Below are 60,948 nucleotides of genomic sequence, written 5' to 3'. Positions count from 1 at the left end.
AAGATGACTGAGTTAGTCTCGTGTGTGAAAATACACGAGCGAATGGAGAAAGGAAAAAGAAATAAGCGCCCCTCCTACAGCTCTACGAACCTCTGTTTCAGCGAGCTGGCATCAATAAAGCGGAGGCACGGAGGAGCCAAGGGGTACCAGGACAGCCAAGCCGAGCGAAAAGGGCTGAGACCACGAAGGGGCGGGACTGCGCGGCCTCCGCTCCTCCTCGGTCGGGGCGGGCCCGAGACCGCCACCCACCTCTCCCGCGCCGTCCTCGTCCAGGCGCCACGGTACAGCCATGCCGGGCCGCCTGATGCGGGGCCTCTGGCAGCGATGGCGCCGTTACAGGTACCGCTTCGTACCCTGGATCGCGCTGAACCTAAGCCACAACCCGAGGTGAGAGGGCGAGGCGGCTCGACGCAGGCCGTTTTCCTACCTCCCAGCGCCGCCATCGCGGCCGGCAAGGACTTACGCTAGCGGACCGATGTGGGCGGAGCCCTAGGCGAGTGGAACTTCAAGCAGGCGGAGCCTAAGACGGCCTCCGGGCCTGAGGCGGGCGGGACCTGAGTGGGCGGGGCTCGAAGTGGGCAAGGCCCCCGGTGGGCGAGGCGGAGGCTGGCTGAGTCAGGCCGGCTGGGGGCCCGAAGACCGCACGGGGCTTTTAGGTGGGCGGGGCCTAAGGCGTGTTTCCCATCGTTCCCGGCGCTGCGAGGTCTTCAGGCCTTGTTGCCCGCGGGCGTTGGCTAGAGTTTTAAGTCTAACTGTCTGCAGAGGTTGGGTGCTTGTGTTTGGGCAAAAAATAGGAACTTTTGAAAAAGGGAAATAACTTGCACGGCGTGAAGGTGCGTGGCCTTCTTTCTATCAAGGCAAAGTTAGGAGCTTGAAGTGCCTTAGAAAAGCCAAACAGTGGTTTATTTTTACAGCTCTGTAGTTTGTACGGAGAAAACAACGCATCTCGGCTGTGAGGGTAACAGCTTGGAGTAGTTGATGTATAACGAGCAAAAAGCCACTAAAAGCAAGTCGGAGTATTGGTTTTAGAATACGGATTCAGCGCCTAAAGAAGGCGATCTAGCTGAGTAGATGGCCGTAGGATCAGTGTTAATACTGGCTTTACTAAATTGCCTTCTTGGAAGAAGTTAACGTGATGCTCACTTAAATAGGCAAACTAGCTCCGTTGAAGGCTGGTGAATAGCCAAAGAGCTCTCCCAGTTTCGTACTACAGAAACGTAAATTCAGATGCATCATTACTACCATCAAACTGAGGTGGAAATTGGTTCCTTGTAAGTAAAACAAGAAGTAAAATAATACTTAAAAAGTGATCATTAAAGTACTCCTGAGAGAGACTGACGACATATATAATGTTAAATGTGTCTTTGAAGCTGCTGCTGCTGCTAGCTAAGTCGCTTCAGTCGTGTCCGACTCTGTGCGACCCCATAGACGGCAGCCCACTAGGCTCCCCCGTCCCTGGGATTCTCCAGGCAAGAATACTGGAGTGGGTTGCCATTTTCTTCTCCAATGCATGACAGTAAAAAGTGAAGTCGCTCAGTCGTGTCCGACTCTTAGCGACCCTATGGACCGCAGCCCACCAGGCTCCTCCATCCATGGGATTTTCCAGGCAAGAGTACTGGAGTGGGCTGCCATTGCAGCAGCAGCAGAGCGAGACTGACGACATATATGTTAAATGTGTCTTTGAAGCTACACGCATGTAAAAAGGGCCACTGCAGTTTGAGGACATAATGGCTTTAGGTGTACTGGGAACCAGCCTGTTTTCTGCTTCTTGTTCTGCCGTTTACCAGCTTTAAGACGTTGGGCAAGTTTCCTTAACATCTCTTAAGCTTGAGTTTCCTTGTCTCCAAAAATGGGATAATGAAAGTAAGGACCCAATAGAATTTGGTATGGAATGGGCCTTTTATAAGTATTAGCTGTTGTTGACCTGTGTAAGTATTGTTGGGAGTCAGGTAACTAGAACTGAACCCCCAAAATTCTTTTCCAAACTTCTTAGTTTTATGCCCTTCAAACACATGAGAATTATCTTCATAAAGACCAGTAACCCTGAGGACATCAAGACAGTCTGGCTTTTATCAGTTGAATGGTAGTGAATAGAAACTTTTCCCATTTTCAGGACCCTCCGATATGTTCCAGAAGAATCCAGAGACAAAGTTATCTCAGATGAAGATGTCCTAGGAACATTACTGAAAGTTTTCCAGGCTCTATTCGTAAATGATTTCAGTAAACAATCAGATATCTTGACTGTGCTTCCAGAACCTGTTAAATCAAAATATCAAGACCTACTGTCAGTTCAGCATCCAAGGGTAAAACAGCTTGAATACAGACATCAGCAGCAAAATACCTTTACACCAGAAGAAATTCTTTATAAGACATTGGGTTTCAGTGTTGCCCGAGCACCTAGCTCATTGATTTCTGCTGGAAAAGGTGTCTTCGTTACTAAAGGATTGGTACGGAAAGGCGCGGTTGTATCTATGTATCCCGGTAATGACATAATTAGTACTTGACCAAGAGTTTCTTATATACAGATAAACATAAGTTCAACAAAATACCTAACCCTATAAGCCTTAGAGTAAAGGGTTGTATTGGAAACTGATTTCCACAGATTTTTTTTTAATTGGCAGATAATTGCTTTACAGTGTTCTCTTGGTTTCTGCCATACAACAACCTGAATCACCCATAGGTATACATATGTACCCTCCCTCTTGAGCCTCCCTCCCACCACCCCCAACCCACCCCTCTAGGTTGTCACAGAGTACCATGTTGAGCTCCCTGTGTTATACAGCAACTTTCCACTAGCTATCTATTTTACATATGGTAATATATATGTTTCAATGCTATTCTCTAAGTTTGTCCCACCTTCTCCCTCCCCTGCCATATCCACAAATCCATTCTCTATGTCTGCATCTGTATTCCTTCCGTACAAATACGATTTCCATGGACTTTTAAATCTTGAGTTGGAAATTAACTGTTTGTAAATTATCTCATGTATTAGAAAGTATCCAGGAGCATTTTGGGATAAATGCATTTTTTTTTAAGGAAATTTTTCTAATCAACATTTAAATTTAGGTGAGTATAGTATGGCCTACTTTGATAAGACTGATTACTTAGAAATTACTAGAGAATAAGTCAGTTTGGGTTAGATAATAATTAAAGGTAAAAAACTATGTGGATTAAAACATAAAGATTAAATTTAAATTTATAAATCACTGAATAAAGATCTTCCTGCCATTTCTAAACTTGAAAAGTAAAGCAGTTTCTTTGCAAAAGATCATTAACTGGAATGCTCAGTAGAATATATTATTTGTTAAAACTATTATTTGGTGCAGTAGAAAGTATGTGTGAATGTTTGTCAGACAGACCTGTTTTTTAAGAAGTCATTCTACTATCTTCTAATTCTATGTCCCTAAATAGGAGCATCTCAGTTTCCTCCTTCACAACTATCCTAACTCCATAAAGACTAAACAGAACAAGCCAGGAACAAATAAATAATAAAATAAATTTAATAAATAGATTAACAGGGCTTCCCTGGTGGCTCAGACGGTAAAGTGCCTGTCTGCAATGCAGGAGACCCAGGTTCAATTCCTGGGTTGGGAAGATCCCCTGGAAAAGAAAATGGCAGCCCACTCAAGTACACGTGCCTGAAAAATCCCATGGCTGGAGGAGCCTGGTAGGCTACCGTCCATGGCGTGGCAAAGAGTCAGACAAGACTGAGCAACTTGACTTTCAATATGCCTGCAGCATAGGAAGCACCCTGTAAATATTTTCTCCTTTCCTCCATTGCAAATGAAAGGAAAAACAACCTGAATGCCAGCCTCATCTATTCCCATTTATATCTACACTAATTGATTAATAACAAAATATATTTCTTAAAAGTCTCTTTAATAGATGTCAAATAGAAATCTACTTTAAAAAATAAAAGCAAAAACACAACTTTGAAACTGCGCCTAAAATGTGGTGTTCACATTTTTGTTAACCGAAATAGTCATATTTTATTTGACAGTGTGGACAAGTTGGTTCTGTGTTCCTTCTGCTATTGGGCACTTTTTAACGAGGGAAGTAGCCAAAGAGAATGTGATAGTCTAGATTGGAGAATGGAAACATTAGAAAAAGGTAGAGAAATTAAAGCAAATTCTTCCATGTTATGTTTATGTTCCAGAGAAAGGTCTTTTATCATGATGGTTATGATTTTTATAGGTTGCTATAATATGTGTTTGTCTTATATATTAGGTACAGTATATCAGAAGTACGAGCCAATCTTTTTCCAGTCCATTGGAAATCCATTTATTTTTAGATGCCTAGATGGAGTACTCATTGATGGAAATGACAAAGGAATATCAAAAGTCGTATATAGGTAAGTTGGTGCCATGTTCAAATTTAATTGTAGGAGACAGAACCATACCACAATGACTCTGACCACTGGCATTTGTACTTTAAATAAAAATCTATTTAGCAAGCCAGAACAAGACATGGAGGAAACTTAAAGGCATGTTACTAAGTGAAAGAAGCCAATTTGGAAAAGGCTGCATAATATATAAAGTCCAACTATATGACATTCTAGAAAATGCAAAACTATGGAGACTGTAGAATGATTGGCATGTGCTAAAGTCTGGGGAGGTGAGGAGAGGTCAAAAGGTGGAGCATGGAGAATTTTTCAGGCAGTGAAAATATTCCATGATACCCTAAGGATGGATACCTCTCATTATACATGTATCCAAACCCATAAAATGTACACCAAGAGTGAGCTGTAAGGCAAACTATAGACTCTGGGGTGATTATGATGTGTCAGTGTAGGTTCATCAGTTGTAGCAAACATACCACTCTGGTTGGGGATGGTGAAAACTGGGGAGGCTGTGCATGTATGGGAATGGAGGTACCTAAGAAACATCTGTACCTTTTCCTCAGTTTTGCTGTGAACCTTAAACTCTTCTGAAAAAATCAATTTAGAAAATTGACCCTCCCAAAAAAATCTTTTAATTGCCCAATTGATTAGATAAGTTTTTTAAACACAGACTTTAAGAACGAGCTTATGGTTGCTGGGGGGTGGGGGAGGGTAAGAATGGGGGGAAGGGATAATTAAGGAGTTTGGGATGGATAGGTACACACTGCTGTATTTAAAATGGATAGCCAGCACTGTATAGCACATGAAACTTTGCTCAATGTTATGTGGCAGCCTGGATGGGAGGGGAGTCTGGGGGAGAATGGGTACATGTATACGGATGATTGAGTCCCTACTCTGCTCACATGAAACTATGACAACATTGTTTGTTTATCAGCTATACCATAATACAAAATTTAAAAGTTTAAAACAACAAAAAACAGTTTTTAAGAAAAATTTCACTGAGGGTTGGTTAATTGAATTTTAAGGTACAGAGGAACAGTTTCTTAGCTAATGCTTTCACCTGTTTCAGATCTTGCAATGGGAGGGATCAACTTGGCCCTTTAAAAATGAGTGATAGTACATGGCTAACATCAGAAATTCATAATCCATTGGCTATAGGACAGTATGTGAACAATTGTTCAAATGGTAAGTTGGCACCCTGGGGCTGTAAGATAAAAATACAGCAGTGGTAATGTTCCTCCTTTGCCATATGACTGAGTGCCAGAGGCAGTTAAGTTTAATATCTCAGCTATTGAAAGCCCTGAAGTAAATTTTATAATGGGTGATATCAACCAGAGAATTTGGGGAGATAATGATATACGTTAATTGGAATTTTTTAACTGTTTTTATTCTGATTTTGCAATAAATAAGGCAATTGATAACTGCCCTTTTGATCACTATTCTTTTAGTTATTTTTTACTAGTTAACTTAGAGATTATTTTGTCAGTTCCTCAACATAGCCTTATAGATTAATCACTACACTGGTTCTGTTACTAAGTTTGTGAGTTACCAATCTTCTCTAGGGCTTTATTTTCCTATAAGCTTGATCATCTGACTACATTTAACACAGACTTTGGTGTTAGACGTGAACTTGAAGCCTGACTCTTCTATGTAACCTTTATTCTCTCTGAGCCTCTGTTTCCTAATCTTCAAAAAGTAAATAATAAAACATGCAAATATATATATATATATAAAATCTTGCAGTGCCTGGAACATAATAGTGATTATTAATTTGAGCATTTTCTGATAATTTAGAAAACTATACATCAAGTGCCATAATTCAGTACTGTTTTCCATGACCTGATAAAATGGTTCTGTTTCTAAAAAGTTTTCTACTTGTTCTTAGACAGAGCAGCTAATGTCTGTTATCAGGAATTTGATGTGCCTGCAGCTTTCCCTATAGAACTGAAGCAGTATCTTCCAAACATTGCCTACAGCTATGACAAACAAAGGTTAGTTCTTCTAGAAGAGTTTTTCCTATCTTCTGTCTTATGCTGTACCTTAAAATATATATATATTTTCTAAGAAAAAACTAGAGAGTTTGGGGTTTTTTTTAGTGAAAAAATATAACTTAGATTTTTATGTTCATCATAAATGTGTTAATGTAGGTTATTTACCATTTACAGTCATTACAAAATATTGGTTACATTCCCCATGTTGTAACTGCATCCTTGTAGCCTGTCTTATACCCAGAAGTTTGTACCTCTTACTCTCCTACCCTTGTATTTCCCCTCCCACCCACTGGTAAGCACTAGTCTGTTCTCTGTATCTGTGAGTCTGCTTTTTTGTTGTTATATTCATTAGTATGGTGTATTTTTTAGATTCCACATAGAAGTGATAAGAATAAATATTTATTTATGGCTGCACTGCATCTTCTTTGCTGCACACAGGCTTTCTCTAGTTGCAGGGAGCAGGGTCTGCTCTCCAGCTGCAGTGCACAGGCTTCTCATCGCAGTGGTTTTTCTCGCTGCAGAGCATCGGCTCTAGGCACACAGGCTTCAGTAGCTGTGGCACGTGGGCTTAGAAGCTGCGGCTCATGACTCTAGAGCTCCGGCTCAGTAGTTGAGGTGCATGGGCTTAGTTGTCCTGCAGCATGTGGGATCTTCCCGGATCAGGTATCGAACCCGTCCCCTGGCTTGGCAGGTGGATTCTTCACCAGAGCCACTAGGGAAGCCCAAGAATGTGTATTTTTAATGTAACATTTATTTTTTGTGCATTAAGTGGAAAGTCTACTGAGAATACTCAAGTAACAATTTTTAAATATAAGTAATTGTATATTTAAGTTTTTTTTTCAATTAACAATACTGTAGGAAGACATTACCTTCATATCATTTCACTTAGCTGCCAGTTGCTAGCAAACTTTATTTTATACAGGTCCTATTAAATTGTCCTTTGAAAATGAATGATATTTAAAACTTAGACAATTCCCTGTACTTAAAACTTGATAACTTTTGTGTCTCTATATGTTTGTGTGTGTGTTTTAACAATGAAGTTTTTTTAACCTGATATTCTGGGCATAATGTTATGACTGTTCAGCAAGTACAGGAAAAGTTAGAAGAGTAGGAACATTGAAGGTATGCGTATGTCTTATTGTGTCCATGAAAGGTATTTTTTTAAATTCCAGTAAATGTTAAGTAGCATTTCCAGCTTTGCAGAATACAAAGATACAAATTAATTTTTTTTGAAGTGTTGAACTATAATATCATTTTAAAATGCTTTTTATGATACCAGTTTTGAACTGGAACATAGAAACATTTTCAAAGAAGTAGTCAGTTGTATAAACATTTATTTTGTGGACTTTTTAAATGATGCAGAATAAATATACTCTAAAATGCCTCCATCAGTGATGAAAGCTATTTCCTTATAGAAATAAAATACATAAATTAAGATGATAGGAATCTGAATAAAATTATCAATAAAATCCATCTTGATGGTATTAAAAATATGAGCTTGTATCTGTTAACACTCCTAACTTTTGCCTATGTTTCTTTTTGTTTTCAGTCCACTACGATGTGTCATTCTTGTTGCACTCAGGGACATTGAACAAGGAGAAGAGCTTTTTTCAAACTACTATACAATTGTCAGCTAATTCTATGAAATTATGTTTACTACTCAGTTATTGAGTTAATTCTAAATGTTTTTTGTAAGTTCCACTTGCGGAACAAATGTTTTGATACCTAATTGGAGTGGGAATTTTATTTTTATTGATATTAGTATTTTAATTCATCATAAAACCTATTTGCTTCGTTACAATCTCAAATTTGTAATGCAATTCCAGTTTAATTTGGTTTTCACCTAAGTATACAGTAGCTTACTAAATTAAAAGCCACCATCTGAACTTGTAATTTTAACTATTCTTTTGATTATCTTTAGTAGTTTATCAAATTTTAGTCAAGTCATCAGCAGTTCTTACACTGTTGATGTGTACTAACATCCACAAAAACTTAATTTTTTTCAGAATAAACCAAGACCAAAAATATTTGTTGTGTTGTCATGAGTTAATTTGGAGAAGGCAATGGCAACCCACTCCAGTACTCTTGCCTGGAAAATCCCATGGGTGGAGGAGCCTGGTAGGCTGCAGTCCATGGGGTCGCCAAGAGTCTTACACGACTGAATGAGTCGGACACTTTCACTTTTCACTTTCATGCATTGGAGAAGGAAATGGCAACCCACTCCAGTGTTCTTGCCTGGAGAATTCCAGGGACGGGGGAGCCTGGTGGGCTGCCGTCTATGGGGTCACACAGAGTCGGACACGACTGAAGTGACTTAGCAGCAGCAGCATGAGTTAATTGGGGTTTGTGTGTAATTTCAAGATTGTTTTAGCTGGTTAAGGGGGCAATGGGGAGTCATTATACTATTTTCTCTATTTGAACATTTACACACACATGCACACCTACAAAGCTTAAGAGACTGTTTTGGCATGGAAATATAGTTAAAAGATGGTGGTGGGAGGAATGCCTGTTCCCCATTTCTCATGTTTAGTGGGCTTCCATTAGTAATTCTGCCTCTCTCTCTCCACCTTTTGGAGGAAGAATGGTTCTCTGAGATTGTTTTTAGAGAACTAGACACCATGGCCCCAACCCCACTGGTTCCTTCTCTGTGGAGTCTCCCAGTAGTCTGTTCTGGGTGGTTCTCAGCCCTGGGTGGGGAGTAGCCTGTAGTCAGCCCAGCCAAGGAAAGCAGTGAGTCTAGTTCAGAGGTGGAGTATCAAGTGAGCTGGCCTGGCATCAGCTCTGAAGCCACATTCTCCAGTTCTACTAGTAGGAGTTACTTTGATCTCCATCGACCCGACTCCTGCATCCAACCCTCAGCTCCATACTTGGATAGGGTGGGTGTTATTTATGGGCCTCTCCATGGCACCTGTACAACCAGATTCTGACCCTCTTTACTGCTACACCAACAGCTCTTCTCACTTGTTTATTGTAATTTCAGTAGCCTCCTGATTGCTTTCCATGTTTCCATTCCTGCCCCATTTTCAGAATAGATAGCCAAGAGTGATTCTTTTAAGCACAAATCAGATCCTGCTGGCATCTGCTCAGAACTCTGATTACTCCTACTTTAGAATAAATGCCAAGTCCTTCACTACCTCTGATCTCACATCCTGCTCTCTCCACACAGCCTCAGCTGTCTCCTTGCCACTCCTGAGACTGCGCGGTGCACTCCCACCTCAGGGTTTTTGTACTAGTTCTGCCTCCAGAAACCTCCCCACAAATAGCCATATAGCTCATTCCATCACCTTGCCTAACTAAGCTACTGAAATTTACAATCCTCAACCACCAATCCCTAATACTCCCCATTCATTTCTTTTATGTAGCATTTATGATGTATATGCACCTAAGTCCATGGGAGCATCTTTTTCTCAGCCTCATTTGTCTTTTATTTGTGCCACCAGGGGAACTCACTTTGTTAAAAAGCCAAGGGCTTCCCTGGTGGCTCGGTAAAGAATCCACCTGCCAGTACAACAGACGCGGGTTCAATCCCTGATCCCACATGCCTCAGAGCAGCTAAGCCTGTGCAACACACAGGCTATCGGACCCGTGCTCCAGAGCCCAGGAGCCTCAGCTACTGAAGCCTGAGCACCCTAGAGCCTGTGCTCCACACAAGAAGCCACTGCAATGAAAAGCCCAAGAACAGCAACCAGAGTAGCCCCCACTTGCCGCAACCAGAGAAAAGCCCCCGTGCAGCAACAAAGACCCAGTACAGCCAAAAATAAAAGTATACATTCTATATATATATATAAGCCAAGCTAGTTGATCAAGAAGATCCTATTGTCCAGAACTTTATGTTAAATACAGAAATGAAACTCCCGTGGTAGTGTTCGGTAGACTGATGTATTTAGGAGTGAAGTGTCAGACTTTTTAAAAACAATTCATTAAAAAATGCATATAACGTAGAGTACAAATATGGTACAACATTAATTGTTCAATCAGGATTGTTCTTTATACTCTTATTTTAACTTTTGTCTTAAAAGTTTTACTATCTTAAGTTGGGGGTAAAGTTACCATCAGCTTAAGTGTAATACAGTAGGAACAAACATCAAATTCATCAAACATTTACTGAATGCCTACTATGTAAAGGGTCCTAGAAGATTCAAATAAAACAGTTCCTGCTGATAAAATGCTCACAATGGGAGAATAAAGCTTGCCCAGTATGATGACTTGGTCTGGACTAGAGGGATGAAGTTATTTTTTAAAAAGAAAACACTGCTATTTTTTAATCATTTTTTCCTTACTGGAATAACTTTTCAAGATTTATAAATGACTTATTTCATTTCTGACATGTTTATGAAATGCTTTTATTAATTCTACACCAGGAAACAACTTCATGGCAGTATTAGCTTTACTTGTGTAAAAACAATCTCATCAAAATCTAGGTATACTATGAAGCATGTCTCTCACTGAAGTGAATGCCAGCTATAGTATATTAAGCCTGGAAAAATGTGAGCATTTCTGATCTAGGACTAGGACTTCAGTGACCCTGTTCAGTTTTGTTCAGAGAACCCAGCCAGCCACAGAAAAGAGAATATGGACTAGAGACTTACCTGGGTCGGAAATCTTAAACAGTGCTATACGCCAAGACTATTTTAAATTAAAAATGGAAGCGTGTATAACAAACTACCCAATTTGCAGATACCATGCAACCTTTGAAAAAGGAAGAGAAGCAGCATGCTGGAAAAGCAAACCATGGATAGATGGAATGGGTTAAGGTCTACAAGTGTCTAGATTACTCTGCCCTCACTAGGCTCTCTTCCCTCCCCTAAAAGCCTAAAGGGCTGTGCTCCCGTATGGCACTCGGCTGCACACTTCACTGTATTTAGCCAAGAATCACTGGCGTTTCTCCCCACTTTGAAGGCACTTCTGTGTATGTGTCCACCAGGGAGGCGTGCTCATCAAGGCTGTTTGGTGTCTGTGAATGAAGAAATGTGATTTTAGATGAGCAACTGAAGCAAAGATGTCCTCTTGTCCTTGTACAAAATCTGGACATTACGTGCCATCTGATCACTGCATATTAAGAACTAGACAGGAAAAGCTCTGGTCAGAACAAGTGAAATACGGGACCAAACTTGTGAAATTAGGCCAAAGTGAGATATTTACCTTGGGAAGATGAAGAGTTGGGGAAGTTATTTCTGGAGTCTACCAAACAGGAGACAGGGATCAAGACCATCCCCAAGAAAAAGAAATGCAAAAAAGCAAAATGGCTGGCTGAGAAGGCCTTACAAAACTGTGAAAAGAAAAGCAAAACGCAAAGGAGAAAAGGAAAGATATACCCATTTGAATGCAGAGTTCCAAAAAGCAAGGCGAGATAAGAAAGCCTTCCTCAATGATCAGTGCAAAGACATAGAGGAAAACAATAGAATGGGAAGGACTGGAGATCTCTTCAAGAAAATGAGAGATACCAAGGGAACATTTCATGCAAAGATGTGCTTGATAAAGGACAGAAATGATATGGACCTAACAGAAGCAGGAGATATTAAGAAGAGGTGGCAAGAATACACAGAAATTGTAAAAAAAAGATCTTCACAACCCAGATAATCACAATGGTGTGATCACTCACCTAGAGCCAGACATCCTGGAATGTGAAGTCAAGTCGGCCTTAGAAAGCATCACTACGAACAAAGCTAGTGGAGGTGATGGAATTCCAGTGAAGCTATTTCAAATCCTGAAAGATGATGCTGTGAAAGTGCTGCACTCAATATGCCAGCACATTTGGAAAATTCAGCAGTGGCCACAGGACTGGAAAAGGTCAGTTTTCATTCCAATCCCAAAGAAAGGCAATGCCAAAGAATGCTCAATCTACTGCACAATTGCACTCATCTCACACGCTAGAAAAGTAATGCTCAAAATTCTCCAAGCCAGGCTTCAACTATATGTGATCTGTGAACTTCCTGATGTTCAAGCTGGTTTTAGAAAAAGCAGAGGAACCAGAGATCAAATTTCCAACATCTGCTGGATCATGGAAAAAGCAAGAGTTCCAGAAAAACATCTACTTCTGCTTTATTGACTATGCCAAACCCTTTGACTGTGTGGATCACATAAACTGTGGAAAATTCTTGAAGAGATGGGAATACCAGACCACCTGACCTGCCTCTTGAGAAATCCGTATGCAGGTCAGGAAGCAAGTTAGAACTGGACATGGAACAACAGACTGGTTCCAAATAAAAAAAGGAGTACGTCAAGGCTGTATATTGTCACCCTGCTTATTTAATTTATATGCAGAGTACATCATGCGAAATGCTGGACTGGATGAAGCACACGCTGTAATCAAGACTGCCAGGAAAAATACCAATAACCTGAGATATGCAGATGACACCACCCTTATGGCAGAAAGTGAATAGGAACTAAAAAGCCTTGATGAAAGTGAAAAAGGAGAGTGAAAAAGTTGGCTTAAAGCTCAACATTCAGAAAACGAATATCATGGCATCCAGTCCCATCACTTCATGGGAAATAGATGGGGAAACAGTGCATGCAAAGAGTCACAGACTTTATTTTCTTGGGGTCCAAAATCACTGCAGATGGTGACTGCTGCCATGAAATTAAAAGATGCTGGCTCCTTGGAAGAAAAGTTATGACCAACCCAGACAGCATATTAAAAAGCAGAAACATTACTTTGCCTACAAAGGTCCGTCTAGTCAAGGCTATGGTTTTCCCAGTAGTCATGTATGGATGTGAGAGTTGGGACTATAAAGAAAGCTGAGTGCACAACTGATGCTTCTGAACTGTGGTGTTGGAGAAGACTCAAGAGTGTCTTGGACTGCAAGGAGATCTAACCAGTCCATCCTAAAGGAAATCAGTCCTGAATAGTCATTGGAAGGACTGATGTTGAAGCTGAAACTCCAATATTTTGGCCACCTGATGCAAAAAGCTGACTCATTTGAAAAGACCCTGATGCTGGGAAAGATTGAAGACAGGGAGAAGGGGATGACAGAGGATGAGATGACTGGATGGCATCACCGAGCTCGAGTCCATGGGGACGCAAAGAGTCAGAGTGAGTGACTGAACTGAACTGAACCGAACCAAACTGTAAACATTATAAGGAAGACTAGTTTACTATAAATATACTATGAAATAATAACATCTAATCAAATTTCAGGTTTCCCTAAATGACAACAGTTACTGAGAACAGTGTATGAAACGTAACAGACATTCAATAAGTATTTCCTGAATGAAACTGAAAGTACATATAATCCTCACTTTGGAATAGCTAGAATTTTATTGTACTGATAGATGGACATTTATTTTAGAGGATTTAAGGAAAACTATTTTACCTATCAATTGTATTTACCTATCAAATATCTTATTTACTACATCTAAAACCTACTTAACAGTGGTTAAATATCTGCCCATGTGTTACAGCTTAAGAGTCATTGGATAAAAATCTATTTGTGGCAAATACTCACACGAACCAAGAAAAAAAAAGATTTCCAGATTTTTATTTCTGGAACTGTACACCAGGTATTAAAGTACAACAAATACAAAATAATGCTCAAAAAAATCAGTGTTTATGTACAAATATTAAAATCAATGCAACAATAGCAACTTCCTCTTGAACATCTGATACTAAAACTTGTTCTGATTGTCACTAATCAATCTCATACTCACGGCGTACTTATTTCAAACCGGGACAACTGGAATCACTGGTCATCTAAGAGGAGTTTTAATATCTACCATATTTAACAATAAAACTAACAGTTTCCTCCTTTCAGTGAAAAAATTAAGAACTTTTTAAAAAACATAGTACTGTCAATATTTTTATAAATTATTTCAATTTCCATTTGTAGACAATGTGCTTTGAAACTCTGGGCAAACAATCTCCTTGGTGGTCAGGTTTATTCATTAGTTTACATTCAAAGTTGAAATATTTACTAGAGACTTTGGTTAAATTAAATAGTTTCACTATGCTCTATTGGATTTGATGTTCTCAAATATTATGACCCTCAATTGTAAAAATTAAAAAGGAAACAATTGCACAGTTCTTTGACCTAATTGTACAGACTTTAGTATTGTTTAAACAGTATTCTACATCCTTCAAGTAAATTCAGCAGTTGACCATAACAAGAGGAAAACTAAACACTGAAAAAGCTAGCATGAAAAAGTGGAGTACAACTAACAAAAGTAAAGTATTGCTATAATCACAGCACCAGTTTCACTTCTAAATGAATCCGCTGTCCTCTTCAAACCCCCTGTACATAAAAAGACACATCAGCCAACACTGCAACTGCTCACCGTGGATTTTTGGTTTGTTCATATGAAAATAATATGGCAAAGAAAAAAAGAATTTATCACAGTTTGTTATAAGAATTGTGCTTAACACTTAATAATAAAGGCATTATTGTTTCTTCATAAGACTGCAGATCAGTTATTTTCACGCTCTCAAACGCAATTCTTCTAAGAAACAGTAACAAATTCTCTGTTAAGATGCTTAAACGGAGAGGAAAAAAAACCCAGTAAATCCAGATTTAAAAGGAAATTCAATAAATAGTTATTTTACATGAATAAAGTCATAGTGGTACAATTTATGAATGTCACATCAAGCATGCACAAAAATGGTATTATACATGGAGGAAGCAGTCAGAAAATATTGAATTAGATCTAAAAAGATATGAAGAATTTACATATATATACAAAAATCTTGCAAATTATTGCCTCATTTTAACAAGGAATTAAAAGTAAACGTTACCAGCTAGTTAGCACTCTCTAAGAGGCTAAAATCAGATTGGTGTTTAAAAATCTATTAAACTAGCTGGAATTTATTTTTCTCTCATATCATTTCTGGATTTTGGTCAAAAATCTTTATTTAAATAACTAAAGTGTCCATTCAACTTGCTGATAATCAAAACTTTAGATAAGAAACACTGTTTCCATCTTATATCAAGATCCCAGCAATGCATAGATAAACTGAATATATTACTGCATCAGCTACTGAGAATGGGCATGTTCATTTAAGTGCAACTGGTATTAGCATTCAGTCATCTTTGTGTAAATTATTTTATACAGACCAGCCACTGTAAACCCAGAGTAAAAATTAAAGTTATAACAATGGAAGATTATGGCCAGTATCTTACTAAATTATAGATGTATTCATTTTTAACAAAAGAAATTAGGTTCAAAGTTTAGCACACCACCACAGCAATATGAAGCTGACAACTTGGATAAAAATATCTGAAAGCAACAAAAAGCCCAGGCTACCCATTATTTACTGTGTGCATACAGGAATGCTGACTTTAGATGTATAAATTAGAGACTGACTTTAAGTTATTAATTTAACTACTTTCGTCCACTGTGCTAAACTAACTTTTTTAGTAAATGTGCTAATGCGTAAACACTTCAAAGCAATCTTCATTAAAATGCTGCAAAGAAAAACAAGAATACAAATCATCCAAAACTAAGGATGTCATTGCAGTTCACAGTTTGTATAATAAATACCCTCCCTTTCCATCACTAAGGTCACTACATTCTATCTATTCATCAGCACAACCTTGAAGCGACTTATACTTAAAAATATCAGCAATTATGCCAAATATTTAAGTTTTGGCAAAGCAAAACAACTAGTAGAAATTGAAAATTTTAATTAAGACGGTGCAAAAAAAAGGAAAATTCTGTGTTTTAACTGAACTATAAAAGCAAAGCTTATCACATCCTAACACTGCATTACATATTGCGTGAATTCACCTTATAACTTAAAGATGCATGTCTACAGAGCAAAAATGGCCAGTTTATGACAATGGTTTCTCATTCACAACGTTTAGAATAAAAATAAAAGTGAGTTTTGAGACGCATCTGAACGTCAATCACTTTTTAGAACTTAAAAGTGGTAACGTACCATTGTATTTCAGATAGAAACTCACATTTTTTCTTCCCAACGGGTCCAAGCTAAACAGAAAAGTTTAAATATACTTCAAGGTTCTACTGCATTATGTGCAGGATCTGGAAATCCCACCTAAATATTAACATTTGAACTGCAGCACTACTAAACAATTGAAAAAGTGTCCCAAAATGTAAACCAGTCTAAGTGGCAACATCCTCGGCTTTGTAGACTGTGCCCTGCAAGTCAACTGCCTCAGGAAAAACTAAGTTGTCAATGACCAGTATGATTTTTATGATTACAATCTTGATAATGGTGGACAAAACCCCATCTAAATACCGTATCTTCAAATGCCAATTTTTCAGCCAATAAATGAAGTTACACAGAAGTCTTCCGGCAGTAAAATGACCAATTCTGTGTAAGGTAGCCCTGGTCTAGAATTTTGAAACAGGATCCAAGCAAGCGTCTTCATAATTTGCACGCAGTTCCTCGTGCTGGCTTCTATAAAGATGGACTTGCTGTTTTGTAAACTGAAGTGCTCTAGTTGAATAACATGAGAGAAGTTTCCATTTTTAAAAAAATCCTTGCATGTTTGTGCAGTTTAAAGAAACCTACCCCTGCTTTTATTTAATTAAGAAAATAAAACCAAAAAATGCTACATTGAGCAGGGATCAGGATCGGTACCTGTAAACATTGTTATTCCACTGCATCCATTACGGCAAAAGGAATTTACACGAATAGAAGCCACTCCATTCAGTTCAGAACATCTGTGCTGGTTTTGAGCTGGTGGCCTCTGTCTACAGGTTTTAAAATTGGGAGTGAGGGCAGTGGGGAACAGAAAAGAATAGAAAAAGAAGGGAGTGGGGAAGAGGTATTGGGGATGAGGAAGAGATAAGCAGAGCTTAAAGCTGCACCACAGAGTTCAATCTTAGTTCCCAACTCTGCTGATCATAGTTCATTTCCACATTTATGGATTGAAAATGAAAATACTCTTGATAAATCAAGATATAGTTCTATACATACTGACATCACTGATGTCATAGTGAAAAAAGTTCAAACTTCCAGTGAAAGACTAAGCAAACCTGATACTTTCCTGGTACTGGTACTGCACACCCACTGTTTCTGGGCCCTTCACTCATTTCACTCAGAATGCAGGGCGGCATGCTGATGCAGAGCGTGGGCACTGATGAAACCATTGGTCTCGTTGGCAGACAGACTGCCAAAGTCAGCCACAGACACGGCCATTTTGGCACTGGTGATATGATGTGTGTGATTTTCAAAGTCTACACCCAAATTATTTACAGAAACCTCATTCATAAAGGATTCAGGAACAGCAATGCCCATTTTCAATCTCTTTGCTGGTCTTTCTGACTCTTCACTGCACATGTTCATGGGGTTCAGCTCTGAGTGATAAAATCCAGTCTCAAATAAATTAAAACAATCACTTTCCCCATTGCTGGGCAGGGTGAGTAACTCCTCCGTTACAACAGGCACATGATTGACTTGTCCACGGGGTGTGTTGCCCAGTGGAGGAAAGCTATCATCCAAACAATTCACATCCGTTGGATTGCAGACGGTCGCTACGCTGCTGGTCAAAGCTAAAAAGAAATGAGAAATAGTTTCAGTAAGTGGTCCTACATCATGCAACAAAGAGGAAATAATTCTGTCCCACATTACACTAAAAAATGCAAAAAGATGCTCATGTTCTTACCTGTCAAATCACTGGCAGTGAAAGAGTTGAGAATGTTTAGCTGTTGATCAGGTACAGGCTCAGGTCTGTTAGAAGTTAAGGCTGAAGAATTTACTGTCCCACCCAGAGCTTCTGTTTCATCCACCAAACGATCCATGTAGTCCCTAAAAAACACACCCAAATAATGCTGTGACTGCATATCACAGTTAAAAACAAAAATCCCTGAAGTCAAGCCCATGGTACTTACGTAACTCCAGGGTGATGGTTGTATCGTTTCTTTCCAAATTTTGTCTGTTGAGCAAAGTAATCATAACGCTCAGATTTCTTCCACATATAGTAGAATGCTACACATTCAGCAACTGTTCTAGTTCTCACCTAATTAAAAAAAGTTGAACTTTTTTTAAAAACCAAAACATTCTACACATTTTTAGTAACTTTTTAACACCCATGGGTCTTATTTTCTATCTTCCTAATTATGAAATTCTGAATATGTTACTAGTAAACTGTTTTTATTTTCACACTATTTAATAATGAGGCTACCTTCCAAAGCCCAAGGCTTTTTATTTAAATCAGAATGTAATAATAATAATAAATGTGCATTCAGAAATTATCTTACACCTTTACTGAAAATCTTAAAACACTGACATACTTTACTTTTCTTCACTGAACTTTCACCATGATTCTGACTGTACCAAGGCTACTTGTTAACCCTAAGTGATCCATGAATGAGCCTCAATGGGATATAGTAATTCACAAAATGTCATTCAAGTACACTTTTCTGGGGAGAAGGGTGCAGCTTCATGAGATTATCGAAGGGCTCCATGACCCAAAAGAGATGCTGTTTGTAAAGGGATCAGTACTCAACCGCATCTGGAATTTAAGATGATCACCAGCTAAAGGCAAGATTTTTCCTCTATCATGCATCTGGCTCTTAGCTGCAACAAAGCCTGGTAGAAAATCAAAAATGATAATAAAATTTGAGCCTTACTCAACTTGGCTCCACATCCAGACTAGGGTTTCTCTAACTATATACAACTAAAGGTATGAATTCAGATGTACAGAAAAAAATTCCGTATCTTTACCCAATAAACAGTTTCTCCCCTGCTTAATTACCCAATAAGGAAGTTTCAGAACCTCTATTGTGATTAGTGGCTTTGTTATAAGATCATAATATAGGAACAAGCATTTTAAACCAAGAAATAAAGTATACCTTTCAATAAACACATTAACTGTAAGTCTCCAAAACTTGAAAGCAATCAAGATGTCCTTCAAATGGTAAATGGATAAACAAACTGGTACATCCATACAATGGATATTATTCAGTGATAAAAAGAAATGAGCCACAAAAAAACATGGGGGAACCTTAAATGCATATTACTTAAGTCCAGAAGCCAATCTGCAAAGGCTACATACTGTATGATTCCAATTATATGACACAATTTTTAGATCACTGAAACTATTCTGTAGGATACTACAGTGGTGGGTAGGTATCGTCATATATTTTTCAAAATCCATAGAATATATAACACAAAGAATGAATCCCAATGTAAACTATAAACTTTGGGGGATAAAAATATGGCAGTGTAGATTTATCAGCTGTAACAAATATACCACTCCGGTGTGGGATGCTGATGGAGGAAGAAGCCATGTGTGTGCAGGAGCAGGAAATACATGGGACTTCACTCTACCTTCTCAATTTGGCTATGAACTTAAAACTCCTCCAAAAAATAAAGTCAATTTTTTTTAAAAGTGTGTATATATTCTAAAAAGCTTGAGATAATTGTATCTCATTAAAATATGATTTGTTTATTCTTTCTTTTTGTCCTAAGGAAGCTAGAATTCTGAAATATTTAACTGGATATTCAATGCCTATTGCTATTAAATATTCTAGGCCTACTGCTTTTTAAACTAGATTTTGTATTTCAGAGCAGTTATTGGGTTTGTGGCTCAGATGGTAAAGAATCTGCCTGCAATGTAGGAGACATGGGTTCAATTCCTGTCTCGAGAAGATCCCCTGGAGAGGGAAGAGGCAACCCACTCCAGTATTCTTGCCTGGAGAATCCCATAGACAGAGGAGCCTGGCAGACCATGGGGTCACAAACAGTCGGACACAACTGAGCAACTAGATGACATGACATTGAGTTTACAGAAACACTGATCAGAAAGTAACCAATATGTTAATAGCATGGGAGCATTAACAAGTTATAGCTTTTTTCCCCCACCCAAGTGACTTATAAATTATTTGCTTATATTCACTGTAATCACTAAGCAATTTTTCTGTTTATGTCTAAGTTGCCTAACTTACCTTATTCTTCTGTATAAGATGAAAATCTTTTCCAAAAAGCATGAGTGCATGTTCAAAGCTCCGGCATTCTTCTTCTGTCCATGCAGTCATTCCTTCTAAAGAAATTTTAAAACAAAATAAATCGGCCTCAAAACTCATATATACAAGTCACTGATTTACTTACAGTATGGTTTCCTAATAAAAGACTATAAACTTCTACACACACACACACACACACACACACACACGTCCTTACTAAAAGTATGCTTTTAGTAATCCTAACCAAAAAAATTTAGAATACCAAAATATAAACATTGGGTTTTTTTTCTCTGTATGAGACAAGAATTTATTTTTTTTTCCTACAATTTATGTTCATTGTTTTTCTAATTTTTTTAAAAGAATGAGCATTTTTAATTAGAAAAAAATAAAATGTTATTTCCTTTACAGAAAAAAAAAACGTCTTACTTTGGTCTTATATCAAAATCATTTATGGTCTCTAATTAATTAGAGACCATAAATAATCAACACATTTATTTAAAGTCAGTTTGCAGAGTGCTATACTGCAGAAATATAAAAGGAATAAAAAACAGCTTATGCTCTCAAAAGACTAAGTCCCATTCAACTTCCCAGCAGATATTAATACTGATGAATTAAATCTAATTGAAGCAGAGGAGACCTGAAGTGCCTCACTCACAATGGAGAACTGGTCCCCAAAGCCATTCACAGTAGTCCACCACAAAGGCGAAAAACAGTTTGACTGAAAAAGAAAATCTTAGAAACCTTGAACTAAAGAAAAATTAAATGCACTTAGCTTTTCAGAGTTTTGAGAGCTTAAAATAATTTTTTTCAAAAAAGCAGCTACTACAAGGAAACCTTTCAATAGACTATTTCATCCACAAGTTTCGATGCACTGTTTTCAGCGTTTACATTTTTCCAAGTTTATTTACATTATTAAGCATTATTTCACTCTACATATACTTAATGACAGCTGTGGTGCATGCAATCCATTTGTCTGACAAAAATATTGAAATTACAGTTAACCATTTTCCTTGACACACACAAATCAAAACCTAAGCACTATAAAAGTATTGTTACATGATTACTAAAAATATACTTCTTGCATGTTTATTATACATGTTTGGAATATATTTTATGTTTCTTTTTAAATTTTTAATCTCCTTTTCATTTCCTGTCTGGTTTGAGAAAGAAAAGACAACTTTTTTCCCCCAATGAAATCATAAAATCATTCTTGTTAATTACTCTGGATATACTGTCATCTCTGGGATCTGCTTTGTTCTGGAGGTGACAGGGGGGTAACTATTTGTATTTGAACAATCTCTGGTATGTCTACAAGTAGAAGGCAAGAAAAGGAAAAAATTATTTGCTATGAAGATGAACACAGATCTTACACAAAAGTGTGACAGGACTACTCCGACCTTTATACTCTGCTTATTCTGATCCCAAAGACCAGCCCCTGTCCTTTCCCTCTCTCGACCCCAAGTGCTTCTTACCTTGAGATGCCTTTCCGTTGCAACAGTATCTTTCGATTGCTTCCTTTATGTTATGGTTACACTTGAGAAGTTCATATAATGCCTAGGGGAAAGAGGAAAAAACTATTCAATAAAACTAACCAAAAGTTCATACTTAGCAGCATTAAAAACAAACACACACACAAACAAAAACATGTGCCTTCTAAGAATCCTGACAAATGCCAGCTGAAATGCTAATTTCAGGACATCTGAAGCGTATGTTCGCCTAGACATTTAATTTATCCTATCCACTGACTCTGGCATCCCAGGAGTGTTTTCATTCTCACGCTACTGCTCAGAAGTCATCTACCAAAATCATTCCTTGCTTTTTTATTTTTTTAATTGCTAGATCTTCTGAGCTGGGAGACTTCTTCTATTTTAGCTGTTTATTTCCAGTTGGGAAAAGTAAGAATCATGGTCTTGTCTCTCGTTACCACCTACTCCCTGACTTTTAGAGTTGTAATAAAAGACAACAGCAGCAGGCCTAGAGTAGCAGGATAGATATTTTAATGACTGGACTTTATAATGGTCTTAGTTATTTCCATCTACTATGGAAGATAGCATTTTTTAAAAATTAGAATTTCCTCCCATTAAGTCTGTTTGGAATTATGAATATGCTAAATAGCAGCAGACAGAACTCAATTGAAAGTTAATTAATAATCTGTTTTGTCAAGTAAATTTCAAGAAAGGCAATTATATGAGTAAACCTATTAACACATTAATAGGTTGATAATCAATACATCAATAATCAACCATTAAAAACAATCTCAATAGTTGCTAAAAAAGCTTCAGATAAATCAGTACCCATTTTTATTTTTAAAAAGACAAAAAAGTGTAACAGTTGTAAGTAGCTGGATATTATCTTATTCTAAGAAAACAGCCGGCATCAAACCATGGCTGGTATTAGGCTTAATGTAAAAACCTGAGGTGTACTCTGTGGTCACTCACTCAGCTGTGTCCAGCTCTTTGAGACCCCTGGGACTATAGCCCACCAGGCTCATCTGTCCAAAGGATTTTCCAGCCAATACTAGAGTGGGTTGTCATTCTCTTCTCCAGGGGATCTTCCCAACCCAGGGATTGAACCTGAGTCTGTTGTGTCTCCTGCATTGGCAGGAGGATTCTTTACCATTGGGCCACCTGGGAAGCTCTTTCAACCAAAGCAGGCCTCAAACCACTATTACTACCAAAAGTCTCTGAGAGTTATGGCTAATGTAGTAAGACATATAATAAGAATAAAAGATATAAAAATGGTGAGGAAGGAATAAAAGTCTAATTTAATAATAATTTTAAGACTAGAAAACCTAAGAGAAACAACTGAAAAATCATTATACTAAATTAGTTTCAATAGCTTGAGAAAAAAATTTTAATCTATATATTTCTCTAAATCAATAATATACAAATACAAATATACTAGAGATCCCATTTAAAAAGCTAAATACAAACATACATTTCAAGACAATGAGGAATCAATTAGATACATGCGATATTTAAACAAAAACATTCAAGTGATTAAAAAAATCAAACAGAGAATCAGATCATGCTCTTCAAGTAGAAGGTTTAATGTTTTAAAGGTACTAATTCTTCCAAAATTAATTTACAGTTTTAACAAAATATCAGTAGAAAAATCCAACAGGATTTCCTGTTGACAGCTGATGAAACTGCTCTGAAGTTCAGCTAGTATGGCTTCTCTGTTATTTGGAAATTCAAGTTTGAGTCCACCTATCTCTGGGCACCCATCAGTCAGGATTAACTAGACCAGCAATAACAAGCGAAAAGGTATACGAGAGGGGCAAAACAATGCCAGGGAGAAAAAACCCTGAGAGGCCCTGCTCCTGCGCTTACCCCACGCACCATCAGGAGACTGCTCTGCATCTACAAGTACACAGTACTTAACAGATCCCCTAAAGCAAATTTATACACACTTAATAGACATTAACTTCAACCACTTCCTTAATAAAGTTCAAGAATAATCCAAGAAGTAACTTCAGTAAAATCTCAAAGTCCAATCATAGAGAATGTCTAAATATACGATGGAATATACAGTCACCAAGTCACCAAGAATGAACTATTAAAGAAATCTCAGTAGCAAAGAAAACGAGATTAAGGGATTAAAAGGATACAAAATGGTATCTAAAGTGGAACATATGTGTGTATAAAGGAAAAAAAGCTAGAAGATATGAAATAATACAGAACGGTGATCATTAGGTCCTCAGGTTTTTTTTTAAGTTTTAGAATCAGAAAGACACAGCCAGTTCATACATTAAAAATGTTTTAATCAAATACAAGAATATCAAGAAGATACTACATTAGTTAGCTGCTACTTCAACAAAAATTGATGTATACCTGTTCATTGTCCCTTGTATGTGTTCCTGCAGAAATTCGATCCATTATTTTTTCATTTCCAGTTCTTAATGAGGTCTCAACAAGGTACTCCTTAACTTTGCTCTCCAAAACCACACCAGGACGCCAAAGTAACTGGTCTTCATTTTCATACACTGATAAAGAAAATCCCATTAACACATTAAATGCATCAACACACTACAAGATGTACACAAACTGTTCTCCCTCTTCCTATACAAGTAACTAACTTTGAAGACCCTGGTCATCTGATTGTCTGGTAAGCTGAGTCTTTCATCAATAAAGGTTTAAAACAATTTTTTTTTAAATTTTATTAAGGACCAAGTATTTCAGTGACTAAAGCAAGCAAGTTTTTTTGGTGGCTGGATTTACCAAATTAGAGGCTTTCTATGTAGTCTAATAGAGACTTTTCTAAGTAGTCTAATATAAAACCCAGCAGTGGTATCTTACATTCTTCTAATGAGGGGGTAAAAGTAACTTGTGTAAATTCAGTAATAACTTTACTGAAAATTTCTTTAACTCCCTAAATGACTCTATGAAATGTCTAGAGGTTAAAAATTGCCAACAAATTAATACAAACCAACAGAAATAAAAATATCAGCCAGTAATGAAATAACTAGGAAAGATCTATTTTTACTTTAATATACTGATGAAAAATGGAAAAGAATGGTAAACAGTAAGAGAAGCAAAGTTTCCACCTTTTAGAGAAGCTCATACTTAATAAGCAAATGTCACTAAAACAAACTGTATATTTTATTAATGCAAACACTGCTGCCATTCTCAAAGCTTCCACTCCACACTATAAAGTCACACAGATGGCCCAAGTATTTATCCCATTGCTCCAACTTCAATCCATTCTTTAAGTGTATAATAATTACTAAATATAGCTAATGAAAGTAATTTACTGAGAGCTCACTATATAGCAGAGACCATAATAAGTGCTTTACACTCACAACTGTATAAGGCAGGTACTACTACTCCCAATGAGCAGGAAATTAAAAAAATAAAGTGTGCCTATGAAGCAATCGGACTGAACTTTTGAGGTAAGCTTCTGGAACCAGTTTCTTTATTCTTTGGTCAAAACTTACATAGGTAAAATAGTTTGAGTTTATCTCTTCTTAAGAGAGAAGGTATACGCTCCTTTCTGAAGGTGCAGAACTGAGCGAATACCACCTCCATCATGTCTCATCTAAGGACTGGCTGCTGCTGAACATGTACTCTGCCCAGGGCCAAATCTAGGTGGTTTCCAAGTGGAGCTAGGAGAGCGTACCTGGATTTTTACTTCCTACCACCTCATCCATCCACATTCTCAGAACTAGCTATAGTTACAATCTACCAAAAACGTGAGGAAAACTGATCATACTTAAGTAGGAGTGTGTAACAAAAGCAGCAGAATCCTTGAAGTGAAGTCAAAGTCGCTCAGTCCTGTCTGACTCTTTGTGACCCCATGGACCATACAGTCCGTGGAATTCTCTAGGCCAGAATACTGGAGTGGGTAGCCTTTCCCTTCTCCAGGGGTCTTACCAACCCAGGGGTCGAACCCAGGTCTCTCGCATTGCAGCCGGATCCTCTACCAGCTGAGCCACAAGGGAAGCCTGAGAACACTGGAGTGGGTAGCTTATCCGTTCTCCAGCGGATCTTCCTGACCCAGGAATCAAACGGGGTCTCCTGCACTGCAGGCAGATTCTTTACCAGTTGAGCTATCAGGGAAGCCCTGAATCCTTACATTCTATCTTTTCAGGGCTGAGGCAAGGGAACTTCTTCCAGCTTCATTTTTCTTAAGCATTTCTTCCGCAAAAGATTTTATCCCTACTGTTGTCATTATCTCAGGTGATACAGTGCTACCAGCTCCCACTGGAGTGGGGTGTAGGCCAAAGAGCTGTACATTAAGAGCAGCTCCACTATTTTAACAGGTGCTTAGCATACTAAGAAGCACCACAAGAGCTGGGAGGATGCAGGGGGTGGGCAGTGGTTCTCTGAGTCTCAAGGTTAATTTTGATACATTATTCCTAAGTCAGGCTAACTCTTCCCCTACTCCAAATCTATCTTTACATTCACAGGATGAGTATACAATCAGATACTGAAATAAACATATTGAGAGATAACTTGGCTTACCAAATATTATCAAAATTAAAGGCCTTTCTTACCTTTCTCATTACCAGCATACTCTCCGAGATAAGGTGGAATCTCTGCTTGATATTGTAAACCAATCATTATTTCCTTCAGAAAAATTCAGAAGTAGAAACAACTTATTATAAAAATAAATACTGAGAAAAAAGTTCCAATTCATTCATCAATTACTACAAGTCTAAAGTCATCTTGCAAAATTACCTTTAAATTATTTCAGAAATGTTTTTAAAAGCTACTTTAAGCCAAATGATCTAAAGTTGCAATGGTAACTTAACATACCTTCCTCAGATCTTCAGGTGAATTACCGCTGTCTGTTTCAACATCTTCAACCTCTGATTCTTTATCTCCATCACACGTAGTATTTGCTTAAAAGAAGAAAATTAAATTTTAAAAAAGGGTTTTGTTGCCTTTCTTTGCAGCACCTGAAAGAGCGGCTGATATTTTGTGATAAAAATTTGCAGAATAAATGAGATCAGCACAAATACACTAAACTGCTTGTACTATTCTCACTTTTACACAAGTCAAGACGTTGAAAACATGAAGAAAACGCATGTTATCATTATAATTATTTGGTGTACGACCATACAGTTTGGAAAGGCGAGAGGAGAAAGCAGAGCACTGGACTACATTAATCCAGAGAGAGAGAGTCACAGAGCGGCACAATGAGTTCATAAAAATAGTCTTTTTGCACATGTATGTGTATTGTATTGGAACTTGTTAACTGAACAGTTCTTCAACCATAAAAATACCTGAGAAATAAGCAAAACTGCATGTAAGAAATTATTTCAGCCCAAAGACCTTTTAAATATTGCTGATATACATTAAAAGATAACACCAAGGAATTAAAAAGAAAGCATTAAATCAATCACTAAAACTACAAAAATACTGTTGGCAACTGACGGCAGTTTTCAAAACCAGGAAAATAGGAGCTTTTTAACAGAAACCTAAAAAATGTCTAAAATTTCATGGCTGAACTAAGACTGGTTGCCTTAGCAACAGATGAGTCTTGAGAAAGAAAACAGCTTTGCAAAACCAAACAAATGCTTTCATTTTTAAACAGCGTATTAGTTTACATCTCTCCCAATAAAAAAATGTTATAATCTTATTCAGATTATAGTAGTATTTTATTTCAATTAAGTAAAACACTTAAAATATTCTGATAAAAACTACATTACGTAACAAAATGTACTCAGGCCACAGTATCAGTGCTACTACTACTCAGTAATGATTGGATTTCTTACATCGTAAAGGTCTAGGGAAGAAGTCAGAAGTTTCATGGGAAGTCACAGATGGAGTCAGATCATCTGCGGAAGACTGAGTTTCCTCATCATCACCTGACAATAGGTCTTTTGCTATTTCCTCCTATAAGAAGAGGAATGCAACACTAGGGTTAGAAATAATTATATCCCATCAATATTGAAAAAAAATCTTTATAACATTATTCATAAACCTGATGGTATTACAATACAGTTAAGAACTATTAATAGTTGAAGCCTCAGTTTTGAGAAAAGTAAATATGAAATTCTCCTATAATTTACTTCATGTACATAATTACTTAATAACATTTACTACTTAAGTATATGTAATATCTAATGATCCATACTATTACACATTTATGATGTAACAATCTGCCCGATTTGTGGGTATTCAGAGAACTTATCTGAAGTGACAGACTGATTTTTAGTGAATTTACAACATAATCTTACTTCTAGGCAGTTAAAAGTTAAAATTCACTTTCTGCCAACTTAAATAACTAAAACAAAACAGTCTCCAAACTCCACTCTTTCAGTAACTTTAAAAAGTTCAACTAATGTACCACTCAGACTAGTGATATAATTTTGAAAGAAACAGTTCTGAATTAATTTTATGTAAGTATATAGTCATCCTTGTGCCTAGCACACAGTAGGCACTCAATATCTGCTGTATGCCTACGGCCATTAAGGTCTTTGGTACATTAACATCACTTTTGAAAAGTGGAGACAACACAACTCCCAGGAAGAGGTTCCAAGATGTGGACTCCTCTCCCTGCTAGAGACCTGAAAGTCGAGGAAAGCTTCCCAGGGGTCCAGCAGCAGAGACCATGCCTCTGAACTCTCCTCGCCAGGGACTGGCCACCCTACAACCAGCCTGTGCTAAAGACGCACCCCTGAGGTCTTGGCTGCTATGGCCGCTCTCACTCCCAGAGCCCAAGAAAACAGAACTTCTCTCCAACCACTCCATGCCTAAGCCAGCTTGTTTGAAAACATCTGGGGATCTATTAATCAATGCATTCATGTGTCCACAGGATCAAAAGAAGTTAGGGCAAAATCTAAGTGTAGATATAATATAGCTACACAGGAAAGATAAGAAGTTATGGAAGAAAACTCCAATATTCAAATTATCATGAAGTTATTACTACTTTTAAAGTACTGAGATCAAAGCCAAACAATATTCAAATCAGTCACCAAAATGACAACAGTCCACAAGAAGTTTACAATTCAGAATTATGAAGTACTTTAAAGAAACTAATAAAAGCAGTCAACGGTAACAGATCTGGAATTCTTCTCCATGCTCGTACTTACTTTGTCTAGTGTCATATCTGGTAGTTCATCTGCAAGTTCACTTGGGGAGCTATTTGCACTGGAATTTGCAACAGCTGGAATTGCAGGTTCATAGCCATAGAATGCCAATAAATCTTCTAGAGGCATGTTTCCTTCCTATTCAAGCCAGAGCACAGACATGAACTCAGTAGATGCCACAATGCTGAACGGCAGATAAACCGTGATGCCATTCATGTTCATAAAGCACACATATCAGAAGAGCAGTACCAAATCAAAAACCGAGTTTTAGTTTTGCTTTCTGTACAATACCCAGAAAACAGGATCAAATACTAAGAGCTGTAATTAATATATGATCAAAAATCTAGCAAGTAACATCTTAGTTTTCATTTTCCAGCATCATTTTACTTTTTCAAAACTTTGTCAAATATTTGCTTTAGGGCATACTTTTTCTTCCACTTTTCATTACTATATTCACCTTGAAGAATGACTTCATATAATTTTTAGCTTGTTTCCCTGCAATTAACAGTTGACCATTTGATTTATTCTTTGTGTTAATAGGAGGATACCTAATAAGACACCTTGGCTGAACATTTATGAACACTATTATGTTCATATATTAATGTTCAAAACACAGTTATCCTTTGATATTCCTACTACTGCATCTACATTCTCTACCAGCTGCTTTTTCCCCTGCAACTTTCTGATGAAGTCTGCATTACCGCCAGCTTACAGACGAGAAAACTGGGGCTTAATTCTGCATCTGCATTCCAGGCACTCTAGCTCTCTTACTGGCAGTGCTGCTTTGATAAAGTCACAGACTCGCTGCAGTGCTGCCTGTGCTATGAATGCTTATGCGATGCCACACAGTGGCCCTCAGTCGCTGTTTTTCCCCTTCACTAATCTGAAAATAAGTGCTATATTTCCTTTTTAAAAATATTTTAATTCAACCACAAAGTGCATAGAACCATTCATAACTATCATTTAAATAACTTCAAAATGATACACCCCTAACTGCATAGCACAGAGAACTCTACTCGGTGCTCCGTGGTGACCTAAATGGGAAGGAAATCCAAAAGAGAGGGGAGACATGTATATGTTTGGCTGATTCACTTTGCTGTACAGTGGAAACTAATATAACATGGTAAAGAAACTATACTCAAAAAAAAAAATGTATAAACCCATACATCATTGAACTAGCTAATTTCTTAAATATTTTGAAGATGTTTATGTCCATCTATTAAGAGGTTTGCTTTTAAAACTTGCTCACGGTTCAGTTTTCCCCTTAAGAAAACACATCTAACTTATGAAGCACACAGCATGAAACTGTGAAGCAGAGTATGCAAAATATGCCCAGTTGACCAAAACAGTGAGCTAAGGAGGACCAGTGATGCTCCCTACAGCCCACAGGGGACACAGGTTCCGGAGATCCCTAAGAATTGGCCTTCACTTTTATAGCTGGGCTTCCCTGGTGGCTCAGACAGTAAAAAAATCTGCTCACAAAGCAGGAGACTTGGATTTGATTCCTGGTCAGGAAGATTCCCTGGAGAAGGAAACGGCAACCCACTCCAGTATTCTTGCTTAGAGAATCCCAGGCACAGAGGAACTGGGTGGGCTACAGTCCATGGGGTCGCAAACAGTCAGACATGACTGAGTGACTAACACACTTCTGCAGTCTAGAACTTACATTCTGCACTATGCCTGAATGAAAAACGATCATGTTATGTATGAGCTTAGAATAAGGTATATGACAAAAGGCCAATTTGTAAATTTGCAATAGGAGACACGCACCTTTCCAATGACCATGCCATTCATGAAACCTTTTCAGCTTGGAACTGAAATCAGTCAAAACTGCTTCGGAAGCATGGACAAATTCAGCTCAAATTAAGCTGTATGGTCAGGATGAACAGAAGTTAACCCACGCCATGGGAAAACTTCATGAATTATTTCTCCAAAGAATGCCTTGAAGGTGCCAGAACCACAATGAGAATTTCTCTGGTCCTGCTCCTTATAAAGTCCACACAGCCCATTCCCTTTCATTCACACTACTTATGAGACTGGGTTGCAGCCTTTGCCAACCACCTGTTAGCGATATTTCTCTAAAACTTTAAAGTTTCAGATTCCCTCCATGTACTAGGGAGATGGCAATTTTCACTCACCAGGCACTGATAGTCCACCTTACCATCAATACAGCATTTACTGGGTTCTAGGAACTGTGTGGAAGACTACCGGCTACAGAAAAAGAAAATTTCCCAAAAACTTCCTGCTCTCAAGGAATTCAGTCTTGGTGGAAGGAACTGATAAGTTAACAATTATAAAACACCATGATAGCTGCAATAATCAACTCTGGAACTGGTGCTGTGAAATGGTGGGAAGGAAGACCTACACTCCAGGATCTAATAGCACACGATAGCGAAGTGTCACACAGAGGATAATGACTGAGCGAAGTCTTGAAAGACGAAGACGCTTGTAACAGATGAGGGTTGTATTCTAGGGACCTGCGGCTTGTCGTCAGAAACACTGACTGAGTAGTGACTGCCAGGAGGCAGGTGCTGCTGTGAAACACAGGTCTTACCCTTCTACAACTTTCAGACGAGGGGGGCTACTGACAATCCTCAAATACAGAACTGCCGATTATCATGCGTGCAAAGGAAAACGGTCCTGAGATACAGAATTACGTGGAGAGCCTATTGTCATGGGGTTGCAGAGGAAGACCTTCAGCTGAGGGCCGAAATCTGAGAAGTGACCAAATCAATCCTGTGAAGAGCATTCCAGGCCAAGGAAACAACACACTTGAGGCCTGACTGTGGTTTTCCACTAAGCCAATGGCCAGAACGCAAAGAGTAGAGTGAAGCAGGGTTCGAGAGGAGATTAGAAAGAGAAACAGAGGGAGATCAAGAAAGGGTTCTCGGCAAAGAAACTTGGAATTTACTCCCAACGCAATGGGAAGCCACTGGAGAATTATAAAACTAGAGTGACATGACTTTATTTCTTCTTAAATCCTGAGCAGCTGTATGAAGAAAAATTGTGGGAGGTGGAGAGAGAAAAGCAGGGAGACCACTTGGGAGACTCATGCTGGGTTAGTGATACAGACTTGGAAAGAAGCAAATAGGTGAGATACAGTCTGAGGTGGGAATCAAACGGACTATGGAGTAAAAGGGAGAAAGGACAACTCCCCAGATTTCTATCTGAGCAATTAGGTGGTGGTGACTTTTACTGAGACAGAAAAGACTAAAGACAGGAAGGCTGATGAAGGAATTAGGGAGTCCTGCAGAGGACACAAGTTAAGTTTGAGAGGACTATGAAACATCCAAGTGGAAAAGTCAAGCTGGATGAGAGCCTGGAGCTCGGAGGATCAGGCTGGGCTAAAGATACAAATCTGGCATTCATTAGCATCTCGATGATATTTACAGCCACAGGAGTAGATGAGCTCACTCAGGGAGAGTAGAGAGACGGGGATCTATATTTTATTAGAAGAATTTTTCAGATATACTACCCTATAGGCAATGGGACACGTCTGGAAAATTTTGGACATGATTTTCATTCTGAAAATAATGTCCTAGGGGAGTAGAAGAGTAAGAGCCCGAATTAAAGAAGGGAATTATCCAAGCAAAATTAAGAGAAAAGAATCTGTTTCTTGACTTACTTGATAGAGGGAATATAGATTACCCAGTAGTCTAAGTAAATTGCCCATTTCTAGCCTGAGAAGGTTAAATAGCTACAGTGCAATTATAAGACCAAAACAAAAGACAAACAAGTGGGATGGTAGATGATGGTTTAAGGTGCAAGTTGAAGCAATGGGCTTGAACGAGTCATCCAGGAAAGGCAGAGAGAGTGAGAAAGACAAAAATTAGAACCCTGGGGTACAGGGTTTAATTGATGGTATTCATCAATTAAAATAGGGGTAAATAAAGTAAAGCCCATATATACAATGGAGAGAGATGTCAGAGGGTAGAAGTAGAACTAAGAGAAAATGCAGGAGTATTAAGTTAAGGAAGAAGCAAAAATGGAGAAACCACGGATGGTCACTCAGGTCAAATATCAAAGAGAGATAAAGCAAGATACAGATAGATGTGAATTCTTTGTATCTGTCAGTCAGGAATTACTGGTGACCTTACAATCTGTTGGGAGAAGCAAAGCTGAAGACTGAATGAGCGGAGAGACAATACATACACTGTAAAAGGTGAATGAAGAAAGCAACACAGGGTCAAAGGAGAATTTCCAAATGTGAGAAATGTATCAGTAGGATTCCACATTGAAATTTAAAAAGGGGGGCGGGGCAGAAGAACAAACTGAAGACGAAACGAATGAAAATTCAGGACTAACCTGGAGTGTGAATGATACTTTTGGAACCAGAGGGGACATAGAAAGAATAAGTATAAAAGCTAAGTTTGCATGTGTGGGGCAAACAGAAGATCTGAGCAGTTATTCATGAAAATTCTACTTTCTCTATAAAGATACAAGTATGATCATCTGTTGAAGGAGGAAGTGACCATCTTAGTGGAAAGCTCATTATACCAGTCAAGGGATGACAATACAATGACCCTGAGAAGGGGCTGGTGCTGAAACACAGAAAGTATCTGTACTAAGACTTTGTACTAAAGCAAAACTGGAAAAGATTAATCCAGTCTCTGAAGTACTTTACAAATGAGCTTTCTATTAGAGCCTATTAATAAATCACTTAGTCCTTTGAAGCATAGAAGCAATGTTTTCAAAATTGAATTAGCAAATCTCTAAGTCTCTAAGGATCCATGGTGTTGAGATCAACTCAGAAGTTTGATCTAGCACCATATTCCAGGGATGAGGACTTTATTTATAAGGCATTTTGTTGAATCTATTTCAATTTCTAGGGTCACATTTGAGTCCAGTCATACTTATATCAATGAACTGTTCTATAAGTTGAAGGATTTCTAACAGGAAGAGCACATGATTTAGAGACAGAGGACTCCCTAATTGTTAACTACTACTGTGGGCAAATCACCTAACCCCTCTCATCTCTATTTCCTCATCTGTAAACAGAAAAACACATTATTTCCTTAATCCTGTGATGCACAGCCTCACATACCAGAAATCAGGATGCATCCTATTACCGATGTACAGATTTCTCAAAGCAAGGCTCCTCTCTGCTCCCATCTATGCTATTTTTGAATCTACAGTACATCTTACAATCAACAAGGCCTCTGAGCCAAGGAAATAATGCTAATATTTCTCTGACACACTTGACGGTGTTGCTAGATAGGGTCAATGACATTGTCTAAGTGAGGTACAAACTAATTTTAATATACCACCAGTATGATACCTTAAAATACAGGCTGCAAAGCAGAATACATGTAACTTTCTAAAATGCTTTAAAAACAAATAAATAAGGACTTAAACCCAAGTCTAAGTGGTAGAAAAGACGTTTTTCTACTTTTCTCATTTTACAATGAATATCAGAGGAGAAATCTCTATATTAATAAAAGCAGGAATGTAAATTACTTTTTAAAAAGTTTTAGGTCTCATTCTAGGATTATTAATTAAAACCTATCAGGAAACAATAACATGAATAAATTAAAATATAATACAATATAACACAAACCTTATTTTAGTATTTTTGGTAACTAAAATCTTGTCACACAATCTATTCTCTATACTTACCGAAGTGCCACTATAAGAAAACTAACTTTCTACCTCTTTTATTTTCCATAACATACAATGTACTAAAAATTTTTAAGAACCAAAATAAAGGGCATATATAGACTATAAACTATCAAATTTATTTACTATAAGCATTAAAAACTTCTAATCTTTAAAAACATGAACATCAAATCCCTAGGACTGTTACCATGTACCATCATCTGAATCACTGTTCCATAATATAAGATTAATACATTATTTTAAATTGTACAGAAATAATTTTAAATTTCTTTATAAGTAAAATGATCTTTACTCTTTACATATGTGTCTCTATCTACTACTTCTTTTCTTTTCATGTTTCACTAAATATCAATAAAGAATAGAGACCACATTTACAATTATGAGCTTCCCAGGTGACTCAGTAGTAAAGAATCCACCTGCAATGCAGGAGACTCGAGACATAGGTTTGAGGCCTAGGGTGGGAAGATCCCCTGGAGTAGGAAATTGCAATCCACTCCTTTCTTACCTGGAGAGTCCCATGGACAGAGGCGTCTGGAGGGCTGCAGTCCATGGGGTCACAAAGAGTCAGACATGACTGAGCAACTGAGCACACAAGCACTACAGTTAAACTCTACTATAGATAAGAATCACAGTTCAGAGGAAGCGAGCAGCCAGTCACTCTTAGAAATAGTTCTTCTTGTGCCTTGCTCAATGAGAGAAGGATGAGCCTTCTGAGCAGGGACATAGCACTTGGGTCTTCACTAGAATTTACTTAAAAATCACTTGTATTTTTCTGTCCCGATTTCCAAGAATGTGACAAAATGCCAAGAAGAAAAACTGCCTAAAGAGAAGCTGAAATACTTAAAGACCTATAATTTTTCTGAATCTACAAAATTCAGTGATAGACATCACTATAAAGCAAAGATTTAATTACTGGATTTTATACTAAACAAAATGAAAATCACAGGAATAGAAACTAGGTATTTCTGGGAATAGCTAAGTAAATAACTCTTTGCTGTTGATTATTTCTCTATATCTTCCCTAATTTTCTTTTAAAACTCATTAAACACAGACTAAAGTAGATATTACTATAATCTCTGGAAGAATAAAACCTACAAATCTGAAAAACAAAATTTTACTGGTCCATAGATCTCTACCAGATTACCCATACTCAAGTAGTAACTATGTTAACACATTAAAAGAAATTTTAAATTTATACTAGTTTAATGACAATACATCTATTTGCATAGCTAAAGCACAGTCTAGCACATTAGTATTATTTTTTTATATCATGCTGTAACTAGACTGCTGTCTCCCTATCTTTAACAGCAAACACACAATTAAAGAAGGTGTATCATGAGACCACCTAGGACTTTTGCTCATGCCCACAGCAGTATCCTGACTTAAAAAACTAGAGGAGAGAAGTAAGACGCAGCCTTCCACGAACTTCCACATGAGGCTAAACATCTTTTACTACACATAAATCCTTTCTCCCATAGCTCTCACTGCTTACTGCTTTCACAGTTCTTAGCAGAGGACATCAAAAAAAATCTTTGTTCCCATTTGTCACCCCGCACTAGACCGTAAGCTGCTTGAGTCCAAAAACACTGTCAAACTGCTAATTTTTGCAATCCAATGACCCACCACAATCCCTGGCTCAGTGATAATGCTAGTTGGATTATAATTCTCAGTTATTCCAGGCTACCCACTCATGAGAAGTAGAAAGGAATTGCCTGGAAAAAATTAAGGCAGACCTTGAGAATATTGGGCATCTTTTCTTATCAACAGGCAACACACTGTCATCACCCCTGAAAGAAGTAATAGGCAAGACTTTTCTTGAGTATTTCCTAGCAATTTTCTCTCTATATTCCCAAATCTGTTTAGCTTTTGTAGAAGATACACCTGTTTTAAAATAATTAAATCTAACTGCAACTATGTTGCATCAATTTGTCAAAGGAATGAACATATTTAGAAAATTTCAACTCTTCAGGAGCAAGCCTGGGGTCTAGGCCCTGAAGACTCCTGTGTGTTAAGACGAAGGAAGAAAGATAATAATAGCCCAGCTTTGCCTCACAAAAGCAGAAAAGATCATATAAGAATGTTCTTTGTCTTCGTCAAGAAAAAGAAATATGAAAAATTCAGAGTACTCCTGAAAAATTTGTTATTCTGGGTTGATTAGAAATTTGCAAATAAGGTTAATTTATAGATAAATATAATCTTTTCAAGGAATCCTCTTTCATGGAGGCCTCTCTGTAGTTTCTGGTTATGTGTTTAAAAATTGGGGGTTTTAAAAGTTATAAACTACATTTACCCTACCAACTTTTTAAAAGATAACTGGAGGGTAGGATACAGGGTATTACTAATTCAGTAAAACAGTGTGGTATAGTGCCAAGAGGCTGGGCTAGGATTTAGAACTTAGTCTCCTTCTAGAGAACTAAGTTCTCTAGATCTCAGCAATCTCATCTGTAAATGTACCTATTTCATTGTGCTGGTATAAACTTAAAAATGGTTGGAAGCATAGCAGAAGTGTTAGTCACTCAGTCATGTCTGACTCTTTGTTACCCCCATGGACTGTAGCCCGCCAGGTTCCTCTGTCCATGGAATTCTCCAGGCAAGAATTCTGGAGTGGGTTGCCATTCCCTTCTCCAAGGGACCTTCACAACCCAGGGATTGAACACCAGTCTCCTGCACGGCAGGCAGATTCTTTACAGTCTGAGCCACCAAGGGACAACCCCACCTCCCACCAAAAAAAACAGATTAAGAGATAAAAAATAACTTTTAATTAAATGAAAGTGTACTTATTAGGCTATTCTTCAAAATAAGAAAATCAGTAACATTCTGTACAAAAGTAAATATGCTGATACTATTTTTTTAATTGAAGTATAGTTGATTTACAATGTTGTGTTAGTTTCAGGTGTACGTTCAAGTGATTCACTTATTTATATATGTGTGTGTGTGTGTACATGCTCTTATATACATATATATTCTTGTTCAGATTCTTTTCCATTATATGTTATTACAAGATACTGAATATAGTTCCCTGTCCTATACAGTAGGTCATTCTGATACCATTTTTATTTCAGATAGGTTGTAAAATAATTTATAATGGAATTCGAAATTTTTACTATGTTTGTATAAATCTTCACTATAAGTTTGTATTAAAACCCTGAAGTAAAAACCTTTACCTTTTCTAAGTCTTCAATTTCAGAACTGAAGTGTTTACCCTCATCCATCATTTCCTCTTCTTCAAGAGTTCTTTCATCATCATAGTCATGGACCAACATCTCAGCAGTGGGGTCAAAATCATGATCCTCAGAAGACAAAGACCCAACTAGAAAGAAACACTCAATCACTTTACAAGTTCATAAGGCCATTTACAAAAGAAAATAATCTGTGTTCTACTGCCAGCTCCTTCTAATGTTTATATGTAAGCTTTATTAAATGCATTTATTATGTACTTCACAAGTTATAAAGTTAAGACCATACAGTTTCTGAAAAGATATTTAAATCAGCAAAAGAAAAAAGCCAGTTTATAACCACTTTCATAAGCTGGCCAATCCATGAGAACATGACTTCTAATAGCAACAAAGTGATTTAAATGGAGTGGTCTTTTAAAAAATGTTCTAATAGAAAAGTCACTTATCAGTTAGTTTTATACGTTTGTCTAAAAGCAGTAGAAAAATGTCAAAAGGGTTATGAATAGAAGACTTCACAAGAATCTGCTATACACTGAGGCTAAAAACTTCAGGAGGAGAGGATATAAATTTTACTCAATTCTTACCCTCAAATAAAAGTTCAAATCACAACAGAAACCTGGTTTTCTAGAACAAACACAAGTTTCTATGAGGCAGCTACACAGCAATTCAGTCTTGAAAAGCACCACCTCACTTTTCCTGTCTGTAACAGTATTTCAAGCTCTCCAAAACTAAACCGTATGAGAATGCCTTTCTGTGGACTACTTATAAGTACTTAAGACTATGTGAAGGGAATACAGAAAATGATGTCTATGGGCTTTGGAAGATATATCCCATTGTAAGCTGTTTTGGTCAACTCAAACTTGTTTATAAGATGGTAGTGCCTGGAAATCCCCTAGTGGTCCAGCAGTTAGGACTTCCACAGCCAGGGGCACAGGTTTGATCCCTGATCAGGAACTAAGATCCTGAAAGCCTTGAGATGTGGCCAGAAAGAGATGGCAATGAATGATTTTTAATGGCAAATCTGAAGTCAACAGGATACCCTGAAAACCAAGTGGAGAAATGAATACTATCTATAATTGCAAGAGAATAAGGTCACATTTATGAAAAACAGAGTTTTCTCCATTTGTTTTACTCTAATATGTAATTCAGCTAGACCAATGACTCTCAGAGGGGAAAGAAGTAGCAGAATCTTAAGAGTAGAGAAAGGGAGAATTGGAAGGAAGCATATTCAACACAAAAAAGTCTGATGTGTTTTACTCAAGCTTTAATATTTTAAAACTTCAAACACTAAAGGACATTGAGCTCATTACCAAAGCACTGAACTAGACCAAAGCTTTTTCAAAATCACAGACAATTCAATGTTTTTGGCTGAGTTCAGAGGACTCTAGTCATTAGTCCTGAAAATAATAAAATTTCTGTAACATGTCTTTAGGAGGTGTGCATTATGATGTTATTTTTCACACGCAGAAAGATTTTAACCTGCTGATTTTAAAAATCTATTGACATACAGGTGGTTTAAGCTAATTTTAGAGAAAGATGAATACTTGTTAAACAGCAGAAAAGCAGAACATTAACCATTACAAATTTTCTTTTTTGGAGAAATTCCTGGATACCTTTGGGGTATGCCAAAGTGTAAGGTAGCAAATGCGAAGTGAAGTCACTCAGTCGTGTCCGACTCTTTGAGTGAGACCCCATGGACTGTAGCCTACCCGGCTCCTCCATCCATGGGATTTTCCAGGCAAGGGTACTGGAGTGGGTTGCCATTTCCTTCTTTTCTACCTCTTTGACGGCTAAGCTCTACCCTCTTCCTAATCCACATCGCTTGGCTCACTTCGAAGTTTCCCCTTGAGGAGAGCATTCATTCAATAAGGGCCAGAAATGGAAGGGCCTCAGAGTCTACTCTTGGCTCTGTCCCTGGCTTTCTGGGACCTGAAGTAAGTTATTTAAACTTTCTGGGCCTGGGTCCAGTTTTTCATTTGTAAAATATATAGGGTTGGCTTAGATGACCTCTAGTCTCTTCTGGTTCTAAAATTCTCTTAAAAATTGGCTAATTGATTAAAAATAAGTTATAAGTTTGTTTAAACTCCAAAAATCACACTGTCTGTTGCTTTTTATTTAGATTGCAACTTCTTAAACGCAGACAGTGATGCAAAATGGAAAACTTCCATTATCATCCAGATGTTTGGCATCTTGTACATAAATATTCTTTCCCTGAAATCAGTTCTAACAAAGAAACGTCTGTCTCAAAATGAAACAAACTTAAAAACAATTTAAAGACTATTTTCAAAATAGCCACAAATTTCTTCTATTTGGTGTTAATTATAATACCTTAAATGATGATCAAATGAGACCTTGAAGATTGACTAAATACACAAAGTAATATACAAGGAAAATGGTCTGTTCACTCTAAGGCAACATGTGGTAACTGAAGACTTGGGAGCCCATCCAGACTCTGGTATTAACTAGGTAACTCTCAGCAGAATTATTTAAGTCTCCTCCAGTGTAAAATAAGGGAGTTGAACTAGTTTAGAGGCACTTTTCTTGGAGACTATGAGGGAAAAGAGGCAGCCAAAAAGGGGCTGGAAAGGAATGAAAAACTGAAACAAAGCTGTCCTTACATTTTAGCACATGAGGAAAGGTTTTTACCATGGGATAGGTTTCAGGGGTTCCACAAACCCCAAATTACATGCCATTACCCATTATGTGCAGAGTTCTGTACACAGAGTCCCTTGCTTTCATCAGATCCTGACAGGGGCTTCTGACACCAAAACAGTTGAGAAACACAGTCCTAGATGGTCTAATGTTGTCTCACCTCAAAAATTCTGTATGACCAACCTCAGAAAGTATGTGTTTCTTTTAATTGGGTCAGCTTTACCTAACTCTCAGTTTTCAATTTAACACAATCTACAGGCATTTCTCAATTCTGAAAAATGTATGAGACAAAGTAAGGGGAGATGGGGAGAAGTGATTAATATCAATATAAGCAACCCCAAAGTCCTGACAAATTAGAAAGACGAATTGTCAAAGAAATTAAAATCTAAACTGCTGAAGTTAGAGGAAAGTTTGGGATAGATGTGGCATTAATTGTTTCAGGGTTGGAGAAAAATAAAAGCAGGGTATGTGAGAATTAGATATATTACTTTAAAAGAACATGTCAGTTAGCAGCTTTGTAACAAAGTATTTTTTTTCAACATGAAAGGGAAAAGAGAGAGAAAATATGAGATAGAATAGTTGTTCCTTCCTCAAACAACTTAATTACCAAAAAGAACACTGAAACCTCTTAAAAACAAATGATGAAAAACTCGCAAAACAAATTTTTGTTGGAAGAACTGAGCAATAGATCTTTGGGCCCCCATCACCACCCGCTGGGGCCCACCGAAAAGGTAAGCGAACAGAACAAACCTGGGCTCGAACTTCCAAAAGAAGCCTAGGAGAGAAAAGAAGACGTGCGGTTAGATCGCGAAGCCAGGGGAAGAGGCAGCGCCGGCAACAGGGCGCAGAGGAGGCGGAGCCCAGCGCTCCTCCGCAGCTGCCAAAAGTGCAAGACGTAGCTTCGCTCCACTCGCTCCTGGCCCCCTTCGGGCCCCTCTTGGCTGCCTCGCCTTCCTCCCCGAGTCCCCAGTGTACAAACTCGCAGACCCGGGACGAAGCCCGGTGTCTAACAGGCAACTCCAAGCCGCCCCTTGGAGCTCAGCAAGTTACAAAGCAGAGAAGCAGAACCCACAACAGTCGGCTCGCAGCATCAGTCCCCCATACCCTAGCATTTCAGTAGTCCCCCGAATCCCACCGGCTCTCCACGGCCCCCAAACAACACCTCGCAAGGCAACACCCTTTCCTGGAAGGGACTCGCCCTCTGCAACGAGTCCACCCCCTTGGGGCCCGGTAGCCCCAACTCCGGGGCTGTCCTCTGTCCCCGAGCGTAGGCCAGCTCGAAACCGGACACTCGCCCCCAAACCAAAAGCGCAAGCCCCCCCCCTCCTCTCTCCCGCGTCTAGAGATGCGGACCCGCAGTCCCAGAGACAGTGGTATTCTCCCGGAGTATTTAGTCACTCCCCGAGCCCAACAGCGAGCTCCTCGACCTAGTGGGCTCCTGCCAGGGGGCTTCTGCTGCGCCCCCCGCCCCCCATCCTCCCGCCCCAGCTCACTAGTCCCGGGGGACATGTCCAGGGCAGCTCCGCTCGCCCCGCCGACCCCCTTAAACGGAAGGAAAGTGGGGCTACCGAGAGCCCGTGGAGAGAGCGTCGAGGGTCTTGGTCTTCCCCGTTTACCCCCAGGGGCTCCCGCACCTCCAGGGCTGCGAGGCGGGGAATCTTGCCTCTCCCGAAGCCCAGCGGCCGCGCATCCCGCTCGCCTCAGCGCCGGAGCAAAGTGGAGCGTGAGACTCCTTCGGCCCGCAGCCCGGACCCAAAGGGCCGGGGGCACAAAACACTCCTCCCGCAGGGCAGTGGCGCAGCCCGCTCCCCGCTTTGCGATCCGGCCGCGGAGGGGGGGCTCGGCCGGTTTCCACCCACCCCGGCCCCGGGAGGCGGCGCGGAGGCTCCAGCGGCCCGCGCAAGCTGCTCGGCGGCACGGCACGGCAGCGTCCCCCGACCGGGGCTCGCTGCCGCCGGCCGCCGCCTCTCGGCCGGCCCCGCCGCCCGGCCGGCTCGGGGCCGGAGCCGCCGCGGCCTAGTCCCGGAGGGAGACCGCTCCCGCGCCCGCTCCCGCCCCCTGGCCGGCCCCGCCGCCGCCCGTCGCCGCCTTGCGGCCCCACACCGCCACGCCGCCCCCCGCAGGGCCCCGGGAAAGGCCTCGGCTCCCCCAAGCCGGCTTGGGGACCGCGGGAGACCGCCGGGCGCCCGCTCCAGCCCGGCCGCTCCTCCCCGGTTCCCCTGCTCACCTCCGCCATATTGGTACCTTTAGGGCGAACGAGCAGCGCCGAGCCCAGTCCCCGGATGGGGCGCCTGAGCCAATCGCAGCAGCCGCCGCCGCCGCCGCCGCCGCGGTCCGCCCGGCACCCGCCCGGCGGCGGAGGCGGCTCGGCCCCTTATAGGGCAGGGCGGCCCGCGACACCCCCAGCCCGCTCGCAAGCCCACCCCACCCGGCGCCCCTTGCCGCGCCCCGCGCCCGCTGCGGGCGCCTCGACCCGCACCAGCGCTCACCCGCCCTTCCCCTCTCGGCTGGAGTAAAGTTCCTGCCGAATTGGAGGCAGACGGGGGACGGATGGAAACGCCGGCGCGGGACAGACTCACGTCCAGTCAGTCGAGGCCCAAGAGCCGGTCGGGGCGGCTGCGGACCGACTTACAGACCCTCCGGTCTGGGTGGGCGTAGGGGAGATGGGCAAGAGACTTGGAGGGACAACTCGACAGGCTTCCCTAAGTAAGGAGAGAGGAGGTGATCGACGGCCGAGAGGAAGCCCTGTGGGAGGTGGACTGAATGGATTGACGTGAATAAGCCCAGAATGAAAGGACAGCGACCAGGCATTTTGCGGTTTCCCCTGAGAGACCTGCAGAAGTGGGAAGTCCTGATCAGCGTACACTGGCCCATGGAATAAACGGTGGAAGAGGTCATTAGCCAAACAGACTCTGGAAGATAGTGACAGTACAGAAAAAAGGGCAATAGGGCAAAGAAGTGATGCCCGATTCAGAGAAGATGCTGATAAAGTACAAATTGTGCACGCGCGAAAAAAAATAGAACAGTACTAGAGGTTGTTAATCACCAAATAGGGTGATTTGGGGATACGGTTAATCCCTCCTCCCCCTCCCGCCCCCCCCCCCCCCCCCCGCAACAGGAATAATGACCCAGAGGTACACATTCCCTAGACCTGGGGAAGGGCAGAAATAGTATATCAAGAGTCCTGAGCCCAGACTTAAGAACTCGACCTCCCACTTCCGTCCCCAAAGTTCAAACACTAGCTTAGGGTCAAATGGGAAGCTACACCTGTGGGCACGTGGGTGGGTTAAGGATGGAAGACAAGGTTTAAGAGGTGTGCCTTCTAAGCATGCGTTTAGCAGTTTGGTCTTCATTGGGAGGCCTAAGTAACTCCTGGCAGGTCAGTTTTCACGCAGAACAACTTTGAGCAAAGTTCACAAAAATACTCACCAGCTACTGGATGGTAGCCCACAAAGGTAAACCTTGCAAGAAGTTTGAGCCCACATTCCTAGTCGGCTTGGCACACAGTTGACGTGGCACACAGTTGTCTTGACGCAGGAGACAGAAATAATGATATGTATGGAAACCAAAGTAAAAAAAAAAAAAAAAGATAATGTGGAAAAGAGAAGTCGACTGTAAAAGGTCCTGGATAAGTGATGCAAACACAGAGAAGTATGGCAGGACTCTATGAAGGCTTGGACAAGAGTGTAATCTCTGACATCAGGGCCCTTCTAATCAACTTTTGCTGAAACACTAATAATGAAAATATAGAGTTGAGGTTATCTGCCGTAATCTCACAAATTGAGAAACTTTTTAGAAGCTTCAACTTTCCATTCTTTCTGTCCAAACATGAAAGATCTAGGTTGTAATCTGGGGTTGCCTTTGATTCTCCCTTCCAATGCTGGAAAATAGACTATAGATAGGAGTGGAGAGGGTTACTTCCAACATTTTTAAGCAAGGCATCTCAAAATTAGAGTTATTCCACTGGTAAAAGTTATTTATTTATAGAAGTTTTAGGAGAAAAGTCACTTCAACCATTTCAAAACATCATAAAGACATGGAAAATTACACTTTCCCTGCTGTGAAAGATATCGTTCGACCTTTTGTCCAGTCAAATAACTCAAAAACAGCTGAACTTTGAAACCAGAGGGCTTGGCACACATTGTATGTTCTGTCCTCAATGAAGCGTTTAGAGTTTTCAGAGTAAAAAATGGCTTGAAATTAAGTGCAAGTGATTAACTTTAGAAATGTGGCAGTGAGCACATCCCATGGACAGAACCATTAAACAGTGCCCTGAGCTTTTGACCACAGGCCAAGCCACCACAGAATGGGGCTAAGATAGAGTCATGAAGTATCTCCAACAGCCTGCCTTGTCATACTTAACAATAGGAGAAACGTTTTCTTCATAGCAAAATGTGGCCCATCCAAACTATAAATCTGGCCTTAGGTTCCATTTTGCTATGTCTGTGAAATATACAGACTTGCATAAAATATACTTAAAATATACACTTGCATAAACTTAGTAGAGTGTCTGCAGATTCTCTTTTTATTAAATTATGAAGATTTTGTGTAGACATTTGTAATTTTGACTGCTTATATTCTCTTTATCCTAGTACATAATTTATGTAGTCTATGTCCAAGGTATTAAATAAGGAGTCAAAGAAAGATAAGTGAAGCTAAATTAATTTGAAGTTTAAAGAAACAGAGCCACTTTCCACTCCTAATCCCCAGAGGAAAAGTTTACCACCAGTCTTACATAAGATATTCCTTTTATGATAAAGTATGTAAAGTCTACTATTCGTACATGGATCTTTCATTCTTTTTGATGACATGACTTTCAGGAGTCAGTATAGATAAAAAGTCCCCTTGTTCTAGAGAGTTGAAATAAAAAATTACTTTTTATTGTTGTTATACTGTCACTACACAACAGATGGCATATAGAAAGTAAGTCCTATACTGGATGCTGGGAACTATGGGATCACCGCAAAAGTCCTTGCAAAGCTTACAGTGTAACTGAGTAATTTTTATATGTGGTAGATGGGAACCAGAGCAAGGAAAACTCAAAACTGAAACCAGGTTCTCCTTATTCCCTAAGGAGAACCAAAATGTAATAGAGCCTCCAGCCATCTTTAGAAATGAAATAAATCAAGAAAAGATTATAAATGTGTGTTCTGAGATGTCTTACAACAAATACATACAATAAAATAAGAAAATGTAAATACTGTATAAAAAATGAGGACTAGTGAAAATAATTAGCCTAGATTAGATGAACATTCAGAGAAGTTAGAACAAGAATATATGCAAGAAATGAGGGGTGACTTGCAACATGAGAGTTAAGCCATGACTTTGGCTTAGAACTTTCTGGAGTCAAAGCAAAAACATAAATACAATCAGTTGCTTGTCCTTGAGATTCTTATTGTCCTTGAGAAGAAATGTACAAATTCTTCCATGGAAACAAAGCTTTTCAGAACCTTTAAAGAAATGCCTTGCCAGAGCTACATAGCAATGTAGAGGGAAATACCCTCTACCAGATCCCCAAAGGGTACTAGTGGGGTTTCCAACACTGTTTCTTTTAGTGACCATCCATGAAAGTTGAGGGGACCCTATAAATGTATGACCTACTGAAAGCAGTTTTAATAGGGCCACGGTAATGCAATACAAATATTTAGCTTTCTACAGACTCCATCCATTAATAACCCAAGAGAAAATAATAGACTATCCAAACTTAAATTCTCAATCTCAAGTGCCTGTGCTAGTCAGGCAGGCGCAATGAATGAGTGAAGCTGAACATATATTGTGAAGACTAAAGTAGCAGCAACAGCAAACCAGGAGAAGGTAACCCAGTCCGGATGGAGCAGCAGCTAACTCAGTCTCAGCAGACTGGCTTCCGCCTTGTGAGAATGTGGGCCCAGTGTTCACAGGCATTCTCAATTTCCAAAAACAGCTGGAAAACTGATTATATGAACCTTCTGATTTTTAAATTTTATCAACTAATTTAAAAACCGTCCAACACAATATAGGACAAATAAATCATGTTAAATAAATCACGTGAACTGTGAGCTTCCAATTTGCAGACTTTTAGAATATCTCTTAACTTTACCTCTTAAGATGGCTTTGGATAAGATTAATACCAACAATTCAGGTCTCTATTACATCAGACTTCTTGCATTTTTCTAAATATATCCATTTATCATGTGTGAAACTCAAATATTTTTTGATAGATAAACAGAATGAATGACTACTCTCTGAGAAAGCTAATTCACTGTAGTAAGCTTTGCCCAAACAAAGATTGTGAACAGAAGGGAGATGGTCTATGTAGTAATTTAAAAAAAGAAAAGAGCTTTCACAGAGATGAAAAACAGAGAATGAATCCTCAATTCACTACAAAGCAAAAGGAACCTGGTCCACTGACAGGAGAATCTACCAGACCCATGAGTCAAGGCTGTGCCTTATAACAAGAAGATGTTTTCAGGCTAACATACTTTTGAAAGGCAACCCAATTGTGAGATCTTATAACTCAGTATCGTCCCCTAAGGGACATTCTCAGAAGAATTTTGAAGAACTGTATCGCTTTTCACATATCCAAAAGTGTTAGTCTCTCAGTCATGCCCAACTCTTTGCCACCCCATGGACTGTAGCCCACCAGGTTCCTCTGTCCATGGGGATTTGCTAGGCAAGAACACTGGAGTGGGTTGCCATTCCCTTCTCGAGGGGCACTTTTCTGACCCAGGGACCGAACCAGATATCCAAGTTGACATCTAATTTTTTCATTATAAATTTAAATATTTGCGGGCTTCCTTGGTCATCCAGTGGTAAAGAATCTGCCTGCCATTGCAGGAGACGTGAGTTCTGTCCCTAGTGTGGGAAAACCCCACGTGCCCTGGAGCAGCTAAACCTGTGCATCACTGCTGAGCATACATTCCAGGGCCTGCGCGCCACAACCCCTGAGTCCACATGCTGAGCTTACTGAAGCCCACACGCCCTGGAGTCCGTGCTTCACAACAAGAGAGGAGCCCATACTGCAACTAGCGAGTAGCCCACTCGCCGCTGCTGCTAAGTCACTTCAGTCGTGTGCGACTCTGTGCGACCCCGTAGACGGCAGCCCACCAGGCTCTGCTGTCCCTGGGATTCTCCAGGCAAGAACACCGGAGTGGGTTGCCATTTCCTTCTCCAATGCGTGAAAGTGAAGTCGCTCAGCCGAGATCCCATGGACTGCAGCCCACCAGGCTCCTCCGTCCATGGATTTTCCAGGCAAGAGTACTGGAGTGGGGTGCCATCGCCTTATCCGAGCTCACTCGCTACAACAAGAGAAAAGCCTGCACAGAAACAAAGACACAGCACAGCCAGAAATAAATAAATTATTCAAAAATTTCAATAGTTGCAAAGGATATTCTTTCCAATGTATTGTAATGGTGGTCGTTTAAAAACAAAGCTATTACATAACACTATAAAACGTATGCAGTGGAATTTAAATACCATAGTAAATTTTATATCTCCATCATTCTGTAAAAAAAGACCCTAATTCTTCTTTAACAACAGGAGATTTTACATGATTTCTCTTTCTCCTTCAACTCATATTCTCATTCTATTTCCTCCAAAAATTCTATTCCAGTGTTATATGCTTTATGCCTAAAAGTCTTTCGTGATCTGTAGTATCCTTCTCTGCCACAAAAATATCTCTATAAATCAACACTCAAAATTAAGTAACTTTCCTCTAGACTATCAATACAACTATTATTAATTCACAATTGATCAAAACAATATGAATGTATTATAAATTTTGATTAAATTTCATTGAACAAAAATACAAATTATCTTGGAAATCAATATCTTAATGAGTTGAACCTTAAAAAAAATTTAGTTCATGTACCTATGGATGAGTATTTCTTAATGCTAGAATGAGAATAAGTTTAAGAACAATTGCATTCTTTTTATTTGTGTAGAAGTAAGCTCTGAGAAACCATATTCATACAATTAGAAGATAGAATGGAAGAGTTATATTATTAAGCCATCACTCAATTCTTTGAGCTTTTTAGTAACAGAACATGCAGTGATCTAGCAAACATTTTTAATGATCTTACACTGATATTTTGATTGTCCCCAGTTTTAATGAAAATAAAGAATTAAAAGCTACCTGACTTACAAAAGGATTTGTTTCCTAGCCCTTACAGTCCTGCACTATACTCACTTTAATTTTGATGAACACAAGAAAAGTCTTTGCCAAGATTTATCAAATGACATGTACTTATTGTACATGGTTTATAATTTATTTCTCTGTGTAACAGTTTTATTTATTTTTTTCCACTTAGGACATCTGTTTAACCTAACACACTCAGAAAAGGGAGGTAAAATGGAAACATTCTTAATTCTAATACTTTCTTCTGAATACAGTATTTAAATAAAACATTTATTCTTATTATGTCATGTGTTTTAAATATATTTTTGTTAAAAACCTTAGAGCTGTGAACTTAGCCCTTTCAGTTTGTGGAATACATCTTCCACAAACTAGCAAAGACTGTCTTCTTTGTTAAAACAAAGCGCCAGGTCAGACTTGCTTTCTTTCAGAAAAAGCCTGCCTTCCTTTTTCAATCTTAATGAGCATGTTAAATCTTATCTTGAAGCATGTTACAAAACCACAGAGAAATAAATTATAAACCATGTATGATAAGATACATTATCATACCACCAAAAGGAGGCAATTCAAAATTAAAACTATGTAAGATCTAATAGAGTTAATTTATTCAGTTTATAAGTTTAAAAAAAGACTAATCAATAAGCAGTTCCTCATTACTAAGGTTGTTGTCATTCAATGTGGTGGTTTAGTTGCTAAGTCGTGTCCAACTCTTGCCTCCCCATGGACAGAGGAGCCTGACAGGCTACAGTCCATGGGATTCTCCAGGCAAGAATACTGGAGTGGGCTGCCATTTTAGCTGTATAGCTAAAATGGATAAGTCATTTCTATTACAAGGAATATGATAAAAGGCACAATATTCCTTTGGCAAATATGTGTACATGTATGTATTGAACCTTGGAATTTGCTTTGGGAATAAAAAAGAATTAACCGTAAAAAATCAGAAACACTCCATTAATTTCATTTGTGTTCAAAATTTCTTATGTATTTGATAACAGAGAAAGGTAGATGTTGCTAAAAATAATCAGTCCAGAAGTTAGCCTTTCATTTTGTTTTTAATAGGAAATGGAAAAACATTATAAGATGAAGTCATACAAGGATTTTTACCTGTAGCTTTTATCTAGTGTTCATAGAAATGTGGAGGTCTCTGGAAACATTTGGTTCCTCTCAAAACATGGCCTACAGACAGGCATTGAGATTAATTTAAAATACTTGCATAAATAGTTTTTAATATTTCCTGCCAATTCTTTATTTTGCTCTTTCCAGAACTCTCCTTCAAGAGCAATGCATTCCTTGACAACGGTCAAGAGAGAAAAGAAAGTCATTACATAAAAATTATTCTTCCCCTCACTACCTACACTCCACAACATAAGTCTGATGTCAGAAAATTCCAACAAGGGCCAAAGCACTCCATTTCTCATGCCACACTTTACCTTTTACTGAAATTATATAAGACAGGGAGATTTAATATGTATTAAAAATGGTCTAAAAGCTTATTATGTTTCCTCTATTTAATGAAGATTTCTTCTTAAACCTTATTTACTCTGCTATTGTTGTTCAGTCACTATGTGTGTCCAGCTCTTTGCAACCCCATGGGCTATAGCATGCCAGATTTGCCTGTCCATTGCTGTCTCCCAGAGTTGCTCAAATTCATGTCCATTGTGTCGATGATGTCATCCAACCAGCTCTTCCTCTGTTGCCCCTTTTCCTCTTGACTTCAATCCTTCCCAGCATCAGGGTCTTTTCAAGTGAGTTGCCTCTTAGCATCAGGTGGCCAAAGTACTGGAGCTTCAGCTTCAGCATCAGTCCTTCTAATGAATATTCCGGGTTAATTTTCTTTAGGATTGACTGGTTTGATCTCCTTGCAGTCCAAGAGACTCTCAAGAGTCTTCTCCAGCATCACAATTGGAAAGCATCAGTTCTTCAGTGCTCAGCCTTCTCTATGGTCCAACTTTTCCATCCGTACATGACTACTGGGAAACCGTAGCTTTGACTACAGGGACCTTTGTCAGCAAAGTGAAGTCTCTGCTTTTTCATATGCTATCTAGGTTTATTATAGCTTTCCTTCCAAAGAGCGTCTTTTAATTTCATGACTACAATAGGTGGCGCTAGTGGTAAAGAACCTGCCTGCCAATGCAGGAGATGCAAAAGACAAGGGTTCGATCTCTGGGTCAGGAAGATCCCCTGGAGTAGGAAATAGCAACCCACTCCAGTACAGTACTCTTGCCTGGAGAATCCCATAGACAGAGAAGCCTGATGGGCTACAGTCCATAGGGTCACAAAGAGTCGGACAGGACTGAAGCGACCAAGCACAGCACAATGTTTAATGAAGGTATATACATTCTAAAGACATAATGCTATTGCACACTTAATGGAAAATGAGACTGAAAACAAACAGCAATAACAAAACCTAACCCAGTTAATTAAAGACAAACATTGACAAGGAATCTTGGGGCTGATTCTGAGCTAAATATCATTTAATCAATAACATGCTCCTTCATTATATACATCATGTTCAGAGGACTCATCATCACTCTTTATGAAATATGAAATTAGAAAGTATACCAAGTGGCTCCAACTGTGAATTATTCTAAGATTTAAAACAAAAGAAATTAATCCATGATTGCTTACATAGGTCATGATTTGACTGAGATGCCAGAGGACTGTGAAGCAATCCATAAATTTTCAAAAGCAGAAAGTGCTACCACTTCTGAGCTAGAGAGACAAAAGGAAGAGTCAGTGTTCCCACAGCCCAGAGGCCAGTCACTGGGGGAAACTGGCGTTATCGTATGCTTCACCAGCTACAGTGGAAGACACAGCTATGCTGAGGATGCCATCAGGGACACAGCGAGAAGGACAAATACTCTGGCTTTTCTCTTCCCCTTCCAATTTCCCACCAGTGCCTCCCATTACCTGAACTTGGGAAAAAGCCAGCTGACCCAGGAGCCTGGGAACTGTAGCCTACAGAAGTTGAAGGTTATCATATGGAGCAGTTCGAGGGAAGGATATAGAGTGAAATTAATATACTTTGGTTACCTGATGCGAAGAACTGACTCATTGGAAAAGAACCTGATGCTGGGGAAGACTGAAGATAGGAACAGGAGATGACAGAGGATGAGATGGTTGCATGGCATCACCAACTTGACGGACATGAGTTTGAGCAAGCTCTGGCGTGCTGCAGTCCATGGGGTCACAAAGAGTGGGATGCAACTGAACTGAACTGACGCGTACAGGGTAAAGATTGGCCGGGGCTTCCCAGGTGGCTCATTAGTAAAGAATTTGCTTGCCAATGCAGGAGACATAAGTTTGATCACTGGGTCAGGAAGATCCACTGAAGAAGGAAATAGCAACCCACTCCGGTATTCTTGCCTGACAAACGCCAGGGACAGAGGAGCCTGAAATGCTGAAGTCATGAGGTCTCAAAAGAGTTGGACACAACTTAGCAACTAAATCAACAACAAAGACTGGCCCAGAAAACAAGATAGGTTAACTTTGAGAAATTGTTAGAAAGTCAATAATTTTACAGGACAAGGAACTGTACCTTGAAGGAAATATATTAAAAAAAACACAGCTATAGAATAGTTGACAGTAGAAAAAAACAGCCCTGAATTCAAATGTCATTAGCACATGTGACTTTAGAGATGTCATTTCATTTATCTGAACCTCACTTTCCTCTTTTTAATCTGTGCTCTAACCCTATTAGGAACAATGTGCATTACATCAGAATTGTCCCACTGAGGGGTGAGGAAGCTGGAATTTTATTTGCCAATTTTATCCCATCTCCCTTAAAGGTCACTCCTGGGCACTTATGGCCTGCCCTTCCTTCAAGAGGGCGAAGTCCACCCTGTAGCAGGCCAGCCTCCATGTCCATCACCAACTCCCGGAGCTTGCTCAAACCTTAGGCAGAGAGATGCAGAAAGCAGGTGTGTACAGGTACTGTCTGAAGATGCCTCCAGGGTAGACTGAGGAATATGGATCAAACACTGGCAGTACCTGTTGCTGATGCATAACTGAAAAAGATCTGGGAATCATAATGAAGATACAGCTATGCTGGAGATGCCACCAGGGACAAAGAGCGAAGGACAAATACCCTGGCTTTTCTCTTCCCCACTCCAATTTCCTGCCAGTGCTTCCCCTTACCTGAACTCAGGGAAAAAGCCAGCTGGCTCAGGAGCCTAGGAAATGCAGCTATAGAAGCTATCACATAGAGCTATCACATAGGACCCTATCACATAGAGCAGTTCAAGAGAGGATATAATCCTTCCCTTAAACCAACACAGCTGTGCTTTCATGTTCCCCTAGATCAGTGCTCTGCAATCTTTCCTGGCCTGTATCCACAGTTAGAAATATGTTTTTACATAATTCCACAGTGACAAGAAAACAAACTCTGTGATTTCAATACCTTTAGACCGTGAAATTTTTGCCCCTTGTTTTATCTCTTTGGATATTTTCCAGTGTCTCCTAGTTTATACTCTTTGGGAACTTGAATAGACTTTGTATCCTACTGTTGTGTGAAAACTGTATAAATCTTAATTATGTTGAATTGGTTCACGGTGCTTTTCAGGTCTACTATATCCTTCTACTTGTTTGTATATTCATTCTATTAATTTTTGAGAGTTTGATACTGAAACTTCAACTAAAAATCTTAATTCATCTACTTAAAATTGCATTATATAGTGGAATTATATGTAACTTTGTTCTGGATTTTGCAAGTCTCCTGTGTGTTATCATACTTTCATAATTTAAAAAATAAAAAAAGAAATATGTTTTTACATTGTAATACAGTACACCTGTGTGTTTGTATACTTACACATGTTTAACTAAAACAAAATTTCATTAAACAAAACTTATTCCAAGTAGCATGGACTCTGATATCTTTATAAGTCTTTAGTTTTTTTTTAAAAAAAACAAAGGTTGCAAGTCCCAAAATTGATTTCATGATCCTCTGAAGACCTTAGTTCATTTTCCTTGCTGCTCTAAGTGTAGGCTGCTGCTGTGACAAGGAACTGGAGCCAGAAGGTAAACAAACTTTGTCACTATGCCCTAAAGTCATTAAGCACTAAATTCAGCTGACATTTCTTTCATAGCAAGAGATTCTCAATGAAGGAAGCAGTGTGTTGATTCATACTTTGGCTCAAACTCCTTGGCTAGTCAAAAACCAGTAACAAACAGTTTATGGATTCACGCTTCGGGTAGTATTGCCCTAGACCACACTTGAATGGGGTTTTAAAAATGGCTTCTTTTAAGTGTAAAGAAAGAATTTTTCTAACATTTACCCTTCTCTGTTAACAGATCCCTACCCCTCCAAAATTTTACTCAGTTATTTCTTGGAATTTCTAAGGGACACCTCTGATGATGTCATCAAACCACATTTACAGATGGTCCCCACCCTCTCCTTTGTGCCAAAGACTAGAAGCAACAGTAAAGACCACTGTCAACCCTGTCTGCTTACCCCTGCAAGAAGGGCCACTTGGTTGGTACTGGCTCCCTTTCTGCTGCACCCAGCCTATTTGGAAATAAGATTCAAGTTCCACTTTTTTAGGCCAAAAGGGGAGGAAAATTGGGTCCCACACCACAACCATGGACCCTTCTCCAGGCTACAGGTTAGTTCTCTGAAGCCACTACCTCCCAGGACAGCAGTCCTCAAACTGATGAATGCTAGGGCAGTGAGTGTCAGCCAGGACCCATTTTGCCCCCATCCCTGGACACTTAGTAATATCTGGAGACATTTTTGCTTGTCACAATGGGGGCAAAGGGGTTGCTACTGGCAGGTTAGTAAGCAGAGGTCAAGGATGTTGTTGAATACAATGCATAGGACAAATTGCACAACAAACAATTGAATGATGAAAAAGATCAGTGCTGAGACTGAAAATACCCCACCCTAAGGGTGCACACAGGCTTCCTGGGGTCAGCAGGCAGATGGCTCTTGGCTGATTCGTTACCATGACATGCTGTACTAAGTCACTTCAGTTGTGTCTAACTCTTGGCAACCCTATGGACTGTCAACTGCCAGGCTGCTCTGGCCATGGGATTCTCCAGGTAAAAATACTGGAATGGGTTGTCATGCCCCCCTCCAGGGGATCTTCCCGACCAGGGATCGAACCCACGTCTCCTGAGGCTCTACACTGTAGGCGGATTCTTTATGGCTAAGTTGTTACTTATCTTCAATTATATTTGTAATCTTTCCTAAATTTGGCCTTCCACAGTCTGCTAATTCTCCTTTTCAAAATCCCTTTTACAATGGCCTTTCCCCCAAGTCCCAAATATACATTCCCTGATATAAAAACTTCTGAGGCACCCAATAAGGGACAATTTGAGTCTACGGCTCTCTCCTGGGAGGAAGAACTGTGAGACAATTTCCTGGGTGCAAAGCAAAAGAGCTTCATAAAAACACAAGAGCCACAGTACCTTGTCTCATGCACTGCTCAGAGTTCTCAGGGTGAGAAAATCTCTCACAAATCTCTGAAGCTTATGCATACAACTATATGTTTTGGAGTTAGCATCTCAAAGTAAGATAAGTTAATCACAGGGAGACATATGAATACGTTTGTATTAACTGATAAACGAAGTCAGATTTTTTCTAACTGAAAATTCAATCTGATTAATGGGTCTGACAACGAGGACTGGCTTCATTTCAACTATATAGCACACATTTCCATAAACTAAATCGGCTAAATCTGCAGGTCAAGGTACAATATATGACATGCCAGAGATGACATCCTTTTCAATTATTTAGATTTATAATAGAAAAATTTATATGCTAGCTAACTTAAAAATGTGAGAGAAGAATGATACTGTTGGTGCAAATGTAAGGTGGTACAGCTACAGCGGAGAACAGTATGGAGGTTTCTCAAAAAAATAAAAATAGAATTACCATATGATCCAGCAATCCTACTCCTGGGCATATATCCAGACAAAACTCTAATTCAAAAAGATACATGCATCCAAATGTTCATAGCAGCACTATTCACAATAGCTAAAACATGGTCAACAAAAGAGTCAACAAGAGTCCAAAATGCAGTACTTGGGTGCAATCTCAAAAACAACAGAGTGATCTCTGTTTGTTTCCAAGGCAAACCATACAATATTCACAGTAATTCAAGTCTATGCCCAACCACTAACACCAAAGAAGCTGAAGTTGAACGGCTTATGAAGACCTACAAGACCTTCTAGAACTAACACCAAAAACAGATGTCCTTTTTATCACAGGAGACTGGAATGCAAAAATAGGAAGTCAAGAGATACCTGGAGTAACAGGCAAGTTTGGCGTTGGAATACAAAATGAAGCAGGAAAAAGGCTAACAGAGTTTGCTGAGAGAATGCACTGGTCATAGCAAACACCCTCTTCCAACATCAAAAGCAAATCAACTCATGAACACCAGATGGTCAATACTGAAATCAGATTGCTTTATTGCAAAATTCAGACTTAAATTTAAGAAAGTAGGGAAATCCACTAGGCCCCCTCAGGTATGACCTAAATCAAATCCCTTATGATTACACAATGGACGTGACAAATAGATTCAAAGGATTAGATCTGATAGAGTGTCTGAATAACTACAGATGGAGGTTCATAACATTGTACAGGAGGTGGTGATCAAACCCATCCCCAAGAAAAGGAAATGCAAAAGGACAAAATGGCTCTCTGGGGAGGCCTTACAAATAAATGAGAAAAGAAGAGAAGAGGAAGGCAAAGGAGAAAAGGAAAATGCAGAGTTCCACAGAACAGCAAGGAGAGATAAGAAAGCCTTCCTAAGAAATCAATGCAAAGAAGTAGAGGAAAACAATAGAACGGGAAAGACTAGAGATCTCTTCAAGAAAATTAGAGATACCAAGGGGACATTTAATGCAAAGATGGGCTCGATAAAGGACAGAAATGGTATGGACCTAACAGAAGCAGAAGATATTAAGAAGAGGTGGCAAGAATACACAGAAGAACTATACAAAAAAGATGTTAATGTCCCAGATAACCACAATGGTATGATCACTAACCTAGACTCAGACATCCTCGAGTGCGAAGTCAAGTGGGCCTTAGGAAGCATCACTACGAACAAAGCTAGTGGAGGTAATGGGAGCTATTTCAAATCCTAAAAGATGATGCTGTGAAAGTGCTGCACTCAGTATGCCAGCAAATTTGAAAAACTCAGCAGTGGCTATAGAACTGGAAAAGGTCAGTTTTCATTCCAATCTCAAAGAATGGCAATGCCAAAGAATGTTCAAACTACCACATAATTGCACTCATCTCACATGCTAGCAACATAATGCTCGAATTTCTCCAAGCTAGGCTTCAACAGTACATGAACCAATAACTTCCAGATGTTCAAGCTGGATTGAGAAAAGGCAGAGGAACCAGAAATCAAGCCGCCAACATTGGATCATAGAAAAACCAAGAGAATTCCAGAAAAAAACATTTACTTCTGCTTCATTGACTATGCTAAAGCCTTTGACTGTGTGGATCACAATAAACGGGAAAATTCTTAAAGAGGGGAATACCAGACCACCTTACTTATCTCCTGAGAAACCTGTATGCAGGTCAAGAAGCAATAGTTAGAACTAGATGTGGAACAACAGACTGGTTCCAAATTGGGAAAGGAGTACATCAAGGCTGTATAATGTCACACTGCTTATTTACTTATATGCAGAGTTCATCATGGGAAATGTCAGACTGGATGAAGCACAAGCTAGAATCAAGATTGCAGAGAGAAATATCAATAACCTCAGATATGCAGACAATACCACCCTTATGGTAGAAAGTGAAGAGGAACTAAAGAGTCTCTAGATGGAGGTGAAAGAAGAGAGTAAAAAAGCTGGCTTAAAACTCAACTTTCAAAACACTAAGATCACGGCATCTGGTCCCATCACTTCATGGCAGATAGATGGGGAAACAGTGGAAACGGTCACAGACTTTATTTTCTTGGGTTCCAAAATCACTGCAGATGGTGACTGCAGCCATGAAATTAAAAGATGCTTGCTCCTTGGAAGAAAAGTTATGACCAACCTAGACAGCATATTAAAAAGCAGAGACATTACTTTGCCAACAAAGGTCCATCCAGTAGTCATGTATGGATATGAGAGTTGGACTGTGAAGAAAGCTGAGCACTGAAGAACTGTTGCTTTTGAATAGTGGTGTTAAAGAAGACTCTTGAGAGTCCTTTGGACAGCAAAGAGATAAAGCCAGTCAATCCTAAATGAAATCAGCCCTGAATATTCTTTGGAAGGACTAATGCTGAAGCTGAAACTCCAGTACTCTGGCGACGTGATGCGAAGACTTGACCCACTGGAAAAGACCCCGACGCTGGGAAAGATTGAAGGCAGGATGAGAAGGGGACGACAGAGGATGAGATGTCTGGATGTCATCACCAACTCAATGGACATAGTTTGAGCAAGCTCTGGGAGATGGTGAAGGACAGGGAAGCCTGACGTGCTGCAGTCCACGGAGTCGCAAAGAGCCAGACATGACTGAGGGATTGGACAACAACAACAAAACGTGGAAAACAACCTAAATGTCCATTGACAGAAGAATGGATAACGAAGATGTGGCACGTGCACACAGTGGAATACAACTCAGCCTTAGGAGAGAATGGAATAATGCCATTCGCAGTAACACGGATAGAAGTAGAGATTACCTCACTGGGTAAGTCAGAAAGAGAAAAACCAACACTAGATGATGTCATTTATGTGGAATCCAAAATACGACACAAATGACACAGAAACAGACTCTCCGACACAGAGAACAGAATTGCGGTTGCCAAGGGGGACAGCGGTGGCGGAGGGATAAACTTGGAGTTTGGGGTTAATAGATGACAACTATTGTAGACAGAATGGATAGACAACAAGGTCCTACTGTATAGCACAGGGAAATATATTCAATATCCTGAGATAAACCATAATGGAAAAGAATATAAAAAGAATGTACATATATGTATAACTGAATCACTTTGCTGTACAGCAGAAATTAACACAACATTGTTAATCAACTATACCTTAATCTTAAAAAATGTGAGAGGAAAGTGATAGAAGCCAGAATAGAGGTTATCTATAAGTAAGAGAGGGCAGGTATCAACAAAAAGGGGACAAGAGGAACCTGCTAAGGTGCTGAAAATGTTCTACATCTTGATCTCAGTGGTGGTAACGTCAGTGTATAATTATGGAAAAATTCACTGAACCAGACACTTAAAATCTGTGTACTGTAGAAAAGTTATATTTTAATAAAGGCAAAAAAATAAAGTTTTTTTCAAAAATATTTTATGAGAGTATTCAAGCAAAAAATTACTACTGCTTTGGGAGAAAGAGAGGACTAGATTTTCCTGGACTTTTTCCTTCTTTTCTTATAATCATAGTCTAAAACACATCTCTTCCATCCTTTCTTCTCAAGACTCCTTCTTTCTAACCTATCTCATTTTCTCTTCAAATCCTTCCACTAAGGCTCCGGAAGCTATATCAACATATCCCTACACCCTGAGTCACTTGCCATGCATGTCCCTCTATCACCTGCCTTACCTGAAATCTACTCCTTCTCCTTGATCACCCCTCCTCTCCCCCCACAAGACTTCCTCATCTTTTCAGACTGCACATACCTCAGAGTCACAAGGGGCAGTCTGTATCCTTGCTCTTCTAATATAGGCAAGGTGCCCCACCCTCTGAGAATCTTAGCACTCAGTCATACAGCCTTCACTCCCATCAGTGTCATTTACTGACTTCCTGGCCACTGCCCTTCATCCACTGAGGATTTGATGGGCACACAGCCTTCTCAGAGAAGGCAATGGCAACCCACTCCAGTACTCTTGCCTGGAAAATCCATGGACGGAGGAGCCTGGTGGGCTGCAGTTCATGGGGTCGCAAAGAGTCGGACACGACTGAGTGACTTCACGTTCACTTTTCACTTTCCTGCATTGGAGAAGGAAATGGCAACCCACTCCAGTGTTCTTGCCTGGAGAATCCCAGGGATGGCGGAGCCTGGTGGGCTGCAGTCTATGGGGTCGCATAGAATCGGACATGACTGAAGTGACTTAGCAGCAGCGGTAGCAGCAGCAGCCTTCTCTACCTTGATCTCTGCTATTCCCTTGGTTATATTTATACTTGAAAGTGAAAGTGAAGTTGCTCAGTCATGTCCGACTCTTTGCAATCCCATGGACTGTAGCCCACCAGGCTTGTCCATGGGATTTTCCAGGCAAGAGTACTGGAGTGGGTTGCCATTGCCTTCTCCAGGAGATCTTCCCAACCCAGGGATTGAACCCAGGTCTCCCGCATCGCAGGCAGATGCTTTAACCTCTGAGCATGGCAACCCACTATAAAAGAACAGATAACTTTAGCTTTGGTAAAGTTCAATATATCCATTTTTAAATGGTTCTTCTATGACTGCATGTGTGCTAAGCTGATTCAGTCATGTCTGACTCTTTGCAACCCCTTGGACTGTAGCCCACCAGGCTCCTTTGTCCATGGGATTCTCTAGGCAAGAATACTGGAGTGGGTTGCCATGCTGTCCTCCAGAGGATCTTCCCAACCCAGGGATCAAACCCACGTCTCTTATGTCTCCTGCATTGGCAGGCAGGTTCTTTACCACTAGCACCACTATGTAATTTTTGCCCTCTCCAAGTTCTCAGAGATTTTCTTCCATATCTTTTTTTCCCAAATATGTTACAATTTTAACTTTAACATTTAGGTCTATGATCTAATTTGATTTTTATATTTGATGTGAATAAAAGGTTAATTTTTCCTACAGAGATATACAGTCATCTCAGCACCATTTGTAGAAAAGCTTTCCCCATGGAAATAACTTGACAACTTTGTCAAAAATCAGCTGAGTACAGTGGTCCCTTGGTATCTATTGGGGGTTGGTTCCAAGACTCCCTCCTTAGATACCAAAACCCACAGATGCTCAAATCCCTTATAGAAAATGGTATGGCATTTGCATATAAACTAAACCTCCTTATATACTTTAAATCATCTCTAGGTTACTTATAATACCTAATACAATGTAAATGTTATGTAAATAGTTGTAAATACAATGTAAATGATATGTAAATTGTTACCAAAGTACAGCAAATTTAAGTTTTGCTTTTTGGAAATTTTTGGAATTTTAAAGAAGTATTTTTGATCTGAGGTTGGTTGACTCTATGAATGTGGAACACATCAATACAGAGAGCAGACTGTACTATACAATTTTACATGACAGACTTGAGCATCTGTGGATATTGGTATCCGTAGGCAGTCCTGGAACCATTCTCTCAGATACCTGGGAATAACTATATACATAATACATATAATATATACATATTCAACTGAATCAACTGAGATGTTTATATTATATTATATAGATATTATGTAGAGCTTCCCTGGTGTTTCAGATGGTAAAGAAACTGCCTGCAATGCAAGGGACCTGGGTGCGGTCCCTGGGTTGGGAAGACCCTTTAGAAGGTTTTGATCATCCACTCCAGTATTCTTGCCTGGAGAATTCCATGGACAGAGGAGCCTGATGGGCTACAGTTCCTGGGATCCCAGAGTTGGACACAACTGAGCTACTAATACTACTACATATAACATAACGCCTATTTCTGGGCTTCTTATTTTGTTTCATTGTTTTGTATGTCTATCCTTAAGACAATCCCACAGTCTCAATGACTTATAGTAATAAGATATATAATAAATCTTGAAATCAGGTAGTGTAA

The 60,948-nt window shown here is 39.4% G+C and overlaps 2 protein-coding genes across 2 annotated transcripts; one reads left to right on the top strand and one right to left on the bottom strand.

Moving 5' to 3' along the window:
- The first annotated feature begins 267 nt into the window (after nt 1–267).
- On the top strand, nt 268–8,005 carry SETD9 (SET domain containing 9). The gene is made up of 6 exons (XM_052659042.1): nt 268–387; nt 2,114–2,481; nt 4,228–4,351; nt 5,409–5,524; nt 6,225–6,330; nt 7,880–8,005. The coding sequence occupies exons 1-6, from the start codon at nt 290–292 to the stop codon at nt 7,965–7,967; spliced, it is 900 nt and encodes a 299-aa protein (XP_052515002.1). The 5' UTR covers nt 268–289; the 3' UTR covers nt 7,968–8,005.
- Nucleotides 8,006–17,320: 9,315 nt separating this feature from the next.
- On the bottom strand, nt 17,321–42,409 carry MIER3 (MIER family member 3). The gene is given in 13 exon segments (XM_052658956.1): nt 17,321–17,778; nt 17,892–18,034; nt 18,118–18,245; nt 20,176–20,270; nt 21,666–21,747; nt 24,027–24,178; nt 26,189–26,261; nt 26,451–26,536; nt 27,413–27,533; nt 28,733–28,867; nt 37,510–37,655; nt 40,924–41,123; nt 41,808–42,409. Coding segments are annotated over 13 exon segments (2,421 nt in total).
- Between the last annotated feature and the right edge of the window lie 18,539 nt (nt 42,410–60,948).

The sequence above is a fragment of the Budorcas taxicolor genome, chromosome 20 (assembly GCF_023091745.1).
Source record: "Budorcas taxicolor isolate Tak-1 chromosome 20, Takin1.1, whole genome shotgun sequence".
Classification (NCBI taxonomy): domain Eukaryota; kingdom Metazoa; phylum Chordata; class Mammalia; order Artiodactyla; family Bovidae; genus Budorcas; species Budorcas taxicolor.
This window is presented reverse-complemented; position numbering and strand designations above follow the sequence as displayed.

Coding starts and splice junctions, on each gene's coding strand:
- SETD9 (XM_052659042.1), top strand. CDS start 290: ATGCCGGGCCGCCTGATGCGGGGCCTCTGGCAGCGATGGCGCCGTTAC. Junction 388..2,113: donor AACCTAAGCCACAACCCGAG/GTGAGAGGGCGA, acceptor TCCCATTTTCAG/GACCCTCCGATATGTTCCAG. Junction 6,331..7,879: donor TACAGCTATGACAAACAAAG/GTTAGTTCTTCT, acceptor TTTTGTTTTCAG/TCCACTACGATGTGTCATTC.